Raw genomic sequence first — 70,070 nt, forward strand, 5'->3', positions numbered from 1 at the left:
CACAAAGATTTTGCACGCTTCAACGCCGTCGACAACCATCCCACCGCTCAGATCCAAGTCAAAAACAACAGAGGACTCTAGCTAGCTTGGATCATTGCTCCATTTTCATCAAAGCGGGGATAGCGAGGACGTAGAAGTAAGATTTTCACAAAGAGATGCGATTGAACATTGTTGGCTTTAATCAGGGTTCAGGTTTAGATTTCATTATTGAGGGAGATAGGTTATATTAGGGTTTCGCATAGAGGAGGAGGGACCGTATTTAAGAGATACAATAAGAGAGAGGCTGAAAGACCAAGAGCACGGCTGCACGGGACGAGTACAAAAATGGGGTAGAAATTAGGGTTTCACATAGAGGGTGGAAACACCACGTATGAGAGAAACGACGAGAGAGAAGGGAATTGTGAATGTAGAGTGTGAGACAAGTAGAATTAAGGTTGAGTTTAGCCCAAAAATGAATGTGCCATTTATTGTGGGATATATAATCCAAAATAGAAAGTAAACCATTAATAATGAGATGAATGAAATATTTTAAAAGCAAGCACAAAAATGACTCGGATCTAAAAATTTTAACCACTTTATCATTATGGCAACACACGCCCACAATCTTTAATCTATTAATGTGGAGTCAAACTATTTACAAAGCCAAAAATTTCAAAGCTTTCATAAAGTATTATAAAACTCTAGAAGCTCGTAACAATAATTCGTTGGGATGATATTATCATGAAATCTACATGTAACCTAATCTTAGGGGTGAACAAAGTCTTTGAAAGAAAAAGAAGTCTTTTGAGTCTTGTGAAAACAATAAAAGAAGAAAATTGTATTACGCTACTCAAGATTTGAATATAAATACCTTCAAAAAAAAAAGATTTGAATATAAATAGCTAGAAATTAAATTTATTATATATATTAAAATTGATTACTCTACTAAGTAACCCACACGGCTGGGGTTCTTAATTTATGTTTGAATATTATTTAATATCGAAAGGCTACTAAATTAACGAAAAAACAAATTAAGATTTTAGATTTAGAGCTCCACAGGTCACACTATTTTTAGACAGAGATAAGCAGCAAAAGATTATTTATGAGAAAAAGATGAAGACTATTAGGCTAGCTAGGCTCGACATGACCGACCCACCTAACAATAGGCCCAACTAACCCAATATCTCTCCCGTTGATGAGTGCCATACAAAAATATATTTAAACTATCACTAAGAGGGTGTTTGGCTGAGCTTATAAGCTCCTCAAAATAGCTTATAAGTTGTTTAAGAGCTTATAAGCTCCTTCAAAGTGTTTGACAAAATAAGTTCCTCAACAGCTTATTAAGCTCCAAAAATAAGCTCCCAAAAAATAAGTTTCTCTACCCAAACTTATTTTTTTATAATCTCATATACAACAATCTTTTTACAAATATTTTTCAACTATAATTTATTATTTCCATCATATATCATTTAAGTTTATTTTTCTTCGATTTTTTCTCTCTAAAAATATATTTTCTCTCTCTAGCTTATAAGTTCAATTATCCAAACACTTTGACAACTTATAAGCTCTTAAAAATTGTATCTTATAAGCTCTTGAAACATCTTATAAGCTCCAAGAGCTTATAAACTCTTTAAAATAAGCTTAGCCAAACACCCTCTAATTATTTCCTTCAAAAAAAAAATGAACTATCACTAATTATTTAAATCTATTTTGAATGATCGATTTTGACCACTTCTTTTTCTTGTTATAATTCTGTTATGAACTTTATACCAATTTTGACCAACCAGTAACCAAACTACAGAAAAATATGATATCGATCTATAAGAATAGATTGATTATTAAATTGCGATTTTTTTAAAAAAAAAATTGTTACTTCCACCATCTCACGAATTTTGACACATTTTCTTTTTTGGGTCATCCCACGAATCTTGACATATTTCCAAATAAGGTAATAATTATTACATTCTCTCTCCTACTTTATCACCTTTATTACATTATCTCTCCTACTATATCACTTTTATTACCTCATCTCTCATACTTTATCACTTTTATACTTTATTAACTACACACTTAAAACACTAATCTAGAATTCCTTAATTCCCGTGTCGAAATCAAACGTGTCAAGATTTGTGGGACGGTTGGAGTATTACCCAAACAAAAGAAAAACACACTCACACTCTAACCCTCTAAATGACTCGAACCCCCGACCTATTGGTCAGAGGAAAAGCGTCTTACCAATAGATTGCGCTTCATCGTTTATTAAATTGCGATTTTATAAAAAGAGAAAAGAAAAAACTTAAGAAAATAAAAAAATGATTAAGGTCGAAAATTTTTAATTAAAAAAATATTCAGCCTAATTTATTTGAACTAAAAATAGCTTAAGCTCGATAGAGTTGATCTAAAAATCGAATGGGTCGTACGAATTAACCTAAAATTTCCTGAATATTTAGTTGTTAAACTGTACTACTTTGATTTTAAATTTGATAATGAGATTTTAATGTGTTGCAGAGTGTGTATTTTGATTTTTTTCAACGACTTGTAAACAAATTCACTGACATAAAACTTAAAAATATAATAATTTATATGAAATGTATGTCCAATCATTAAACAATTGATAAAATATGACTTGATTTTTCTTGCCAGAACTAGCATTTGCATCCCGTTCAATGCACGAACAACATTTTATATTTTTATATTTATATAAAGTTAATACTAATTCAATTATTATACTTATAAATATAATAAAAAATTAATTTTAATTGAATGTATTTGACTTGAATATTGAAAAAATAAAAAAGAATTCACAATTATAAAATTTGATATTATGAAAAACAAAAAAATAAGTTTAAAAAATTAAAAATAAAATAATAATTAAAAATAATTAAAAAATATATTTATTCAAAAAGATGAAAAAGGATAGAGAAATTTATAAAACTTTAATATTTAAAAAAAATTAAATTTTACATTTTAAATCAAATATTTTCATAAAATATCATATTAAAGCTTTTATCGTGATCTTTAATTTGATATGCATATTAGTACTTTATAATTAATCGAATTTCACAATTTTGGAAAGAAATGTAACAACAAATAATAAGTTAAAGAAAATGAAAATAAGAAAAAAAATATATAGTTTAAACATAACCCTTCAATTTTATCATAACTACAAAATTGTCACTCAAATTTGAAATTGATTTCAAATTGAAAACTCTTTTTTTTTTTTAAATATAGTATAGATATGGTTATTAGGACAAATGCAATCATATAATCTTTTTTCATAAAATTGCCAGCTCAAAGGATTAGTTCGAAAATCGAAGATATAGGGTTGGGATCGAAAAAATTTATTCAAGAAAATTTAATTATATTAATTTAAGTTGAAAATAGTTAAAATTTTTATTAGATTGATTTGACTCAATTGATATCACTAGTTATTTTATTCTTGTTGGAACAACTGTCATTGAAATCGGGGATGTCAAAAAAGCCCGAAATCGACGGGTCAACCTGAATAGACCGATAAAAAAGGTGGATTAGGGCTGAAAATTTTTAGCCCGAAAAAAATTTAGCCCGAATGGCCCGAATCGAAAATAGCCCGAGCCCGATAGGGTTGGCCCGAAAACCGAGTGGGTTGGCCCGATTAACCGAACACTTTATTAATAATTAATTTTTAAACTTTAATACTTTACTTTTTAATTTGATAATAACATTATGATGCTTGTATAATATGCTTTGATTTTTTTTTCTAACGATTAATAATAAATATTTATGATATAAAAGTCAAAGAAAGATAGTAATTTATGTTATATCTATATACAATTTTTATCGAAAACAAAGTTAAAATTAGATATTATGTAAATTTACATTAAAATAACATTAATTTTTGTATCTAAAATAAGGCGAAATGTTTTGATTTAAAAAGCACGACATAATTTATTACAATAATATGATTATTCATATAAAAACTTATATATATACAAAAATTGTAAATTCTTGGGCCCGAACGGGCTAGCCCGAAACCGAGTGGGGTAGGGTTAGGGTTGAAAAATTTTAACCCGAAAAATAAAAAAATCGACTAGCCCGAACCGAAAATAACCCGAAACTGAATGGGTTGGCCCGGAACCGAGTGGGTTGGCTCGATTGACATCCCTAAAAATCCCCATCTCTTCATAAAGGCTTATATATATTTTTATTTAATACTTCCTCCATCCATGAAATAACTTTATGAGAGGGAGTGATACGGATTTTTAAAAAATGTTGTTGAGTGTATTGAGTTTGCAAAAAAAGAAAAAGTACTTGAATGTATTAGAAGTGATGAAAATCTGTTGTAATTAGTATTGATGGTGATAAAAATGTGAAAAATAAGGATAAATGAAGTACTATAAGTGATGGAGTATAGTCCAAAAATATGTTAGAGTATTTTTCTTTTCTTTTTTGTGAACGTCCCAAAAAGAAAAAATCTGAAGTTTTTTTATAGACTGAGGGAGTACAATACTAGCGTGTAATCGTTGAAATTCGACGAGTATCATATTACACTATGCCACATGATTTATAATTTTTTATATTTTTTTATTGTTGTAACATATGAAAAATACATATTATACTCCCTCCGTCCTACTTCAATTGGCCCACTTGCCTTTTTTGTTTGTCCCACTTCAATTGACACTTTTCTAAAAAAGTATGTGGTCCCTAATTTCTCTACTCACATAAACACTCTTAACCATTTATTCTTAATCTCCGTGCCCAACTCAAAAAGGTCAATTGAAGTGGAACGGAGGGAGTATAATTTATTTATTTAATTAATTTAATTTGACTAAATTAAATTGATAATATAATTTAAATGGTACTAATCTCAATCGTTTTTACCAATTAAATGTTAATTGTTGGTGGATAATAGAAATTACCATGTTATATCGATTTTCATTTAATGAAGTTATAAAAGGTCGACGTGGGATTGTAGATTTTAGAAAAATAATAATAATAAAATATGTAAATTTGACATAAGATATGATGTAGAATGTATATATTGCATGGTTGTTAATCATATCATCTCGAGCTTATAAGATCAGAATTAACTTTGAGTATCATCTCGTCAATTATTAAAAATATTTATTACTCCCTCCGTCCCCCAAACATTTTCCTAAAATAGGATGACACATATTTTAATAAAAATTAATTATATATTTGATAAGTGGAGAATGAGTCCCACAAAAAGTGAAATTGTAAGAGTAATAATTAGTGAAATTATTTTCAAATATAGAATAGGAAGATATTTGAAAACATATCAAAATAGAAAAAGAGGAAGATGTTTGAGAGAAGGTGATGTAGGATTTACTCCTTATCAACTATGAGTATAATCACAACACATCACATCACATCGCAATTAGACTTAAGTGTTAAATATTTATAAATAATATACTTCATCCGCCCACAAAAAATAGTCATTTTTTGCAATTTTGGGATGTTCACAAAAATTTGTGCCTTTCCATTTTTAGAAACAATATATCACTTGGTGGCCCCTATTCAGCACTCACAATACAATTACAATACAATTAGTTACTCCCTCCGTCTCATGAAGCTTGAGCAACTTCTTTTCGGCACGAGTTTTAAGGAAATGGTATTTTGTGTATTAAGTATGGTAGGTGAAAAAGTGAAAAGGTGAATAAATGAAAATTCTTTTGCTATATAAGAAAATTGCTCAAGCTTCACGGGACAACCCAAAAAGAAAAACTGCTCAAACTTCGTAGGATGGAGGGAGTATCATTATAAACACTATCTTTTAAATGAGACTATTTTTCTATTTACAATACAATAATCATTTTTATTAAAACTCGTACCGTCCATTACTAAGACTATAAGGAGTATAAAAATATTAATTATTTTACGATTTTGTAATTGATTGATCAGCAAATATTGATGTGTCATTTATAATTATAATTAAGACTTAACAAAATATGAAATGAAGAATAATTGCAAATGAAGAAGATTTGAGAAAAATTCAAAGTTTTAGATTGTAATGTGGGAGAAAAAAAATACTTTTCTATTATATATAAAATTCCAAATCTCTTATTTTATTTTAGTTTATGGTTAAGTACCAAATTCTTCCTATCGATGGCGTCACTATCGCGTACATGATCATATAGTCAGGATTAAAGTTGTTTACTACTTCAACGTGGCAAAATCGCACCAAATTTCCCCGAACGTTAACGCCGTTTGATTTTATTTTATTTTTAAATTTAATTTTATTTTTAAATAAAAAAAAACTAAAAAAATCACCCACAAACCACCGCCGTCCCTCTCCCTCTCCAACCCGCTTTCCTCCCTCCCCGACCTCGCCCACCAAATCTGCATCAGCCGACCCGCCGTCGTCTTCGCCACCTCAGAAACTCTCTCTAGGCGTCACCGTCAATTGTTTTCCCCCATTTTCAGGGAAACTTGGAACCCATCAATTGTTTCATCTCACATTCAAAGAGAAAGCTCTGCTTTTCTTCTCCGAAGCGGTTCAGATTTTATCTCAAAGAGAAAGCTCCGCTTTTCTTCTCGAAATAAAGAGATAAAATGCTTCAAAAATCCCAATCAAACCACCTAAAGATATACAATCAAACAACAACCAACCATCAATTTTAGATGTAAAAAGAGCGGGAGACACAGAGACTGTAGGCGGCGGCGGCCCCTCGCGGTTGTTGGCCGAAGCAGGGGATGAGGAAGATGGTGGCAGTCCTGCTACTGCTTTTGTCGTCGACAAACAACGATGGCTGTGACATGTGACGTTGCTTGTAAGGGAAAAGAGAACCTTGAGTTTCTGAAATTTGGGAATTTTTTGTGATTAGAGAGAGAACACAAAGGGAAGTTTCTAGAGTTTGAGATATGTAGATAAGGCGGAGGTGGTGGCTGGCGACAGAGCTGGCCTCCGGTTTTTTTCCGGTGGTCTGGTAGAGAGGAGAGAGAGAGAGAGAGAGAGCGCTAGGGCCCACCTGAATTTTTTTTTAAAATGATTTTTTCTAATGACATTATGGTCCGTTAAGTGGTGGGAGGTATTTGTTGCGATTTTTCCACGTTGAGGTAGTAAACAGCTCTAACCCTGACTATAAAATCCTGTACGTGATAGGGACACCATTGGTAGGGGGAGAATTTGGTACTAAACCCTATTTTTTATATGTAAAAAACTAATTTTTGTAGAACAATTTAATACTCCCTCTGTCCCAATATTCATGGTCTGTTTTCCCTTTTGAATTGTCCTATTATTCATTACTTGTTTTTCTTTTTGGATATAATTTTATACTACAATCAATATGACCTCACACACTTTTACACTACAATCTTATTTTTCTTAATACTCGTGCCGAAAAGAAACGGGCCATGAATAACGGGATAGACGGAGTATATGTTTTAGACCAAAAACAATCTATTTTTTTATGTTAAAATAAAATTTTATTTTAATACATCTCTATATGTCAATGACTTTTTCCTGCACATGAACCACCATTTCACTATATACCAAAGTTTAAAATAAATATAATGAACACGTTAAATAAAATATGAAGTACACAGCGTGTAAATGCAAGAATATCCCAATCGATTTCCCCAAATAAGTTTTTGAGTATCTTGATTACTGTCGTGCAGGGAAACGATGAGGATGGCATGTTGAGATAAGAATAAATATATTAGTGAGAGATAAGAGGAGAGAGAGAGTGAGAGTAATGAAGGAAGAAGGGCCTCATCCATTGTTGAAGGGAGGGAGGAGGAGCTGGAAGGAGGAAAGCTCAAGCTACAACCATGGCTTCTCACCATCTCAAATCCAATCACTGGCTGCCATTTGTCAGGCCCTCATTCCTCCTCTCTCTGATGATGCTAATATTCAAGATTCACCAAATCCCCTCTTCAACTCTGATGAGGTCAACTATATTCCATTCTTTAATGTTTTGGTTTTTTAGATTTTTCTTGTATTATCAAATTATAATCACCAACTTATTCAGCAAATTGCAATATTTGTTTAGTACTTGGGTACTTATTTATGATGGTGCAGAATATGTATCATTAATCATTAATTTGTATGCCTAATAGGCTGAAAAAATCGGAGGTAGGGGCTGTTTTTTATATATTTTGAGTTCTAGATTCCGGAAACCCATTTTTCATGCAATTCGATTAGGTGATAAGGGCTTATGCATAGCAATTCACACAAAGTATCATCAAATTTTATTTGATGTTTTCTATAAGAATGAAAAAACAGCAAATTTTTTGTATGAATGTACAAAAAAGAATCTATGTGGTATGGCCTAGATTCCAGAATCTTGGTTGCTCTATTTATGATCTACTATTATTTAAGCCATCAATGAGCTCAGTTGGAGCTACAAAAGTTGTTGTATTTAATTTATTATTCAAAGGGTAGGTGTGTGTTTGTTATCACATAAAAGAATCGTAGTTCTAAGTGAACTTTGAGGGAGATACAACATTTAAGAACTACTAGAATCTCTAGTGACATAGATTCTGCAGATTTTCAGCTTGTTCTATATCAAGCAAGCTTTTTTATTTTTTTATTTTTTTTTTTGGGTTTCAAATTTTCAGTTTTCAGTTAAGATTTTGTATTTCAAAATAGGTGGCGGAGCTAATGGTGAAGAGAGCCATGCCTAAAGGATTGTTGATAGTGAGTTTAGTGTTGAAGTTTCTATCAAGCAGAGTGGGAACACTCTTGCTGTGTGGGTGGATTTGTTTGGATTGGAAGTGGCCATTTGTGCACAGTTTTTCCGAGTTGTCGTTGAAGAAGAGAGAGGCCATCCTTCAAAAATGGTCGAGAGCGACTCTTCTGCTGCCATTAAGAATAGCTGTCATGTCGCTAAAGATCATCACTCTCTTCGTCTTCTTCTCTTTGGTAAAGACTTTTCTGCTTGCTCTCTGCGTCTCTGCTGTTTACGGGTCATTATATGTATGTTAAGATTACTATGCATCATCTTTCAAGAGCATTGAGATTCTTTCCTTGATGTGCTGCAGACTGATGAAAATTCGTACAACCCCGCTTGGAAAGCAATTGGATATGAGGTAGAGGCCATTGAGAGACGGAGAAGACATGAAGAGGAAAGACCACTTGCTAAGGGGATCATCGACACCATGAACATAGATGAGACATCACTGAAGGAATCCCTAATCCAAAAAGGCTTAGTTGTCGTGGAGGACCCAAACGAGCATGTTTATAAAATTAAATGTGATGTGGTGATCGTTGGATCGGGTAGTGGTGGAGGTGTTGCTGCAGCTGTCCTTGCAAAGTCGGGCAAGAAAGTTGTTGTCCTTGAGAAAGGTCACTACTTTGTGCCGGAGGATTATTCAGGCCTCGAAGGGCCTTCGTTGTCTGAGTTATACGAATCTGGTGGAATGCTGACTACAGAAGATGGAAAGATATTGGTCATGGCGGGAACAACGGTAGGTGGTGGTTCGTCTATAAATTGGTCTGCTTGCATAAGAACTCCTGATTATATACTGAAAGAATGGTCTAAAGAAAACAAGATTCCTCTTTTTAGCAGCCACGAATATCGATCTGCAATGGATCATGTGTGTGAGAGGATCGGTGTGACAGAATCTTGCACAGAAGAAGGGTTTCAAAATCAAGTGCTCAAGACGGGTTGTGAGAATCTCGGCCTGAAGGTCGAGCCTGTGCCAAGAAACTCTTCAGCAGATCATTACTGTGGTTCTTGCTGCTATGGCTGCAGAAGAGGAGATAAAAAGGGAACTGAATCCACGTGGCTTGTTGATGCTGTCAACAACGGGGCAGTGATCTTAACCGGATGTAAAGCAGAGAGGTTCGTGCTGGTGAGGGGCGGCGACGAAACATCCAGAAAGAGATGTGTTGGAGTGATAGCGACTGCTGAAAGCAAGAAAATCGGGAGGAAGCTTCGTATTGAGGCAAAGGCTACAGTTTCTGCTTGTGGTTCTCTCCTCACACCACCATTGCTGGTAGCTAGCGGGTTGGAGAACATGCACATTGGTCGGAATCTGCATCTCCACCCCGTCTCCTTCGTGTGGGGATACTTCCCCGAATCTCAAGTGGAACTCAAAGGTAAAAGCTTTGAGGGTGGTATCATCACCTCCATCCACAAGGTCCGAAATGAAGAAGAATCAAGCGCCCGAGTCATAGTGGAAGCTGCAGCGCTTGGACCTGCTTCATTCGCCTCATTGATCCCTTGGGTTTCAAGGCATAACATGAACGAGCGTATGGCAAGATACGCCCGGACTGCTGTTCTATTTGCATTGCCCAGAGATGAGGGCTCGGGTTGTGTGATCAAACAAGGACGTATAAGATACAGATTGAGTGAAATGGACAAAGAAAACCTCAAAACCGGGCTGAGACGAGCTCTGAGAATCCTGATTGCTGCAGGAGCTGCAGAAGTGGGCACATTCAGAAGCGATGGGCAGAAAATGAGATGCAAAGACGGGGGCGTGGAAGAGTTTCTCGACTCAGTGACAGCAGTTGGGGGGCCTATGTCGAGGTCAGAGCAGTGGACGATGTATTGCTCCGCGCATCAGATGAGCAGCTGCAGGATGGGAGGGAGCAAGGAGGACGGGGCGGTGGATGAAAACGGGGAATGCTGGGAGGTAAAGGGACTGTTCGTGTGTGATGGAAGTGTGCTGCCCACTGCGGTTGGTGTGAATCCAATGATCACCATTCAATCAACTGCTTACTGCATCGCCTCAAGATTAGCACATTCCCTCAATCTACACTCAAATTAATTAGTATGTGAGTTGCTTCTCATAGTCCCACATTTTGTATGTATAATATTCTTTGATGAGATGGGCTGAATAAGGCGAATTACGAGGTGAAATCTTTCCATATATATATATATGTATATGTATATATGCCTCTAGCCTCTGTTCTTGTACTTATATTAGAAGATTTAAGGCCATGTTTGATAAGTTGCTCAAGTTTTGTACAGATTAATAAACTCAAGCAAATGGAACAAGAGTTGGGCCTGCTTTGTTGCGTGGACATGTGTTTGATAGTCCACAGTATAGAGGACCAATAAATTCAACAATTATTTGATAAGCAACGCAAAGACCCAATTATTTATATGTAATGACTATTATATCCTTGTTAATTCTATGAAATTCACAAACCCCATCTAATTCTCTCTCTCCCTCACTATCTGTAACTCTTTCTCTCCCTCACTCTTCCTATCAGTGTATCACTGTGAACGGCTCCGGCGCAGCTGTGTCCGACTGACGCCGCCTCTCGTCCGTTCCCCCCCTTCTCGATGCATCGCTCAATTTCTCAATTATCAAACCTTGCTGTTGTGTGTGTGTTTCTCAATTATCAAACCTTGCTGTTGTGTGTGTGAGAGAGTTTTGGGAGCAATTGTTGTTGTTTTTGGTGAGTTCAGTCGGGGCTCGGAGGAGTATAAAGTAGGGGAAAGCTGTAGCTACTGTTGTCCGACAAAAAGAGTGGCGGTGACTCACTATTCGTGGTTGGAATAAAGAGGAAGATGGGGTTGTTGACGGTGAGAATGGCGAAGGTGGTGGCGGTCTTGTTGACTGCTGGCGGTTCAGTGAGGGGAAGAGAGAGGTGTGGGCGGTGGAGGTCGAAAGACCTCTGCTAATCGTACGGTGACAAAGCGACGGCGACGAGAATTCACGTCGAGCTGCTGCCCATCGGAGAAGAGAGCGGCCGTGAAATTTAGGGACGAGGGTTCCTGAAATTGGGGAATTCTGGAGGACTAACAAATTAAAGGTCATGATAGGGGAAGGAGTGGAGTCGGGGCTGGAGAATGGTGGCAGCAGCGGGCGGCGCTGCATGTTGACGGCGAAGAGAGAGAGAATGGGGAGGGACGAGAGGGAGAAGAGAAGGAGGGAGACGAGAAAATGAGGGGTTGGCTGTTGACGGCGATCCTCGGCGGCGAGAGAGCTTGCCGGATTTCATGAGGAAGATGAGAATGAGGAGAGATTCATGTTGCAGAGAGAGGTCGAGAGCGAGAGAGAAGATCTTCCAGAGAGAGGAGGAAGAACGAGGAGGAGAGAGAGAGATGAATTGGGGCAATTTTGGGAAAGAAAAATAAACTTGCCACTCCAGCTACACTAACCGGCGCCCACCCCCTCACCCATTTCCTTAGTTGAACAGTGAATTAGGCGCGGGCCATGCGTTAAGTCCGGGCCTCCAGCTATCCTTAAATTACATATCAAACACCAAAAAATTAAGTACCAATTTGCTATACAAACTACCCTTAACACGAAATCAAACACGCAAATGTTTACTGCTGTCAAGCTGAGATCACGACTATGCACCATTTGCTACTCAAGTTGTATAAGGTCCCTAATAAACATGTATATTTGACTTACATCTATACTAACAGAAAAAGAGCCTAAGGTATTTTAAGGCACAACTTGTTGATTGTCTATTTTACCTATATTACATATTTTATTTTAATGTTATTTTACATATTATATATTTATAAAAATATATTAATTCATTAGATATTACACTTAATCTATGTGATATATATCTATAGCTATTGATAAGGGCCTACAGATAAATATATCCATTCAATAAATTATTTAATAAAAGTAGGGTTAATATGCAAAAACACCCCTAACGTTATCACCCCAACTACACTTCTTAAGCCCCTAACCTAATGTTGATAGCAACTAACACCCCAAAGTTCATTAAGTACTACAATTAAACCCATAAACAAACAATTTCTTTTACAAAATTAATATTTTTTTAATCTATATAATATATAAAAGAGGAGTTTTCTCCCTCCATTTTTTCCCACCATTTTTTTTCTCTCTTCTCCCATCAATTTTTTCATTATTTTTCATCTCTTTTTTTCTTTTACAATTTTAATACTTTTCTAAATAATATCAAATTTAATTTATGAAGAAATATTTAATAAGCATCTTATGTTTAAGTTTGTGACAAAATATTTAATAAGGTATAAAAATAAATTTAAAACAAATAAGTTATTAAAATTTTAAAATATTCTGTTTTCTTTCTCTTTGTTAAAATTTTACAATTCTTTTATTTATGTCTGTGTATGAAAATATTTATTTATATAAAAAAACTTGATGGGAGAAGAGAGAGAAAAATGGTGGGGAAAAATGGAGGGAGAAAACTCTCCTTTTATATATTACTATATAAATTTTTAAAAAAATGAATTTCTTAATTTTGTGAAAGAAATTGTTTGTTTATGGATTTAATTGTAGTACTTAATGAATTTTGGGGTGTTAGTTGCTATCAATGTTAGGTTAGGGGTTTAAGTGTAGTTGGGGTGGTAACGTTAGGGGTGTTTTTGCATATTAACCCACAAAAGTAATAAATTAATAAATTTTCTAAAATAATAGATTATCAAATAAAAAAACATTAATTACACATACAACGTACGTTCTTTCTGCTAGCATTATAGAAAAGAGGAAAATGTACAATTCTAGACTATTTGCTATAGGAAAGGAAAAAACTATCACCATTATAAGAATAGTCAATTTAACTTTTAGAAGGATAAATGAAAAAAGTTCATGTGCCAGTCTAAAATCTTTCTCTCTCCTCTCCCTTTCCTTTTAATTTTATACCCACGAAAAAATATCTTAATTTGTCATTTGGTTTGTCCATATAAAAATATCATAATCAATTTTCAGTAATAATTTATGGATTCTTTTCTTTACTCATAATTTGTTGTCCACTTTCCCCATTCATTAACTTAATTAATATTTTTCACTTTTCTTAATTTGTGGCCTCCTTTTTTCATTCATTAAATAAATAATATAAGTTTTCATAAAACATGTGTCACCCCTCCTTTATGATATTTTTTCGTGGGCGGAAGAGTATTACTTTATGTCCCCATCAAAGGGACTATGTATCATTTTATTTAAAAATGACTATTTATGTAATATTTTTATGAGTGAATTTATATAAGAAATTAAGAATCATCTCTTATTTTGTTTTGGCTACATATGAATTTGTCCCTTGAATGAGCTGATGCGATTGGCATATCTATTGCATGTGCGCGCAAATCTTCAAAGGGTAATTTTATTCATAGCCCCATTTTTTTTCATTGTAGCCCCCATAACTAATTTAAAATAAAATATTTAATTATAGACATTTTTGTCCTCGTAGCCCCCAATTAACTAAACCCTAACCAAAAATAAACTAAAGCCCCCTTTCATATATAACCCCCGCCTCCCACATTTTGTTCCTGAAAAAAAAAAGTTTGATATTTTCTTCAAATATACCATGGTGATATTCATACATATGGGGATCTGATTGTTAGTTGAATAATGACATGATATTTGAATATGCGTTCAAAGAATATATGGGTGAAGAAAAACGATAAAACCCCTCGAAGACAATTTTCTAAAACAAAATGGAGATTGAAATTCTTATGAAATTTTCAGCCAAATGCATATCAATTGTCCAATTGTCCTAGTACATTTTCTACATATATTTCCTAGAAAAAATATTTTTTATTCGTGATTTTTAGATTAATCCATCATATATGAGGCTTCATAGATGATAATACATTATAGTTAAAGTCGTGAACTGTTATTTATTTATTTTTTTTCCAGATTCTTTCATCAAGAGTGATTCAATTGCACCAAGCTATTGCAAAGATGCTGAAAATTTTGCAACAAACTTTTATTTTAGATAATCAAAACGCCATTCTAAGCCAAGAGAAAAGAGACTAATAACACATAAAGCAGAGCAAGAAATCGAGCACTTGTTCTAATAAATTAAGGATGGTGAATGGTGGTGGCTTTGATTTTTAGCAAGACGTTTTGTTAGTATAAGGAGAGACAAGGACAAAAATGTCTATAACTAAATATTTTTATATTTAATTAATTAAGGGGGCTATAAAGAAAGAAAAAGGGGCTATGGATAAAATTACCCATCTTGGATGTATACTTTTCTAATTAGGCCAATAAAAAAGGGAATCGAATTGTCAGTTTTTAGCCCAATGGAGAAAAAGTCCAAATTTATAATCTCGTGTTCATTTACAATATGTGGAGTACATAATTTGAATTACTTAAATAAGAATCATATGGATTTTGATCCTTTTATGGACGCAACTACTCCTTAAAAAAAAAGGTGATTAATTACGCAAGTGGATGCACTTTGAAAGTTCATTCTTGTAATCTTATGCCATTTCTGGGGTTGCGTGACAATCGAGCAGCGGTTTACGTCCGAATCATTTGGATTTTTGTCACATAATTAATTTTAATGGTTTTTTTTTACTTGAATTAATTTTAATAGTTTTAATAACACTTGAAAGAGTCCATCAAAAAAAAAAAAATCCAAATACGTGTATTTGCATATAAACTAATGGTTCTATTAATAAATAAATTTTGATGAGTATGTTTTACCTTTTTATTTATTTTTACAGTATTATTTTTTATACTCTCTATCTACTGAAAACATTTCTTAATTTTAATTTCTTGTTCGTCTACAAAACATCTTCCTAATTTTTAAAACAGTATTATCACTTTTAAATTTTTTACATATTTATATATATTGCCACTAACTATCATCACTTTTTCTAAATTCTGAAGCTCTTCTCCACTCACAAAATACATTTTTTTTAAAGTTAGATAATCCATATATCTTCTCATTTTCTAGGAATTAATACCTCTAGTCGGGTTTATATTTTTAAATTGTATTTTATAATGTTACATATTTTATAGAATAATGTTATTGGGTTCATTTAAGGATAACCAATTTTTCCAAATTAAATTAAATAAACTATAAATAGCAAAAGTTTAATAAATAATGAAAATGTCACGTAGAAATAATGACTAATTTAATGCTACGAAATTCTTAAAAACATAATTTAATTGCATCATCCAACAAAATAAAAATGTCAACTAAACAATGTAATAGGAAGCCATACAAATTAAATTTCTATTTATTAATTAAAGATAATTATGTGAGCTCCATTTACACACTTTACTAATAACTTGAATTTTCTTTTACCGAGTTCTAAAATTTCATAAATCAAATAATTACATGTATATATAATATTTTCAAATGCAATAACAATTATATTGTGTAATATAAGAGAGGAGAAAAAATAGTTTACTTTGAAACTTCTAATTTGTAAAACTTTCTTATTTTAAATCTATTATTTACATGCTATATATCAAATTAAATCTCTTGTCATGATCTTTAATTTGATATGTATATTGAGCATTTTACTATTAACTAAAAACATATTGTTTAGAAAAAAATAAAGAAAAATTCTATCTTTAGTTTGCAAAGAGTATGATTTCAGAAAAATAAAATAAAAATCTCTTATTAATTCACATAAGACCATGAAATAAGGAGAGAGCATGAATCTATTGAATTATATAATGATTAAACTACCTTAATTAATAAGAGATTTTTATTTTATTTTTCTGAGGTGAGATTACATTTTAATGGGCCGTTACATTCGGAGTTGACGTCCTATAGTTCATAGTTATGTGTCACCCCAGGGTATATTTGGTATTGCAATTTAATCTCTTTCCACTTTAATGAGCCTATTCCGAAAATATTGCACTATTTTTTGGTATTGCAATTTAATCTCTCTCTCTCTCTCTCTCTCTTAATAACGTGTTTCCAAAACTCCCAGTGTAGTGGGTCTGGCGATTGACGCAGGTGGAGGACGGCTGTTGTCGCACGTCCTGGTGGAGAGTGGTGCAGTAGTTCTGAATTGCATCCGGACGGCGCAGTAGTAGATGGGGACGGATTGGCGTGAGCTCATAAAAATATTTGATTTATGCATAAAGGAATGCGAGATTTATTATAAATTAAAATTACCACTGCTCACGCCTCCTCACACCAGGTAATGCAAGATTTATTATAAATTAAAATTACCTTATTAGCCTCTATCATAATCTTGCATGAATTATTAACTATTAATCCGTGAAGTAAATCTGGCCGTCCAAAGCAATGAAATCAAAGGCCCATATCAGTTCTTAATTTATAGGTTAAGATTAATTTTTATTTTAACTCTCCCCTAACAGATAATTTAATACATAATCAAATATAATATTGATAATTTATATCAAACCACATTTATTTATCATAGATCTTATTCATGCCGGTTGATTGCAATTGAAAGATCACACAGTGTAAAACATTTGGATGGGATGGAATCATGGAATTATGTGACCAGTTAGTGTTCTTGACCTAAAACCGATAAAAGTGAAAATACACTAATGCATAAGAAAAGTAGCCCAAAACGCGTCCATCCATATATGGACCACAATAGAATTAAAATATTGTTTATAAACATTTGTGGAAATCCAGTTATGGTTAACCTAGCAGTCAAATTTGAGGTAATTGATTGCTTACTACTTAATACTTATAGCTCATTAATTAATTAATTCGTGAGCAATCAAACTCGCATCATGACAGCTAGATAACAATAACATAGTACTCCTACTTTGATGATCAAACTCGATCTATGTGGCTGCCTTATCCGGATGGTCAACAAATGATATTATAATTTATATATAGGATTAAATGCACGTAATATCACCAATTTTGATCGAAATTCAAATTTAGCATGAATTTAAATTTTTTTTAATTTATATGAGTAATTTTACTCCGTGTTCAATTTTAGCACCGATTTATTCATCGATGATGTTAAAAAAATCACGTGGCAACGACGTGTCTTCCAAATGACACTTAACAATTTGTAACTTAAAAAGGTTCAATTTAAATGTGTAACTTAAATTTTAGCACCGATTTTTATTTTTTCCAAATTTAAAAGTTCAATTTTTGCATCGATTTGTTCTTCGACGGTCGCCGACTTCCCTTCATCTCCGGCCGCAGCGCCACTGCTACGAGCCCGACAAAGATTACAAAAGATTTTAAAACCACAAAACCCACAAGATTTTAAAACCCTTCTCCAGGGTGGGGCGGCTTGAAGAGAGAGAGAGAGGGGAGGGCACGACACAAGGGTGGTGTTGTCCGACCAGAGGAGAGGAGAAGGTGGCGGCGATTCTCGTCATTCCCCGTGAGAAGAGAGGGCGGTAGCTGTGGGTTCTGCAGCGGTTGTTGTTGCTGCGTTGGAGGGGGGCGACAACGGTTGATGAGGGAGAAAGAGAGATAGTCATGTGGCTAGGGCTCGATTTTGAGAGGGAGAAAGAGAGATAGTCATGAAAGACCGATGGAGAAAATAGGGGAGGTAGGAGGCGCCGCAGCGTGGCTGCCTATGGCGGCCCTCGCCGGATATGAGGGAGGTAAGAGGCGACGAGGAGAAGGGAAGGGAGGTGTGAGGTTTCTGGAGTTAGAGAGAGAATCAAATGTGTGAGAGAAAAAGCTTGTAACAAAACGTAGCGTTTTGCTTGTCGGTTGGAAAAATACTAAAGCTTGTGCCGGCAAGCCACGTCAATGACACGTAGAATCGAATTTGGTGAAAACAAAAAATGGTGCTAAAATTGAACACGGAGTAAAGTTACCCATATAAATTGGAACTTTTTATGTTCGTGCTAAATTTGAATTTCGATCAAAGTTTGTGATATTACATGCACTTAATCCTTATATATAATATATATAATATGCGTTAATTTTGGTTGCAAATGTATCATGAAAAAACGAGAATAAGAAAAGAAGAGAAAATTTTATCATTTTCACTCTTCTTTTTTTATTTCATGTTCCCTAGGGTGGAAAACATAGTTTATCATATCAATTCACCGAAAGAAATATCATCACGTCATTATATTATGATATTATTATCATTAATTAATTGAAGCGAAAATGAGAAAAAACGGATATGATTACTCGAATTTTTATCCATCCCTGCCGAGGAAAGTTATCCACTCTACGACATGTTAACAGAGTAAAAATATGATGGAAATATATCTCTTCCACTCTTCCATCAAAGAGACCTCGAAATTCATTTATTACATCAACCAAATCACGAGGAGGAGGTAGATGCTAACAGCTAGGGTTTGAGGAAAACACACTAATTAGCATGCAGCTACATTTATAGATTCATGCATGTGTAAAATAATATTTTCAATATTTAACGAAGACGACAAATATTTGCAAGTATATAGCTAGCTTGCATAACTTAATTTATATATATTTATAGAGCAATAATAGAGAGAGAGAGAGAGAGAGAGAGAGATGGAGGGAAGAAAGAGGAGTTTGGTGAGTGGAGGGAAGTTGGTGGTGAAGCCAAAATACAAGCATGGTTTGTCTTCCTCTCAGATTCATTCACTGAGTGCTGTGTGTGAAGCTCTAATACCGTGTATTCCTACCAATGGAAACCTAAATTCCAATGATACTAATGGAAAGCTTCTTCATCACTCCTATTACTTGTCTTCGGCTTCTCATCCTCCATTTCCTGATGAGGTACCTACCTACCTATATATACTAGTAATTTCCTGAAAATAAACTCTCATATATCCATTTCTTGGTTTTTGACATGGACAGACAGCAGAGCTGATAGTGAAGAGAGGGATACCCAAAGCTGTAGTGGTGGTGAGCCTTGTGCTGAAGCTGCTGTCGACGCGGCTGGGCACCCTCTTGCTGTGCGGCGGCGCTTCTCTGGATTGGAAATGGCCCTTCCTTCATAAATTCTCAGAGCTCTCCGTCAGCAAGAGAGAAGCCATTCTCCAGAAATGGTCAAGAGGGACTCTGCTCCTCCCTCTCAGAACAGTCTTCTTCATGCTCAAACTCACCTGTTTCTACACCTTCTTCTCTCTGGTAACTCTCCCATCTTCATATCTACCATGATGCCTCATACTTGACATCAATGTCAACTCATTGCAGACAGATGAAAAGGGCCAGAATCCAGCATGGGAATCGATAGGATACCACGTGGAACAAGTTGAAAACTCAGCTGATTCAGGCGAGGAGAGGCCTCTCGACAAGGGCATCGTAGAGACCGAGAACCAAGCCGATGAGACGACACTGAAACAATCCCTCATCCACAAGGGGCTGCAGGTCACCGACAACACGAAAGACAACACCATCAACATCCAATGTGATGTAGTGATAGTGGGCTCCGGCTGTGGAGGAGGAGTTGCAGCGGCCGTGCTTGCAGAGGCCGGCCTCAAAGTCGTGGTGGTCGAGAAGGGCCATTACTTCACAGCACAAGACTATACTGGACTGGAGGGACCTTCCATGAACGAGCTGTATGCATCAGGAGGGATCTTCTCAACTCAAGATGGCAAGATCATCCTCCTTGCAGGGTCCACAGTTGGTGGTGGTTCAGCCGTCAACTGGTCGGCCTCCATCAGAACTCCGGATCACGTTCTGGAAGAGTGGTCGAAAGAGAAGAAGATTCCCATGTTTGGAGGGGAAGAGTATCAATCCGCCATGGACAGAGTGTGGAGAAGGATAGGTGTGACAGAGATGTGTGAGCAGGAAGGCATCCAAAACCAAGTTTTGAGAAAAGGGTGTGAGAAGGTGGGGTTGAAAGTGGAGGGAGTGGCCAGGAATTCCACAGAGGGTCACTACTGTGGCTCCTGCGGCTACGGCTGCAGGAGAGGGGATAAGAAGGGGACCGACTCCACATGGCTCGTCGATGCAGTTGACAAGGGTGCGGTGATCTTGACAGGGTGCAAGGCAGACAAGTTTGTGGTGGAGAGTGATGGGAGTGGCAAGAGATGCAAAGGGGTGATAGCAACGGTTGAAAGCAGCAACATATCAAAGAAGGTGCAGATTGAGGCAAAGGCATCAGTTGCAGCTTGTGGTGCTCTCTACACACCGCCTCTGCTGATTTCAAGTGGGCTGAAGAACAAGAATGTGGGGAGGAATCTTCACCTCCACCCTGTGTTATTTGCATGGGGATACTTCCCAGAATCAGAATCACAGCTGCAGGGAAAGAGCTTCGAAGGAGGCATCATAACCTCCATTAACAAGGTGATGATCCAAGGAGAGGCTAATTTTAGCACCATCATAGAAACAGCTGGATTAGGGCCGGCATCCTACGCGGTGTTCCTGCCGTGGGTGGGAGGGCAGGACATGAAGGAGAGGATGGCCAAGTACTCCAGAACAGCGATGCTGTTCGCGTTGATAAGAGATGAAGGCTCAGGGGAGGTGAGGGAGGAAGGGAAGATAACCTACAAGTTTCATGAGCTAGACCAGAAGCATCTTGAGGCCGGGTTGAGGCAGACGCTGAGGATCTTGATAGGTGCAGGAGCAGCCGAGGTGGGGACATTTCAGAGCGACGGGCAGAGGCTGGAGTGCCGGGGGATCAAGGAGGAGGACGTGGAGGAGTTCTTGAAGACAGTGGTGGCAGCCGGAGGGCCGGCCTCCGGGGGGAAGTATTGGAATTTGTATGCTTCGGCGCATCAAATGAGTAGCTGCAGGATGGGGGTTGATGAGAGAGAAGGTGCAGTGGATGGGAATGGGGAGAGCTGGGAGGCTAAAGGGCTGTATGTTTGTGATGGGAGTGTGCTGCCTACAGCTATTGGTGTCAATCCCATGATTACTATTGAATCAACTGCTTACTGCATCTCTACCAGAATTGCACATTCTCTCAACCAAATTTAGAGAATGTGGCCATGTTTTTCCCATGCCTTCACTTCACTTGTTTGCTGGACTAGTTTGTATCTTTTTGTATGGAAATAATGATGTCGATGTGCATTGATCTTCACATGGAAGAGGCAGTGTGTTTATAACAGTGAAAAAATAAGTATTGGATATACACTACGTTTTGAAGAAAAGAAAATCGAATTCACACAAGAATTGAACCCAACCATATTTTCTAGTTTAAAGAACCGGGCCCTACCTAAAGCTACTCGAGCAGCTATCTCAAACTCAAACTAAACACGTGAAAGCAGTGAGATTAAAAAATTATTTTGCTATCTTACCCACAATATATTTTGTTATTTATGTATACCTATAAAATTAAGTATAATCTACAATATATTATTAATCATTTGCATTCTAGCCGAGTGGAGCTCAAATTATTTAGAATAGGCCACAAAGTCTTTTACATAATCAATCAAGCTCGACGTGCACAAAAGCTCGATCAAATATAAGTCAAGCTGCAATTCATTGCTTCTGCTGAACTCGACTATACGACTAAAGTACAAATATTTAGGGTGTTGTTCTCTGCTGATAATTACAAATTATTTTCACCTCCACGGCATAAGTCATTGTTCTATTATTGAATAGAAATAAAACCATGTCTACAGCATAAGAACAAAATCGCCGTAAGATCCTGGTAGTACAAAACTCATCTGAGACTAGAAAAAAGAAAAGATACTGTCTCAGAAATCAAGAATGATTATGAAAGTTCTCCACACACCGATGAAGATAGGCTTGAATTTCACCGAAAGTCACTACTTCTAAGGAGATAATGAATCGGTATACAAAAATTATACTCAAAAAGGACAAGCGTGAAAAAAGAGACCTCGATAAGTTCTGGCCAAACTAGACAACATGTCCTCACTTTGCTGAGGCTTTCACTGCTTTCTCAGCTGCATCATCCAAATCTTCCGCGGTAATCAAAGTCATTCCACTTTCCTGTAAAGAATAAATTTTTAGTGACATACATCACATTATTTACCTACCAAGTTTCGAATGAGAGATGTTGTTTCAAGTTCACCTTCAAAATTCTCTTTCCTTGGTCTACATTTGTGCCTTCAAGACGGACAACAACAGGTACCTTCAATTGAACCTATTACAGTAGCCCAAATATATGTGAGAAATGTACATGCCCAATCAAAGACGAACAACCTTTTCCCTATAAGCAAATTTTCGCATTTTTGCCCCATTTTAGGCCAAATCAACCTGTTTCCATTAATATTTCAAACCCCTTAAACAAGGCCATAGTTAAAGGACTAAAGATGAAATTTGCCTTGTTTTCAGAAAGGTCTCCCTTGGCATGCCTATCTCTAAACCCATTAGTTTTGTTACTCATGAGACTGAAGAGGATTGAGTCCTTGGATTCAGAGTATTGGGTGTTTTAAGTATGTATTAATGGTAAAAGTGTGTCTGATTCAGAATTTTGGAACAGTGTCCATATTGTAGATATCAGATAATGGCCAGTTAAGTGTTATTGTTGTCTTATTATATTGGTAGGTTTACTCCAGATTATGAAATGATAATGGATTACATATAAAGTTTGAATATAACAAGGTTAGTGCCTCGAGAGAGAGATGGGAGCTGAAGTCAGAGAGAATAAAAAGATAGGGCTCAATGCTGAACACATTTCATCACTTGGTTAGGTGGGAGGAAGAATCCTGGATTCGAAGTCCAGGTACCAAAAATCCGCAAGACAAATTTATGGAACGGGAACTGACTTCTATGATTCCCGACCCCAGAACAAACACACAAATGATTATGAGAACTGATCAGTCGTCAGATTGGTGTGGGAGGAGGGGCAATTATTGAGATATATCTCTGAGCCAGCTCAAAGCCAACAAGAAGAGCATGGAGAGTTCAATCCTTGCCAAGGACGAACTCAGGCAGCATGCTTAAATCATGCAGGTAATGCGGGGATAGTGTTTCCAACATGATAGGGCTCAAGCAACCTGGAGATCTTATGGTGCAGCTTGTACCTTTAATAATCTTTATTTCTTTAGTTCTGTTTTCATTAGATCGAGTCTATTAGTTTAGTTATTTTTGTGGCCCATGTATGAATGGGATTTTGAGTTTGAATAGGAATCTAGGTTAGCATTCACAAAGAGGACTAGCTTTTTAAGGTTTAGTACTTTTTTGGAGCAGAAAGATTGGGACAGCGCTTTCGCTGTAGGGCCTCAGTTTGAGGAGAGTTTGTTTTTTGTTTTTGTGTTTTTTTTTTTTTTTGAGGAAAGAGTTTGTTTTTGTTAATTTGTGAGTTAAGTTCAGTTTATTTATTCATGAATTACCTTAACTCCATCACGACAGCAGGCAAGTGAACACTTCACTACAATCCACACTAGGTCGTGGAAGCAAATAGTCCAAATAAAATAGTCAAGATATTGAACAAGAAACATATGAAAAGGTTATATGCCACACCTAGATAAAAGAAGGAAGGTTGACAAGTGAAAGGATAAATGAATAATAAAAAGTGAAATTTAAATAATTTTCAGGTTGAACTGTTATAGGACTTAGCAAAAGGAACCAGAGTGGTGATCCAGATTTACAGTCCTAATATTTCAAAAAGCAGTCATTACACATAGGAAAAATCCAATCAGTGTATCTTTTACCTGTTTTGCAGCATTCACAATTCCACTGGCTATTACGTCACACTTCATAATCCCTCCAAAAATGTTCACAAGAATAGCCTTCACTTTGTCATCTGACGTCAAAATTTTAAAAGCTTCCACAACCTGTTGAATGAATGTAACTGATGTGGTGAAAATCATAACCCAATCCCTGGGTAGGACAAAAGGAGGAAAATATCCATAAAATATTGTGTCCTTCAAAATTTGAAACAACTCTAAAAGTTTGCAGACCCATATACTAATTTTCAGAACTCAACATGAATGCAATGATCTTAAGGAAAAACTTCGCAGCATCAAAATCTAAAGAATGTCATCACCTGGTTTTCTGAAGCATTTCCCCCAACATCAAGAAAATTAGCAGGTGTTCCTCCATGTAACTTAATAATATCCATTGTGGCCATGGCCAAACCAGCACCATTTACCATGCAACCAATTTCTCCATCTAAACCAATGTAATTCAAGTCAGCTTTAGCTGCAGCAACCTGAAAATTCATAAGCAATATTAAATAATTAATAAAGACCGCCAAATAAGTTTTATCAGCTTCTGTGAGAAAGACATCTATGAAGGAGTGGAAGGACCACTATATCGACAATGGAATAAGAGTACCTCACGAGGATCTTCTTGAGTTGGATCTCGAAGAGCAAATATCTCTTTCTGACGGAAAGCAGCATTATCATCAAAATTTAGTTTTGCATCAGCAGCTACTAACTGGTTATCGGCAGTCTCAGCGATAGGATTGATCTGTTAAAGAATTTTTTGATAAAATCAAGTCATGAGGGCTTTTATGCTGAGCTACTACAAGCATTTCTGGAACAACTAAAGAAAATAATGCGGAGAGCAAATCATATTGGTTACCTCTAATAAGGTGCAATCACATTTGCAGAAAAGTTCATACAACTTTTTCACTTGTTCAATTGAAGCATTTCGATCAGCCACCTTTGGGGATAAACCATCCACTACCTTGGCAGCATCCTCATCAGTGATTCCTGTGAAAACATTTATAGGCACCTACCGCACAGAAGATTCAAAATATCAATTTGAGGGAGGATCCGCATCGAAAAAGTGTGATTAAACTACCAGATGGATGCATGGAAGAGATACTAACCTTTACAATCAATTCTGGATGTTTTTCTGCAAGATCTTCGATACTTGTTCCTCCCTTTTTACAGGAAATAATAAGCTGCGAGATTTAGAGACGAACACGGGCCTCAGTATATAGATAGTTTACTAAATTTCACATCTTAATCAAGCAGGGACAAATACATTTGGTATACCACCAAAACACAACCTTATGGTTTAAATATTCTTTTCCATATGGAATAGTTCATGGCTGCTAAAGCAGGTACCTCAGATGCAATCACCAGCTTAATATATGACATAAGCAAAAAAAACCAGCTAATTATTTAGGGAAAGTAAGAACCCTGTGTTCCTTCCTCTGTAACACAGTAAATGCACCACTTACAACTGAAACACGAAAGCAAAAGGCTCGGTGGACATACAATATGCTGAGATAAACTGTTAAATTTATGAACTTACAGGACCAGCAGTTATACGATCAAGAGTTATGGCAAAGTACATCTCATTGACCAGGGATAACTTCTCAGCCAAATAAACCTGCCAAATTAGATGGGGAATTCAATGTTGCTTTTCATAAGGCCGTATATATTTTCTCCAAAGAGATTGAGCAGAAAATGTTTCCTGGGTAACGAAATGTAATGATATTACTATCTTCAACACAAAAAAGTATATGAAAAAAGCTAAAACAAAATGAATATGAACGTCGCGAAAGTCCAACTCATTGTCGGAAAAAGAAAAGATGTTTCATAACCATTTGTTTTCTTTGTTCTTAACAAACACTAATAATTATGGAAATGAATATCAATGATCCTTCACAAGAAAATATAAGCGACGTGCTACACAAAAATAAAAAACAGCAAAAGAGATTAAGAACTGCATCTCAACAAGAATAAATAATACTGAAAGAATATTTATGGATTTCATCCCACTTGTAAGACCACAAATATGTTTAGTTTCATTATAGAAGTACACAATTGATATCAAACCTTGCTGACAATTTTTCCTTCAGGTCCAGATTGCTTAGTGACAAGCATCTGCCCAAGCATTTTACCTGAAACAACAAAAATATAACTTGTTGCATTATTTGTTCTAAGTAAACCAAAATAATTTCCGAAACCCGTGTTTTATCAGAAATAAACATATACTTATCCATTTTCTTTAGAATGATGCTAACCGGCATGAAATTGGTGGCTATGTTGAAAATAAAGGTATATCATGGTGTCCCTAACTGTTAATAACATGCAATTATGCGATTTTTCCTAACACGTTTTCTTGCAGGAGAGAAAAGAAAGAGGTAGGATAAATGACATGGTGTGGAAGAAAAACCATAACAACTTTTTGATGCAGCAATCAGAACTACTTTTTAATTCATGGCGTAGGCTTTTAGAAAATTTGAGTTCATCCTATACAATTATAACTATAGAGATGGGGAGTGACTTAGAAGAAGAACAAATTTGCCAAATGGATGAAAACCCAACAAAATTTATGCATTGCATATATGATTTCCATATGAAAGGCAAAACGTTTTATATTATACCAGCTACATCCTCAGCCTTGTCAGCCTTTACTATATGAACTCCCCCTTGAAAACCATTTTTAAATGTTCCAAGTCCTCGGCCACCAGCAAGGATTTGAGACTTCACAACCACCTACAACACCAACATTTACCTCTACAGTTCAGTCACTTTTGCATACCCTAGGAATCAAAGACCTGATCAATATCCGTGTCATTACCTCACTTTGGTTGGGAAATACTTCCCGCAGTGCCTTCCTGACTTCATCAACTGATCCAACAGCCACACCTTTTGGGACATTGATACCATGCTTGCCCATCAGCTCAGCTCCCTAACATAATTACATCACGTTTTTTAGACACGTAAACTAGAAATGGAATGTTTCCACCTAAAAATGGTTAAAGGTTTGGTTCATTTCTGCGTTAGGGCATTCACGTATCACTAACACGAATTACGTTCCAAATACTAGCACCCCAAAATTTGAAAAAGAAACACGAATTACAATAGCGTAATTCTGATCAAAATTGATTAATACATAAACAAATACAACGAATAAGACCACTCGAAACAGATCGCTAAACATGTTAAATAAGTTACGTAGTAAATTGACAGGTCTGTGCACAGAAGACGTGAGAGTATTTGTGTTACAGAGGGGGGAGACCTGATACTCGTGTATGTTGAGGCGGCGTAGCTGTTGCTGCTGCCATTTTCCGGCGACGGAGAGAGAGCGGTTAGCTAGTTTCCCGAGCAATCCTCTCACCATCTCTTTCTGTGGTGTTTACCCCTTCTGTTCAGATCGATTCGCGAAAGATCGAACTGAAATACAAAATTCAAAGAAATAAGTAAATCGTGCGGCAGAACCCTACCGGAGAGCGAGATAGGCGGAGGTGCCGGCGGCGCAGAAACTGACCTTCGCCGGAGAGAAGTGAATTCACACAAATACGCTGATTTTTTCGTTATGTGGACTTTTGACCTTTTTATCCTTTAATACTACTTTTTTTATTATTCAATTATGGCAGAGGGTTTTTTTTTTAGAACAATTATGTCAGAGTATTCATGCATTTAGCCTTTCCTTTTGCCAAAATTCGTTTAGTTGAAAGATATTTTAATTTTCTTTAGATTCGTTTAGTTGCCAAAAATGCAAAGTCAGTTAATATACTCCCTCCGTCCCACTAAAGTTGGCTACATTTCCATTTTGGGCGTCCCACTAAAGTTGGTCATTTTCCTAAAATGGAAATATTTATCATATTCTATCTCCTACTTTATCACATTCTCTCTCCTACTTTATCACTTTATTACATTCTCTCTCATACTATATCACATCCTCTCTCCTACTTTATCACTTTATTACCTTCTCTCTCTCACTTTATCACCTTCTATTTCTTACTTATTAACTACACACTTAAAATACTAATCTACAACTCCTTAATTTCCGTGCCGAAACGAATGTAGCCAACTTTAGTGGGACGGAGGGAGTAATCATTAATCATAATTATGAATTTATATATTGGATTAGAAAAATAAACACGTCTTCAAATGTTGATTTTTGTAATTAGTTTTTCTAATTATGGTTTGGTTATACTCTTTAATAAAACCAGTACACCCACTCGTGCGATGTACGACGAATATCGAAATTGAACGAAATTTAAATAAATAAATATAAATATTAAACAAAATTAAAATACAAACAAATGCAAATATATTCTAAAAATAAAATAAAATAATCCACATCAATTACTGAATAAAAATCCAAAATTTAAAAAGGTAAATTTTCATCTTCATATAAAGTGTAATCATAATTATAGTATATTGAGCAATTGAAAATTTATTTATTATATGAAAACACAGTTTGTGGCAAAATTGTAATTACAGAATCAATCAATGGATATTTATAAAACTCAACAAATCATATATCCTATATATTTTCTCTCTCCTCTCTCCTCTCTTTCATCGTACGCATTCTTCAATTTTCTATTTTCTCTCTCTCTCTCTCCCTCCCTCTCTCTCCCTCCCTCTCTCTCTTTCTCTCATATTCTCTTTTTCATATTTTGATGATTTTTTTTAAAAAAAATTAAATTTTGTTTATAAAAAATATTCTATATATATCTTATATTAAAGATGATGCAAGATCTTTGATTTGGTATCAAATAATTATTCAACTCTTTTATTAGTATTCTAATAAATTATAATAATATAATTTATTTTCCTACTTATCAATTGAAGCTTTTCTAATAAGATGACATAGGTAATGAGCTATCTTGGAAAAAAATTAATTTTATGCATGATTAGTTTATGTTTTAAAACTATATATTGTGATGTGCAAACTCTTTTTTTTTATTGTTTCTTCGTTTCTTTTAATTTGAATGATGTGTTTATTCTATAATTTTAAGAAAGAAAATAAAGTTTTCCATCAAATAGATGGAAAATTAAAAATGATACTTTTCAAAATTATAAAATAAAATTAAGGATCTTTACTGAGTACGTAATTGATGTAGATTATTTTATTTTTTAAGAAAAAATAATTTACATTTGCATATATTCTAACTATATTTAATATTTATTTTTTATTTATTTGATACATCATTTAATTTATTTATTTTTGATAAATTAACATGATTAAATAAAGAAATTTAAAGACCGCGCCACAGGGCCTCGAACCCAAGACCTTCGGTTTTAGACATTAACCCCTAATCGCTTAATCGATACACACGCTACATCGTTTAATTTTAAATTTTTAATGCAAAATTATGTCTGTCGTGCATCGCACGGGCGAATGTACTAGTTATTCATTAAATGTTAATTAATTCAACTATTTTGTTTCTTTATTATATTAAAGAGTTCTAAAATGAATCAATATAATTTCCTACACCTTAGTTGAATATAAAAACAATCAAAAACTCTATTTTCATTATTTTTTAGATGGTTTAATTACCAGATTACAAAAAATCAATATTACTGAAAAAATCGAAAGCAGTTTTGATCATGTTTCTGTCATTACTAAAGAAGAAAATTCTTCTGATGAAGAATTTCAAGTTAATAAAATTATTAAAGTCTCTAATGTTAAATTTTTTTATACAAAAAATACACCTATCGATTTTCAGATTGAAGACAATAAAGATTTTGTTCAATTCAACGGTGAAGCCATCACTGAATGGAATATTGATGGAAAATCTGAATATCAGATTAAAACTATTGTTAAACAAATGCTTATTTATTCATCAGCAGCCAAAATCAAAGGTAATAGTGATAGGCAAATTGCTCCATTCTCATTCTATGAATTTCATAGATCACAGCAATCATTTCTCTTTTTTTTTTATCCCCCTTTTACAATGTTTTAGAAATTAACTTAGAAGAAAAAAAAAACAAAAAAAAAATCTCATCCTTAAATGAAAAAAAAAATGTTGGAAGATCTGGTGGATGATCGTGAGCTTATTTGTTAGCCACGGATAATAGAGAGAGAATAATAAAAATTAGGATGTGATTGAAAGAAAAGGATAAAAACTGTATTCTTCGTGTGAGCGAAAAAATAGGATAATAAAGTTGACAAAAGAAACAAAATTTTTAAATAAACTGTCAAACTTCCGTTAAATATTAGGAAGACTCTCTTAGAAAAATGACGGTAAATAGGATGTCGTTAAACTGTTTCTTTATATATTATATAGATTTATAAATTACCCCCCAAAAAAATTATAAATTATTTAGGAGTTATATGCTTCTTCAAAATATTTGGCAAAATAAACTAAGAGCATCCACATAGCCTGACTCGAGTCAGGCGATGTCTTGAGTCGACCGATGCGGGCCTTGTTGGCTTGAATCTTGACTCGATGTGATGAGTCAAGCTCATCAGTCGTATATTCAAGGCACGTGTTTACATGCGCCGTAATTAAAAAAATGTTAAAATTTGAAGTTTAACGGATGTTTTAGTTGATTTTTATTTTGAACATTTTTTTGTTTTTTCTTTTGCTTTTCAACGGCTAATTTCAAATAAAATAATTCTTCTCCCTTTACCTATCTATTCCTCCCTCATCCTCCCTCATATACTTCACAATATCATTCTTTTTCAATTTCTTCCTCAACCTTCTCTCGATCTTCCAATTTTTATTTAATGGATCTCAACTCCCCTCGATTATTTTTCTCTAAATTGGACCGGTGATCTTTCCGGTCCATACTACCAACCGAACCTCTCGGCGATGAATTTGGGAGAGGATCCTCATGGTGAAGGATATACCACCAATATCGAGGAAGGCGATGGCCTACAAAGAGAAAGAGCCGGCTAGTGTAGGCAACAAGAGGGGATGCTACACTTGTACACACAAGGAGACCGATCTCATTACATGTGTGTGGATCGAGGACACCAAGCCATCTATGATGTCGACCAAAAAGAATAAGCCTATTGAGGGTGAGTATTGGATCGAGTAAACACCATGGTGGTCAAGTCGTTCACCATTCGCCAACTCAAATTGCATTGGACCCATGTCACTGCCGAGGTCAAGCTTTGGGAGGCTACATGGGTAGAAGCCAATGCTAAGTGACCAAGTGGTCACTCCGACGACATGATCCAAGAAAAGGCGCAAATGCTATACACATTGCGCAGTAAGGGCGTTACATTTAAGTGGTGGAATGCACGGAGGATTCTCCGAGCAAACTGGAAGTTCAAGTCGTTGTACCTCGAAGGAGACGTTCATTCCTACAAAAGATAGAGACGTCGGAGAGGGCGATTTCACTACCTTGGCCTCAAGTGAATAAATTTCATATTCCCGGCCAATAGGTGACACGGAGGCGAAGGAGAAGAGCAAAGCGTTGGAAGGCTCGAGATTTTAAAAACTAGTGCGATAATTACCATGCTACCTTATAAGTTTTTACACTACTTCTTAAAATTTGTATGCAAAATTAGAATTTGATAAAAAGTTTAGTAATTATCACACCACTTTTTAAAGTTTGTATACAAAATAAAAATTTAATGAAAATTCAGTATTTCACAGGCAATCTATAATATATTAAAAGATAATTTTCAATTTGAAATTGATTTCAAAATTGAGTGGCAATTTTGTAGTTATAATAAAATTGAAAGCTTATTTTTAAACAATATTTTTTTATTTCCTTTTTCTATCTTCTTATTTCTTTGCTTTATTTCTTTCTAAACTTTTTAAATTTGACTAACTATAAAATATTTAATATGCATATCAAATTAAAGATCACGATAAGAGCTTTAATTTGATATATTTTATATAAATATTTAATTTAAAATATTGAATTTATATTTATTTAAAGATTAAAATTTTTAAAAAATCTCTCTCCTCTCTTATCTTTTTTTGAATAAGTTTATTTTTTATTTTTAGTTTTTTTAACTAATTATTTTTGCTTTTTCATAAGATCAATTATTATTATTATGAATTACTCTATCCGTCCCACGAATCTTGAGTCACTTTCCTTTTTCGGCCGTCCCATGAATCTTGAGTCATTCTTTATATGGCAAAATTTTTTCCCTTTATTCAATATTTCACTTTTTCACTTACCACACTTAACACACTAAATACTACTCCCCGTCCCATTATTCATGGCCCGTATTCCTTTTTGAGCTGTCCCATGTTACTTGGCTCGTTTCCTTTTTGAGCCATAATTAGATAACCATTAACAACTTAATTAACTTTACTATTTAAAGGTAAATTACTAACCCTAAATCTACCCAACCCCCCTCCCGCCGCTCTCTGCTCTCTTTCTCTCTCAAATGCCTCTCGCCACCTCCCGCCTCCTCCATCGCCTCCACCCTCCTTCGCGCCTCCACCACCCTTAGGCCTCCCACCTCATGCGCCGCCTCTGCCACCCTCGTGCGAGCTCCACCGCCTCCACCACCCTCATGTGCGCCTCTACCACCCTCAGGCCTCCCGCCTCATGCGCCGCCTCCGCCACCCTTGTGCACGCTCCACCACCCTCCTGCGCGCCTCTACCACCCTTAGGCCTCCCGCCTCGTGCGCGCTCCCCGCCTCCATCATTTTCCCTTCTCTTACTATTTTAATTTTTGATTTTTGATTTTTGCTGCTTTTGATTTTGAAGTTTTGAGTTTTGATTTTTGATGTTGCTATCAATCGGAGCAAGAGAGGGGAAAATGGTGGTGTTGGCTCTGTTGCGGCTCTGTTTCAGATTTTGGGTGAAAATGGTGGTGTTTCAGGATCCGATAGAGAGAAATGAGGTGGTTTTCACCGCTGCTTCGTCGGAGTTTGAGTCGAACCAATGACAATCGAACTGTGGAAGGAAAATATGAGAGGAAGAGTGAGAGCAAACGCCGCAGAGTGAGAGCAGACGCCGGAGAGATAAGATTAGGAATGACGCCTTTTTTGCATTTCTGTTCCAGCCCCATTTTTTGGCTGAATTTTCAATTATTTTTATTTAGTTTATTGTATAAAGTACTTTATTAAGCAAAAGTGTTAAGGAATAAAATAGTTGAAAGAAATACCTTAATCTTGTGGTCCCTACTACTTTTACAACTACTTTAGCTCTCCTAAATACCCGTGCCGAAAAGTTTTGAGCCATGAATCATGGGACGGAGGGAGTATTTTCTTAATTTCCGTGCCGAAAAGAATTGACTCAAGATTCGCGGGACGGAGGGAGTATTATTTTATTTTTATTATTTTTTAAATATTCGGCTCAAATATATTCAGTTAAAATTATTTCTTTTATTATATTTATAAATATAATAATTGAGTTAGTATCAATTTTATATAAATACAAAATTATAAAAAATATTTCCCGTGCATTGCACGGGGTGCAAATGCTATTTTACCTATTGATCCTATATTAAAAAGGCAACTCCCAATTTGAAATCAATTTCAAATCAATTTGAAAATTGAGTGGCAATTTTGTAGTTATAATAAAATTAAAAGTTTATTTGTAAACTATATTTTTTCTTTTTATTTTATTTTTCTTAACTTTTTATTTTTTGTTTTATTTCTTTCGAAAATTATGAAATCCGACTAATTACAAAATATTTAATATGTATATAGAATTAAAGATCACGATAAGAGCTTTAATTTGATATATTTTATGGGGTTATTTGCATGTAAATACACAAACTTTCAACATTTTCTAGTTTTTCTCATGAACTTTATTTTTTGAATCTAAATACACGAACTTAGCGTTTTTCTGATTTTTCCCATATTTTTTTATTTTCCCCAAATTGATGCTAACGTGGTCGCCAGAGCTGCTGACGTGGAATAACCGTCATAGTTATAAGTGGTGATTAAGAACCTACCTGTTCGCCATTACTCCAGCCGACTTTAACGCTTCCGGACCACGAACAACACTGTCGGGCTAGGTTTATTGAAGACTACTAATTCTACCCCCAATTAGAGACATAAGTTAAAGAGTGGAGAGAATTGACGGAGATTAGCAGAGAATGTCAGCAAGAATTGATAAAATATATAATGAGTTTATCTTTGTTTTTTTGAAGAATTTGTGTTGTTTACGCAGAGAATGAGATGCATTCTATGACTTTATTTTTATTATTATATCTATAAGTATGATAATTGAATTAGTATTAATTTTAGAGGAAACTTATAAAAAAAATACCAACTTTTAAAAGTGATATGTTTTTAGCCCCTCTTTAAAACTAACTCTTTTATATACCAAAATGAATTAAAAGACTAAAATACCCTTTACGGTCCCCATCACTTTAATTTCGCGCAACATTACACGTGCCCACGATCGTGCCCATCGTGTCCATGATCGAGTCTAGTAAATAAATAAAAATTCAAGGTCAATCAAGCTCGAATAAAGGAGGATATCGATTTTTCTTTTTCCTAATTAAATTATTAACTCTATAAAACTTTTTTGTGTCGTACAAATTTAATGTGCTGATATTTCAATTTTTTCATTGTTTCTGGGTTTTTTTTTAATCTAATATGAATGTAATTAATGGTGTATGAAAGGCTGAGAATCTCTAATATGTTTGGAAATATATATATAGTCCAACATTATGTTAATGATTCAATGTTATTTTGGTTTCTTTATTTTCTTTTCACGCAATTTTAATTGGTGAGAAGTTTATGCACAGCCGTTAATTATATGAAGATTGAGCCTCAAGCATGAAACCGTGAAATTGCAAAGGTTGAGAAAGTTTTAAAAAAAATTACACTAGAGGAGTGAAGGGATAGAGGGTTTGATTCTTTATCAAAACTCTAATTGGGATCCACGTCAAATTTTATTCAATTATATTTTAATTCACGTGGATCCTAATTAACAAAAACTTAATTGTTTTAATAGATCCCTTAAACAATGACTAGATGGTGTTGAATATAGAAGTAAAAGGATCATATGAAACGAAAAATTTGTACAAAAATCTATAGAAATAAAAAGTCTTTGTACAGAGGCCTTAAAAAGTGTTTTGCATGTGGTTTACAAATTAAAATGAAAATAAAATAAAATTGGGAGATGGAGAGTTAGAAAGACCATTGTAGCCTTGTCGAAAGCAAAGCAATAATAAAATGTCGGGAGGACCTTAACCTCACCCAAAGTAGAACATGAAAAGGAAACCATCAAACCAAATCTACTTAAATACCCATACCATACACTTTTACACATCACAAGAGCGATTTCAGCGACCTAGCCTTGATCGGTTTTCTCACCCTTTTCTTCCCATTAACATTATCCCTCGCCTCCTCCTCATCATCCTCATACTCTGTGAAATCGATCGCCGCCGCCTGCATTTCAACATTTTTGATTATGCTGCTATTCTTATTGCCTCTTCGCTTGCCCCACCGTGGCCCGAACCCCGAATAGTAGTAAAATTCATAGGGATTGGAGGTTGCCGGAGCCTTCTTGGCCTTCAATGGTTTCCTGGCGCCGACGTTGCTGTAAGTTTTAACCATGGATAAGTGGTGCTCGGCCAGCCGCCCACGACTAGGCTCCCTATCATCCAAACCCAACTACCGCTAATGTATGTATAGTAGAATAAATATGGGATCGTCTTTCAGAAATAAATGCCGACGAATAAAAGGGAAGGGAAATATTCGTGTAAAAACCCTAACCAAATTATAATGCAAAGAAATGGAGAAAACTATTCAAATTCAATTAGCAGTAAACGGATTACCTCTCAGAAACGGAAACGCAGTGCTCGGAGCTCCCATTTCCAGCACGAACATCGATACCATTCACCTGCAGAGAAATGAATCCGATTTCGAGAAACCCAATCACGGGGGAGAAAATAAGACAGAGAAAGAGAAAGACCTATGGAAATTCCGGATTCCTAATGCAAAATAACAGCAGCAAATCGAATAATTAACATTTTCTGCAGAACCCTAGCGGTGGGGGCGGGAGAAAACCCTAGAAGAGATACGGGAAGAAATGCAGGAGAGTTGGAGAAACATAAGAGGGTGGCGGCGGCAGATCTGCGGCCGCGAGGGAGCGATAAATGATATAAACGAACCTGAAATGGCGGAGGAAGAGGAGACGGCGGCGGCGAGAAGGTGATGACGTCCCACGGTGATTGATTGAGCAGACAGACATGAGTTTGGAGGAGGGCTCCGGCCTTGAGGGACGACGTCGCATAGAGCAGCGGAGAAATCTTGGCGTGCTTGCGTATTCTCATGGCGATGGCGGGGGCGGAGGGAGAAGTTTGAGAGAGGGGGCGAGGGGCCGTTGAGCACGATGAAGTAGATCCAAAATTGCTTTTGTTTTTTCTTATTCCCTCTCTCTATATATATTTCTGTTTCTGTGTATAGATAGGCGTATTTATTTAGTGATGAACTTGAATACTCTTATTTGGAGTTACTATTAATTTATTACTAGTTTGTTGCAGCCTTGCAGGGAAGTCATGGTCCCACGTCACTTGAATTCTCCACTGCTTGTATATTTTATTTTATTTGTACTCATTTTTTTTTATTAACAAATATATATATATATATATATTGAAATTTAAAATGCTGTAATTCTTAATTTATATATAAAAATATCTTTTTTTTTTTTTTATAAACAGAAGCATTCTATACTCAAAACTTAAATACTATTTGATGTTGAAGATTTTACTTGATTTTTTGAAAAAAGTATTACACATTTAACCCATTTGAAAAAAGTATCTTTTTTGACATATAAACTTAAGAAATGGAGCATTTTTGTCTATTAACACACATATATACAAAAGGACATTCAAATGATTATTTTTGTTTAAAGTGTAAATGTGAGAATTGTCTTTAGTTTTTTTTACTCCCTTGGTCTTAATTCAATAGGTCATATTTCCTTATCGGGACGTCAGATTTTAATAGGTCACTTCTTGAAATGGAAAATCAATACATAACAAATATCCTCAGATACTCATTATTTACACCAAATGTCATTGTACCACACACATAATTATCTCTTCTTTATTTTTCTCTCCAACTTTTTGGACAAATATATCCTCAAAAAAATTACTTTGCTCTCCTATTTTAATATAAACTACTCTTAACATTTGTGTCCAAACCTTATGGCCTATTCAATTGGGATGGATAGAGTATTATTTAAATCTATGGTTAATATATTATTTATTATTTGATGGATAAATGCAGCATCTCTTTAAATTATATTTTTTGTAATAAATTTTACAATGAATATAATAATTTTATAAGTTTAATGCAGTATTCTTAGTTAGTTTTTACGATAACCACTATATATATATATATATATATAGAGAGAGAGAGAGAGGTTTCATTGGAAATGCTCAATGTGTTGAGAATTGAGAATTCGTCCGAACAGTTGTGAACAAGTCATTTTATTTTGATGAACAAGTCAATACATTTTATGAATAAATGTTTCGGTTTGGGGTTCGAATTCTGGAGGTGAAGAGATTTTTAACAAATTAAATAAATAAGTCTATTTGTTAATTATATTGGTATCTTCAAAAAATTTATAATTTTGTTCATTATTCTTATTTCTTATGAAAAATCAAATTCTCAATAAAATCTAACTCTATGTGCGGTTGTGTGTATATACATGTGTAAATTATTACTCTATTATGTAAAATCGATTCCTTATGCTTCTGCTAATATGATTTCAATTTGATTTTTATAAATAGATTTGTTGCCATTTGAAATAGGATTGATAGCCAAAAACATATGTTCTTTTTTTTAAGAAAAAAAAAAATAGCACGACAAAAAACATGGAGTTTACTGACTGCGATCGTCGTCGGAGAAACAAATATTGACGGCATGATGCCGCCAATATAACCGTCTTCGGTGGCGACATTACTGACGACGTTTCTTGCCATCGGAAATTACTGATAGTTACGCTGTCGTTAAATACCGCCGGAGTACCCTGGTGGATTGTCGGGTGATTTACCAGTCATGTTACCGACGGCCTTCACCGTTGTTAATTACTGGCAGTAATGTGCCGTCGGTAAGTCTCGCCAGACCTCACGATCGCCAGAGGACGGGGCCGGTCATATTACCGGCGGCGGATGCCGCCGCTAATTACCGACAATGATATGGCCATGGGTAATTTTTTTTTCCGAAAAAATATTTATTTATTTTTAAAAAAAATCAATCTACTTTATACCCCACAAGTATTTTGGTATTTGTACTGTATTTCAATTGCATACGTTTAGAAGAACTTCCCAGTAGGTCATCCATCTTACTTGTGCTCTAAGTCAGGCACGATTAACTTTGAAGTTCATTTCGAGTAGTCATCAGTACAGAACACGCGTATTATTGATATAACAAGCCCTATTAATTCATTTAAACTCTATTTCAATATACAATATCATACATTCATAACCTTAGAATATTTCGAGATGAAATCTAAGAGATGTAGTAAATTACCGATCGATCTCGTTTCCGTCGGTATTTTTATTTCAAAAAAATATTTATTTATTTATTTATTTATTTATTATTATTATTATTATTATTATTATTATTATTATTATTATTATTATTATTATTATTATTATTATTATTATTATTATTATCAATCTAGCTTATACCCCATAAGTATTTTAATTTGGTATTTGTAATGTATTTTGAACTCAATTAATTGCACACGTTGAATTCAATCTAGCTTATCTTTTTTTTTTTTAAAGTACATATATTTCTCGACTTAATTATACAATCACAACATAACAAATCAATCAACACCAACACATCCAATAAAGTTCAATGATCATATGAAATAAATTGTTCAACATAATATAAATGTAAAGACGAAGTGCAAGTGCAATGTTGTTCCAAAATATTCAAAATCTAAACGAAGAGTATAAATATGCAGAAGTCATGACGATGGGGGAGAGACCTAATCAAGTAGGGGATCGAGGACGAGACTGTGGCTGACCCGACTACCTGATATACTGCTCGAACATAGCCATCCGTTCTTCAAGGGCTTCACGTGCTGCTCATTCTGCAGCCCTGTCCTCATCAGCCTTCTGCAATCGCTCCTCCAGCGTGGAGATCCGTGTCTCATACATCTGTTGTGACATCCCCAAGTGACAGTACCGTCGTGACCTCCCGTGATGTACGATCTCCAAGTAGATCTCGTTCAGGTCATCTTGTCCTGCTCCTTAGCAATGTGACGAATGTCCGCCTAATTCATACATAACAATACATTAATTGTTAGAAAATAAATACATTTCACTATATATTACTGATGTTTGAATAAACTTAAACACTTACATCAAGGGGGCGGAGTGGCTGTAAGACTGAGATGTGAGAGGTACTTACCTGGAGGTAGGGGGAGGGGGCGCGGTGGTGGTGGCGTGGCGGCGGCGGTGGTGCGGCAGTGGCGTGGCTAGACATAATAGAGGGAGAGCGGGTCAAAGTGAGAGCAACCGGGTCAAAGAGGACGGCGGTGGCGAGCGGCGATTGACAGTGTTGTGCAAAAGAGGGATAAGGTGGAGGTAATGTGCCCTAACTGCACATTCTGCCCGTTTTTTAGTTCCAAAATTATCGACGACACTTGCCGTCGGTATTATCCGACTCGTCCCAAGTATACCGATGGCACACGCCGTCGATAGTATTATTCAAATAATAAATTAATATTCACCGACAACGTCGGTAATCACCAGCGGTCTGCGTCGTCGGTAACATTACCGACGGGCCTCGCCGTCTTTCTTGCCGTCGGTAAGTAGTCGGTGATTATTCAGGGCAAACTTGCCCTTGGTATTTGGCGAGTTTTTTTGTAGTGCAGACAGGGGAGATTGCTGTCATTTTTATGGAATTAAAATTTGTGATGATATTTATACCAAATAATATAACTTCAATAAGTAGGTTTCAATCAAACATGAGACATTCGAGCAGCAACACTCACATATTACTATTATCGAATTGCAGGGTGTGTTTCTTTAAATTAACATTTCGCCCTCATGCAATGCACGAGAAATATTTTTATATATAATAGATACTAAGTTAATTAATATATAAAAAATTTATAAATGCAATAAAAATTTAATTTTATTATAATATATAAATAAAATATTATAATCACTTTATTTAAGTACATTTATGAACATTAAGTATAATTAGTTATTTTTTTCAACTATTTGTACATGTAATTAAAATATTTAAACATGTATATATATTAGAATAGATATACAAATCAAGCCATTAAATTCAAGATAAAACACAATTATATGTATATTTGAGCTGAATATAGAAAGAAATAAAAAATAAAGAATAATTCACAATAATAAATATTATGAAAAATGAAAAAATATTAAAAAAATAAGCTAAAAGAAAAAATAAAGATAAAAATAAAAAATAATTGAAAAATTAACTTATTAAAAAAAAGAGGAGAGTGGGGATATTTTCTTTAAGGTTTTATAATAAACAAATATAGTCTTTGTATTTTAAATTTAATTTTTACATAAAATATACTCCATCCGTCCACGAATTAAACTCTCATTTCATGCTAGGCATAGAGACTAAGAAAACTGATAAAGGTATTGTGAGTGAGATAAAAGGGTAGTGATAATGACGTTTGATTAGTAAAAAGGCATTGTCACTATATCTATTAAATAGACATAGTTTTCTTAAACTTTAAAATTTTATCGAGATCTTTAAGTTGATATACATATCAAATATTTGAGGATGAAGCGCAATCTGTTGGTAAGACGCTTCTCCTTCAATCAATATATTGGGGTTCGAGTCACCTAGAGGGTTAAAGTATGAGTGTATTTTTCCTTTCTTTGAGTAATAACATTTTAAAAAAAAATACATATCAAATATTTTATAAATAGCCAAATTTCACAATTATAGGAAAAAAAAAATAATAGAAAATAAGAAGATAAAGAAAAATAAAAAAATATTTGTTACATATAAACCTTCAATTTTATTCAATCAAAAAATTGTCATTCGATTTTAAAATTTATCCAGAATTGATTTCGAATTGAATGTTTTCCTTTAGTATATTATTGATTTTTACTTTCTTAATTGTTTTCTTTTCTTATTTTATAGATAGAGCACAATTTTTTTATTTTTATTTAATTATGTTTTGAAAAAAATATGTAATACTATATGTCTTGAACAAAAGATCATAAAATAACTTCTAACATGATATGTAACAAGTTTTTTATTTTTTATTTATAACGAAGAAATTATGATAATTCAGAGTCTAACATATTAAAATATTATAATTTTAAGTAATAATGTTTTCCTTGAAACTAGAAACCTCATTTGAACATTTTTAATTTTCCAGTTTTTCTCTATTTTAATTTTTAAAATTATGTATTTCTATTTTATGAAAAAATTATTAATAAGATATTATGTAATTATAGAATAATAGCATATTATATATTATAATTTATTTTAATAAATACTAAATCAATATATAATCTCTTTTACAAATTTACTTTTTTTAGAAATTTTAAATTTAGTTTTATAGTACTCCTTCCGTCCACGAAATGAGTACCCATATTTCCTTTTTCGTCCGTCCACGAAATGAGTACCAATTTCTCTTTTTGGCAAGTGTACCCCACACATCTCTTTAATTAATACACTCAAAAAGTGGGACCCTTAAACTATTCACACTACACTCCATATATTTCTTAAAACTCGTGCCGTCCACAAATGGGTACTCATTTCGTGGACGGAGGGAGTATATCTTTATTTATTTATTTTAGCTATAACTACAGAGGGCTCTTATAGTTAAATAAAAATGCGATGAAATTGAATATTGATAGTTCTTCTATTAGTGGAACAATTGAATTAGTTATTTTTAATTTATAAAAATAAAATATTTTATTATTAAGGAAAGATTATGGATTCAAATTTTGATTTGAATTGGAAAGTTATTATTCATCCCATAATTATCCTTTAATTATCGTGGAGGATAATTATGTAAATAGAATTTCAATTAAAAGTGATCATTTTCTTTAATTTTGAAAATATTGCAAATTGACAAAAATATCCATTTATGTATATACATAATATGTATCTTTAGCACTAGTCTATTCTAATTGCATATATCCACAAGGGTAAATATCACTTTTTGGCCCATCGTTTGAGCGTTTTCTCAAATATATCCCACCCTAAGCATATTTACAAAACAATACCTATCGTTTCAATTTTTTCTTATTTGTGGCCCGCAAAAATTTTCCGGCTACCGGTAAATGACGTGTTCCGGCCAAGTGCCATGTAGCTATTACACGTCAGCATTTAAAAAAAAGAAAAAAGAAAAGAAAATACACATCGTAAGTTAAAGAATAATAGAAAATCCCACCTCACCTCAATTAAAAACAGTTCATCTCCTCCGTCTTTCTAAATTGCTCTCTTCAGCGCGCCAAAACCTCCACCATCGTCTTCAACCTCCCCAGCGCAGCAGCATAATCCTCCATCGTCTTCAACCTCCCCAGCGCAGCAGCATAATCCTCCATCGCGACCCCCTCCACCTTCGATTTCTCCCTTCCCCCGCCTATCCCGCCTATACCAGTGGTGAAATCCCTGGCCGCAGCTCACCGCCGGGCAGAGAAAAGTGAGTAAATCGATCTGTGAAGCTGCCCTGCCCCGCCCCAGCGCCGCCCTACCCCAGCGCTGCCCCGCCCAAGCGCCGCCCTGCCCCAGCGCTGCCCCGCCCCGGCGCAGTCCTGCCCCGCCCCAGCGCTGCCAGACCTCTACATATATTGGGACTCTCTTCTTCACCTCTCTTCTTGAGATGCGAAGTTCGTGACTGCCCATTTCTTACCGAAGCTTAGAAACAATGCAAATAAGATGGGCTCTTCGCTGCCCTCCATTCTGCTGTGCCCATTCCATCTATGTAGCAACCAAATTGAACAAATCAAATGTCACTCACAAATTCAACCATACAGCAACAGAGATTCAAGATACGAGACCAGTGAAATTCGATTTTCATATCTTGATCAAAGAGAAGATAAATTTTGTGGAACAAGAATAGTGAGTTTGCTGATTATGTTTTGATCTTATATCCCACATGAAAGTTGAAATATTAGGGAATGACAAAATAACATCAATATTGCATCTCTATAAGCAAATACATATCAAGAATAATCAATATATCTTCAAATTCTGCAGCAAAACAAACTCAAACCACACTATTTCCATCAAACAAGACACCAAATGCTGGAACGCTGGGGCAGGGGTGCGCGGCGCTGGGGCGGGGCAGGGCTGCGCCGGGGCGGGGCAGCGCTGGGTCAGGGCGGGGCAGGGCTGCGCCGGGGCGGGGCAGCTCTGGGGCAGGGCGGCGCTGGGGCGGGGCGGGGCAGGGCTGCGCTTGGGCGGGGCAGCGCTGGGGTAGGGCGGCGCTGGGGCGGGATTTTCTAAGTGAGGTGACGAACCGTTTTTAATTGAGGTGAGGTGGGATTTTCTATTATTCTTTAACTTATGATGTGTATTTTCTTTTCTTTTTTCTTTTTTTTTAAATGCTGACGTGTAATAGCTACATGGCACTTGACCGGAACACGTAATTTACCGCTAGCCGGAAAATTTTTGCGGGCCACAAATAAGAAAAATTTGAAACGATGGGTATTGTTTTGTAAATATGCTTAGGGTGGGATATATTTGAGAAAACACTCAAACGATGAGCCAAAAAGTGATATTTACCCTATCCACAATTATCTCCTTTCTATCTAAATGTTTAAGATTGTAAATAAGTCGACCTATTCAGATCTCAAATCGACGGGGGCTTGTTAAAAAATTTAATAAACTAGCAAAATTCAGGCCTCAAGTCAAGATCGGTAAGCTACGACTACGAGCCAATCTTATGCCTAATGGCGTTCGATTCGTGAGGCTTTCGAATAATCTATACTGTATTCAAAAAATCAACTCTCAATTTGAAATTAATTTTAAAATTAAATGACAATTTATAATTAATAATAATAAAATTGAAGATTCATTTGTAAACTATATTTTTCTTTTTATTTCCTTTTTCTTTATCTTTTGGTTTTATTTATTTCTAACATTTTAAAATTCGACTAATCATAAATATTTAATATGTATATCAAATTAAAGACCACGATAATAGCTTTAAATTGATACTTATATACATATTTAATTTAAAATTTAAAAGTTATATTTATTAAAAGATTAATTTTTAAAAAAATTCTATCTCTTTTCTCATCTTTTTTTTGAATAAATTTATTTTTTTATTTTTTATTTTTGCTTTTATTTTTTTAATTATTATTTTTGCATTTTCATAATATGTGTTTTTAATGTTATGAATGTTTTTTAATTTTTTTTCAATATTCAGCTTAAATATATCAGTTAATTTTTTTTAATTATATTTATACATATGATAATTGAGTTGATATCGATTTTATATTAATATAGAAACATAAAAAACGTGCATTGCACGGGATGCAAATGATAGTTTACATTAGTATTTTTAAGTAAAAATTAATTTAATGATAGAGAGGTAAAATTGAGTGCTTATTCTAATAATCAGACAAATATTAATAAATGTGTATGTTGATCTAATGGTGCAGTGATTAGTATCAAATGCTAAAAATATTAGGTTCGGGTCCCCAATGTGTCACAAGATATATAAAATTATTTATTCAACTAAAAAAATATACAATACTCATGAATAATAAATATAACAATGGTGCTAAAGATGTCAATGCAGCCCGAAACCCGTGGGCCGGCCCGAATAACCCGACAAAATTACAGGGTCTATCTAATTGAAAAATCGTAACCCGAAAAAACCTCCAGCCCGATTAGCCCGCACCCGATTAACCCGGAACCCGATAGGGCTAGCCCGAAAACTCGATGGGCTGGCCCGGTGGGCTGACGGAATTGTGACTGATGCATTCAGTTACAACTTCTGTTATGTTTAGATCTATGGTATTTGCTTAAATATATATATGTAGCCTCATTAAAAAAAAGTGAAATTAATAACGGATTTTTTGTAGAAATTGATTATTAGTATCTCATTAGTTAGAAATTAATTATTAGTATCTCATTTTAAAGTGATACCAAAATTTTTTTTTTCTGTCAATGAGACGTGCGTGCTAATTATTCAGTAATAATCCAGATTGATTCTAGTGCATTGATACATGTTAAATTTTACTATCTCATTTTAATATAATTTTATTTATGTAATCTTGAATATCTTATATTTTTGCATTTCATGCTTTGCTATATAATTTATATCTTTAATATCTATGTATATTTTATACATTATACATTAGATCATTAGGAATAATAAAATACAAATGATAATTTTATTTTTACGCCTTTAACCTGATTAGCCCGATGGGCTAGCCCAAAACCCGAAAGTTTAGGGTTAGGGTTGAAGATTTACAACCCGAAAAAATCTCCAACCCGATTAGCCCGCACCCGACTAACCCGGAACCCGACAGGGCTAGCCCGAAAACCCGATGGGCTGGCCCGATTGACATCCCTAAATGGTGCATTTAAATCGATCATAAACTTTTAGGAGGTTCTTAAGAGCATCTGCAATAGGGTGTGAATGCTCGGCTCAAGCCACCCCGAGTCGCACGCCGCACCGCTGCCGCACCATGGGGCTCGAAGCTCGACCCTCCCCTTCGTGCCCGGCTTGAAGGTGAATGTATACGGTGCATGCTATGCACACGTCTTAATTAAAAAAAATGAAAATTTTGAAAATAGCCAAAATATATTTTCATTTTTTTATTCTTTTGATCGTTGGCAACAGTCACACACACATTTTTAATTTTTATTTATCTAACTTATTCATTTATATATACTCCAACTTTCTACACCAAAACAACTTAACTCATTCTCCATTCTCTCATCTTCTTCCAACTTTCTACATTTCTTCTTCAAAAATTGGACCGCGAGTTCAACGAATTTCGGAAAAAATCAAACTCAATCTTCGGGCATTCCCACTTATTCCTTGATAGGGTTCTCGCCCTTCTCTCAAGGCTCGGAAGCCTTTGCCATGGGTCTTGAAGCTATTAACTTGAACGAAACTCGTTTCGTTCAAGACAATAATACAAAGATTTCATCTCTCCCAAAAACAATAAGATCACGCACTGGCTACACCCCAATGAAGATCGAGCTCATGTGCACGCTGTGGACGGAGTCCACCCACAATGCCATATATCTATGGTGTCGATCAAAAGGCACTCACATATTGGGGGGAGATTACCTGAAAGTTCAACGAAGCTCGGCCTTTCGATACTCATGCTCGCGACAACAAGCAGTTACAATTGCACTTTCAACGCGTCTAAAATGACGTCAAGCTATGGGAGTCCATCTATGAGAAGTCTCGCGCCACTTGGGAGAGCGGAAAAAGTGATGAACAAATCAGTGAGCAAGCACAAGACAATTATCATGCCAACCATAGGGCTCCATTTGAAGTATTTCAAAGCTTGGAAAATTTGCGTGAATCTCAACGTTTCACATCGGTTGGCGATGATGTCAACTCGTCGAAGCGCTTGAAGGGCTCAGATGGGGCATACACGACGACATCCTGGGAGCCAAGCATAATGACGACTGACGAGGCCTATAGGTCAAAAAGCGGCAAAGCAAGATAAAGGGAATGACAAGAAAGTGGAGTCTTCAACATACGGGGACAAAATGAAATACTACGACGCAATGGACCGCAACGCAAAAGACATCGAGCTCTTCAGCCACACTCAAAGGAAAGCTCTCGACTTCCAAATTCTCAATGCAAATAAATCGAAGATAGATACATGAGAATTGGCAGTGCACAATTCGCTGCTCGAGGAAGTCATGAAGCGTTGAATATTTATGTAACTTTTTAATTATAGTATTTTATTTTAATTAATATAATGTTGAAATTTTTTATTTAATGAAATATTATATAGAATTTTAAAATTGATGAGGTTAATTGAAACGAAATGAAAATAAAATAATTAGAGTTCTTTGTTGGAGAGTGGGGACTCTTAAATTGGGATCACCCCTTGGAGCCCCAAATACTATGGATGCTCTAAGATAAAGAGTTGGAAATTCCGATATGAAATAGTAGAGTTAAATGGGTAGGTAGTGATGCATTTTCACTACTATCTTATAAAAGAAGTTGGAAACGAGTTCCACCACATCATACATCAAAGATTCATAACCTTTGGATAATTAATAAGCTCTCAACACCTTCTAACGATACGATTCCCAATTTCAATATCTCCATGACCCACACAAGCTTTCTACTTTTTGGACAATCTCTGCTAAAAGAATGAATGAATGGTGAGATGGCCAGATTTGGGAAATTTGCAGCCTTTTATAATACTAAATTTTAATTTAGTAGTAATATAAATACCATAACTAATTTATTCCATATGAAGAGGTATTTCTCTTTTCAAATTGATCCACAAGCTTCCTGGGAGGGAAGTTTTGTCTTATAAAAAAGATTTGGGCTCAGTTTTCATTATTTTTAGTTTAATATTTTGGGCCTCACTCTTTTCTTCACTGTGGATGTTTAAGGCCCACAAGTGGTGAGGGCTTCGGCAAATATTCATGCATATTTTATTTTCCAACAAAATCGATATCTTAGCTCTCTCTAAGGGGGGTGTATTCGTTGTGGAATTTGATGGATTTCTATGGATTTTAAAAGTCTGGGTGTATTCGTTCAAGACTTTTAAAAGTCTGCAGAAATCTGGGTGTATTCGTTCAAGACTTTTAAAAGTCCATATAAACCTGGGTGTATTCGTTCAAGACTTTTTAAAATCCATACAAATCAAGGTGTATTCGTTATTCCATTGACTTAAAATCCGGCCAAGAACCACGAGAATTGAAATCCATGAAATTTTAAGCAAGCGCTGAGTTCCAACGCCCGCGGCAAGAAGCCAGCGAGCGCTGGAACTCAGCAATCGCTGAGACTCCCACCCCCTCTCAACGATTGCTGCACAATTTAGTTCAGTAATGGATCCAGCAATCGCTGAATCAGCTGAAGCAATTTCTCTCACATTTTCAGCTTCATTTTCAACAATATAACTCCGAACAAATCTAACCAAATACACACTAACAACGATTCAACAATATGGTGCCGGCGGCCGGCGTATTGTTACAGGGCGACCGGATCCCGGCTAAGCCGATGGTGGTGCCGCAGCTCCGGTCGGCGCCAGTGCCGGAGGTTGTCGCCAAGGACGCTATCATCGCGTGGTTCCACGGCGAATTCGCGGCGGCGAACGCCATCATCGACGCACTCTGCAGCCACCTGCAGGAGCTGGAGAGCATCGGCAGAGGGGCAGATTACGGTTGCTGAAGACGGCGGCGAGACGGTGGTGGTGGATTCGCCAGAAAGTGATTACACTGATTCAGGTAAGTGAATAAATCATCGATCGTTTTTGTGATTAGTTTACTCCAAATTTTATCATTATATACACAATTTGGGTAAGTGATAAACTCGTTTGCAATTTTCGCGATTTCACTGATTAAAATAAGCAATAAATTCTGGATCATTTAGATGACCAGTTTGGATCATTCATCGAACAGTGCAAAGCTATCATGCTGAATCTTACTTCTGCAATTATGTATGCAACCCGAGGTGTATTGCCTTGTCCCTTTCTTTTGTATTATTGATTTTCTTACATCATAAATGCTCGCTGGAACCCAGCGGTTGCTGGGTTTCCAGCGCTCGCTGGGTTTCATGGAATTGAATTCCAAAATTATCCCGTAAAGTTTTCGAAAATCAGTGAAAATCGGGGTGAAATTCAACCACGAATTCTTTGAAAGTCGTCTGGAATCTATGTGAATTCCACGGAATTTAAATTCCATTGACTTTTTAAAGTCTGTGGAAATCCACAACGAATACACCCCTCTAAGACTCCTTTTATTCCATGTTTTATATAACCTGCAATATGAGGATCTTATATTCTAAGTCAAGAATTAATCCAGTTAGGACTAGCTAGTCCGAAATTGAGTGGGTTGATCTGAATGATATTCTTAACTATCTACCTTATAAAATATGTGAAAAGAGTGAAAAATTAATGAAAATATATATTTTTTCATCATTTTTTATCAAAGAGATTGTATCCTAATACTTATTATTAACTTGAGGAGGAGGAAGGACATGTTGCTTTATTATTAGAGATGTGAAGAATCAAGAAATTGTTCTCAGGACAAGGGTACTTTTTTCTAGGGTTAATTGCATCAAAATACACAAACTTTACTCCCTTTTTCATTCCACACATGAACTTTGAAATTTACAATTTTAATCATGAACTTTGCAAGTGTTTCAATTTTTCCTTAAAACTGAATTTCCCCCAATTTCATGCTAATGTGGATCCTATGTGGAAGCCGAAAGTGTGCCACTTATTTCACCGTCCGGCACATGAAACGATGTCCTTTTTTTTAGGGGTAAACGACGTCGTTTTGTTTCAATTGACGAAATTGGGTTTAAATTTCAAACTTTGCTTCACGAATTGAACAGCAAACCCTCACAATTTCTTTCATCCACTTCTTCCTCCTCGCATTCTCACTCTACTACACGAATTGAACATCGAACCCTCACAAAACGCTGCCTCTCCACCCTCCCACAATCCCCATTCAGAGACAGGTGACAGCGGCAAGCTACATCATCCATGGCTTCTCATTGGGAATGCTGACGCTGTAGAGAAAGCGGTCGAGGTAATTCTCGGCGGGGATGGCGGAGAAGCCGTTATGAATGTTGATTTTAAAAATTCAGTCGACGGGTTCCTTTCTGGGTAGAGAGAGAGAGAAGGCGGCTTGGTGGTTGGAGTTGGGGTTGGTTTCTTTCTCCTTGGATAAAAGGGACTGGAGCTTGTCGTCGTCCCAGAAGAGGTCTTGCTCCAGCAGAAGCAATGGGGAGAGGGAAAGATTTGTGGAGGTGATTTGACTGTGGTCGTCTTCGTCATCGTTGTCAACGTCTCTCCATTTCTCTTCTTCGCAGTAGAGGGCATCGAGCAAGGATTTCTCGGCGATTTGCTCGATAGCCATTAATGATGAGTTGATAAGAAGTGGTTGGGATGAGTTGTTGTTGTTGTTGTGTTCATTATACAAGAAAAGAAGCGAAAAGTAAAGTGAAACAGTCCATTATTTTTCTCTCTAAATTTGAATGGGGACTATGGGAGGGAGGGGAGACTCAGTTCTCAAAAACAGAGAGAGATGAGATAAACGACGTCGTTTTGTATTGCCACGTCATTTTGTATTGACATGTGTGACATACGCGTGGCATCTAAAAGGACACGTCAACTTTCCGGCTGTTGAAATTCAATTTTAAGGAAAAATTTGAAACATTTGCAAAGTTCATGATTAAAATTACAAATTTTAAAGTTTAAGTGCAGAATAGAAAAGTGACTAAAGTTCGCGTATTTTGGTGCAATTAACTTTTTTTCAATACGTAAGGATGAGTTTTAACTTCTTCAATTAAATATATGTTAAGGCTGCGAAGGTGATTTTGAATTAAACATATCTTGAGAATTCCCACATAGTAATTAATAGGGTTGGTTTTTTCCTTTCCTAGCATTGTGAAATCAAATCAACAAAGCGAAAATTCGTGGGCTGCGCGATTTATATAATACTAAGAATTTTCCAGACCAAGCATTAAATAAATAGAACGATATTTCGTTTCAAACAACCAAAAACCAAATTGAGATGTATCTGAGGCTGATATTTTTTTTGAAACGATTTGAGACTGATATTTATTATGATAGTCAAAATGCAACGTTATTTGAGCTAGGAATTTGTAGCTGAATGGATCATATGTTCCATAATTTATGGTTTCTAACCGAGTTTCACTCTTAATTTTATTATTTTATAGTTGTTTAATACCAAAAAATATATTATTATATAATAAACTTTAACTAATATTTATTACTAAAAATTAAAATTTAAAAAAAATTTATATACCCTAACTTTCAACTAATTAACCTAATAATCAATGGTCAATTTAAACAAATATAAAAAATTATAAACCCTAATTGAACGAATGAATCCTAATTAATTATCTTAAAAATATACTGAAATGTAATGAATTAAATTAAAGAAAAAATAATTAAAAATTAGTAACAAATTGAAAATGGAACACATGAGATACCAAGAGTGGAATAGATAATCTCATGTGATTGGTAGGTAGTTGAGATCTCAGGGTACATGCCTAGCGGCGGAAATAGTAGTTTGGAAAGTTAAAGTCGAATTTTTACCACAAAGAATACTAAAATAAAAAAGTTTTAAAAAAATATATAAAATTATATATAAGATAAAAATAAACAAAATAAAAATTGGCTAGTGTTAAGCTTCCCCAGCTCTACCCATGTTAATATGCCTATCAAGAAAATCTTAATTTTAAAGTTAAAATTCAATCTAGTAAATTAATAATTGTAAAAGTTAACTAAAGTTAAAAATACGAAAACCTATGTGAAACAGTCTCACCATCAGTCCATCACTATAAGGATCGAAGTAATTCTGTTGGATATAAAATGACTCAACAAGCAACATAAATACTCCAATATATTTTAGAACATTGCTACTTATTTTTTATAATGTTGCATTTATAAATAAAATTGTTACCTATATCTTTAACTTTCAAAATTTTGGTTGCTGAGACGAAAACCAGACAAACCAAAAATTTCGATTAATTGGTAGCCTAGCCAGAATATAGAAACGATAAAACGTCAAAAGGAGTTGGAATTTCTGTTTTTTATATATGGGAAAGATAACCAATTAATTAATATAAATAATTTTTTTGATGGTATGCATTTTTTGCGTGTTGGAAGTATCTAAAATTTTAAATGCAGAATACCAGTCATATTTGTTTGAATCTGAAGAAAATTAGTTAAAATAACAAACAACTTTAACAAGGATGGCTAAGCGAAGTACAAGTTGTTCATTATTCTATATATATTAACTATGAATTCGTTGTGGTTTATCATTGATTGTTTAAATTCAAAGATAAAACATTTTTAAGGACGTGAAAATGGACGGTCTAATAGCTTATTATTATCTATGTTGAGAACATGAAATTATTGTTACTTATTTAAACCATAGTCTAAAATTGTTTGCGAACTTGGAATTTTGTATTATAGTTAATTTCTTGTAGACAAATCAAACAAATTAATCCGTGGCCAGCTGAAAATTTTGTTTTTTGGAATACGTTTCAAATTAGATTAATATTAATTAATTAGGAGGTTTTGTAATTGTTTACAAGTTTGTCAAATACTTTTAACGTAGTAGACTTGGCCTGGTCTTTTCATCCAAAACTTTCGTTTTCCTCTTTAATACCATATTCCACATGGTTAGTTTTTTCTTGAGGGATTCCACATAGTTAGTTAGATGTATGTCATATTTTTATTTCATAATTATTTTAGATTTTGAGTTATGAAAGAGTCTGAGAGTGAGTCATAGCATCAAATTATAAAAATTGTGGAATATACCAAATAAGATACAACAAAAAAATGAATTGTGTGAACACCTACGCCTGCGACCCACGAATACTTATAAAACTGAATTTTCTATTCTATTATTTTCTTTTTTTTTGGTATTGCTTGCACTCAATTTATAATGTGTCATTCACCATGTAAATATAATGTATTTTTTATTTATTTATTTTTTAATTAAGAAAAATGAAACGATACAAATTGAACCGTAAATCTCACTCTCTAACCAGAAGAGTCTATCTCATCATTTGGATATTCACGACCCAAAATTTTCTGGTAAACTATGTTGACGTTTATAACAATCATATAAAAATTGTACTCCCTTCATCCGCGATATCGTTTCCACATTTGCCATTTCGATCCTTTCGCAATATCTTTTCCACTTCCATTTTTAAAAGTAGGGTTCACAAACTTTCACTCACGACGATAGTGAGACCCAAACTTCACTCACTACAATATCCACGATTATCTACTACTATTCGTCACTTTTCTTAAAACTCGCGCCGTCCACAATGTGAAAACGATATCGCGGACGGAGTGAGTATATTGTACAGGGATACACACTATACAATAAGGACATTTCTTATTGACAAAATTTAATTCTCAATTTTTTTTCCCTATTACGGCTGTTATTTTCGATACGCATGCATTGAGTAAATCTTAATTAGCTTATGCTATAATGAAAACTGCACAAAAAGATAAATCATAATTAAAAAACCAGGTACAACAAGCTCAAATTTATAAAAGCATATTGGTGAAATTTGAAATTAAGATATTTAGCATCAGGAATATTCAGTGCACAACTAATTAAGCACCAGTAATATACCTTATTCCCAATTTATTGAGAATATATTTAATAAAGCACATATAAGTAAATCCGATGTTGCTCTTTAATAATGAACTAACATTCCCACCCTGTGCAATGAACATTTCCTATTCCTACTAACTTTCCTCCTCCCTTTTGAGTAACTTAATGAAAAGGCACATAAACTTTTTTAGATCCACATATTTATTATACTCATAAAATTGACGCCAACTCAATTATCATACGTATAAATTTAATTAAAAATAATTTTAAGTGAATATATTAGACTTGAATACTGAAAAATAAAATATTATGAAAAGGAAAATTTAAAAAAGAGTTAAAAATGAAAATGAAAATGAAAATAAAAATAATTGAATTTCAAAAAAAGATAAGAGAAGAGAGAGAATTATCTTAAATTTTAATTTTTAAATAATTATAACTTTTACATTTTAAATTAAATATTTACATAAAATATAGTATCAAATTAAAGCTCTTATTGTGATATGCATATTAAATATTTTATAATTAGTCGAATTTCACAATTTTAAAAAGAAATAAAACAAAAAAAAAATAAGAAGATAAAGAAAAGAAAGATAAAATTAAAAATATAGTTTACAAATAAACCTTCCATATGTAACCACAAAATTACCACTCAGTTTTAAAATCAATTTGAAATTGATTTCAAATTGAAATCTTGGTTTCTTATGTATAGTATAGATAAGCATGGTTGCATGATATTGGCAATTTTTTTTATTGAGTCAATAACTCTTTATTATTATTATTATTATTGAATGGCTTCACCTTTTAGAAGTATATAGTGGTTTAAATGAATCTAAATATATTATATATGAAATATTTTTTGTTGTTGATCATGAAGATATATAGTGTATTCATCACTTTGATTGAATGAAGGTCCATAATTCAAATCTGTTTGAATCAATAAATTTTTATAGCGAATTTATAATATTTCATCGGAACTTATTTTATATGATAAATTTGATTCATATAATAACTCAACTCTATATATGTATTTATAAGATATAATTCCAAATTGTATATTCATTCATTTTATTTGTTAAACAATTTGAAGAATGTATGTAAAAACGATAATTTCTTTCACGTAATATATTACTAGCTACTAGAACATAAGATGGCACGCATGCGCTTTTAATTACAATAAATTAAATACAAAGCAAAAGGATACCATATTTTCTAATTATTAAGTTTGTACGTTTTTCAAGTTAAATCAAAAGTTATCAAGGTTTTGGGCACGGTATAAATTCATGGCTCGAAAAAACAAAATTATACAAGTAAATAAAAGAAGAAGTTTAGTTAGAAATAGAAATGGCGAATGCGTCAACTCTGCAGTCAATTATTCCATGTTTGGCATCTTCTCCCTAACTTCTTTTGCATACTTTTCCACTGCATCATTTCATGATGTATACAACCCATACACCTCTTATCTCTACGCATTATTTAATTGGTTGCCCAATTCTTCCATCATATCTACCTACGTGTTCATTAATTTATATACTATCTATTACTATATTTTTCGTTGAAAAGGGTATCTTTAAAATCCCACCATTTCACGCATCATTTGCTTGCACCTCGTGTTCGATTTGCCGTTGAAGAGTGTTAAAATACGTGATAAAACACACTATATATATAACATAAATCACACAAAAATTCCTCTAAACCCTTTTTGTCACAACTATGATGCGTAGCAAAGTTCACTCACATAGAAACATTCCCTTCTCATGGGAAAACGAGCCCGGCGTAAGTAAGGCCGCGCCACCAGTACAGGACAACCACGACCACGACCACAACCACGACCATAGGAAGCTGCCACTTCCGCCGTGCCCACCGGAGAACTCTAGGGTTTCCTATCATGACTTGCAAATCCCTCTTCCGCCGTGCGCGTTCCAGCCGCCGTGGAGGAGCTCTTCCAAGAAGATGGATGATCCTTTTCTTATTGCCTACAAAGAGGTCACAAAGAGCAGCAGAAAGGGTAAGTCTTCATCAGGGGCAAAAAAGGGAGATCAAAGGTTTGGAGGAGTCATGAAGAATATGTCCATTTTTTCATGTAAGTCTTCATGCGGTGTGGCCGATGATAATGTAGTTAGATTGTCACAACTTCCACTTTCAAGATCATTCAGAGATTGAGCTAATATAATACTAGTATTCATTAATTACATAAATATATATATGCATGTTTACGGTCATGAAATTTGATACTTTGAATAATTTAGTAGCTATTATTTGTGCATGATCGAATATTTATACATTATGGAAAATGATTTTAGTATTAATTTTCAGTTATTAGCCTTATAATATCACCACAAGTGGCCGGTTGAATAAAGAGATTTGGGATATTTTTAGTAGCTAGAGAAAGTTGTTTCTTTCTATCTCTGATTGATTTGTGGATATTTGTCCTTTTCGAGAAACATTCAAGAAAAGCGGCAACTATATTAGACTACGAAACGAAAGTTCATAAATTAACAGTGGCAATTAAGAGAAGTTTTTATGCAGAAAAGTTAATTGTTTCGACTATTTCTAATTAAACTCTGGCCGGCTATTTGATCTGCTTTTAAAAATAAAAATATAATTGGCTGCAGAATTTATGCATAGAATAAATAAATGACGCGGAAATATATGCAAAACAACTTGTTTTCAATTTCATTACAAATCTGCATCAGTAGTGCTTATAAATCTTAGCATATGAATTATGAACTCAAGTGAAAGATTAGTTTTATAAGCGAAGCTCAAACTTGAGCTATATATGAAACCACTTTGTATTTGTTTCCACATACTTTTATGGCACCAAAAACAAAAAAAAATATTCTTCACCAGTGTGAGACAATATGACACGGGACAAATACATACAAAACAAACACTCTTCACCAAAAAAAGTTACTTTATCTAAAACTCCATAATATATCAATTAATGTCTCCAAAAATGCAAAATTGTGAGAGATAAATGGCCACAGAAGCGTGCGTTAGCATTTTGGTTTCTGCAAAACACGAAATTTGCATGCCGTTTTGGCTCCTAAGAGCATCCACAATGGGCTTACTTGATAGCCTACCTGATAGCCTACTTGATAGTGGGTTGTGTTATTGAGTAGGTAGTGCTACATTGGAGTTACTTGATAGCCTACTTGATAACATTAGTTTTGATTGTAGGAGGAAGAAGGAGTGAATTGTGATGAATGAAGAGTGAGTTGTGATGAATGAGGGAGGGAGAAGTATTATTTATAGAGAGAAAAGAAGAGGGGAAAAAAAAAGAAAAAAAGAAAGAAAAATGTTCAAACGGCTAAAAGTGCCGTTAAAAAAAAAAGAAAAGAAAAATTCAAAAAATTTGAAAACAGCCGTTGGAATTTTTTTTTTTAATTTCAGGCGCGTGCTGTGCACGCGCCGCTCGAGTGCTACACGAGCACTCGAGCAATACTCGAGTCCCCCCCCCTCGCAACGCAGATACACGAAGGCAACGCCTTACTCGAGTAAGGTGTTGCCGATGCTCTAACCTATATATAATAATGGAAAGACTTTCGTGAAACGAATTCAGCTTCAAATCTAAACTCATATGCAATATGACATGTGACAGTCCCAAGTGAGATGGTCGATTTTGTTTTACTCCGGATCCATCGGATTCAGAATAAGATCCAGATTCCTCAACAAAAAAAAGTTATTAGATCCAGGAATTCCTAATAGAGAGGAATATATATATATATATATATAGGGAAAGGTTCAGGAAAGAACCATAAATAAAAAAAGAACGGAGAACCATTTTCAGTCATTCGATCATCAAGATCTACGGTGGATACATCATCTTGTTGGATGAATGCAGATCCTGGGTTCGAATCCTGAAGGGAGCAATTTTTTTTATTTTTTTGAGTGCATTAATTTTAACAGCGAATGCATTAATTTTTACAGTGAATGCATTAGATCCAGGAATTCCTAATAGATACAGTGAATGCATTAGATCCAGGAATTTTTAAAAAAAGTTATTAGATCCAGGAATTCCTAATAGAGAGGAATATATATATATATATATATATATATATATGTATTATGATATGATGTTTTGGATGTAATAAAATTGAGACTAGTGATGTTCCTATTGTAACTCTAGTTACTAGGTGTTAATGAATGGAAAATGAAATTACGAAACTAAAACTTGTTTCGTGCATGGAATGGTTACATATAAAGTTAAAAAGAAAGCCGTGCGTGTATACAAAATTACAAATGAGTGTTTTACCTTAAAAATTCAGTTAAATTAGCTCAAGTTATGAGCTAATTCAAATCAAAGTAAAGTAATTACTCCAAAAAATAAATCAAACTAAAGTACGTATAATATTAGAAACTTCAAGAAATATTCAAATAAAACAAACTAAGATAATTGCACTTGTCCTACAAAAGACCTCATGAATTAGATATATTGGCAGTGTCCCTAACCTTGATTTGCTGCATAACAAAGGGTCTCAAGAATATCTTGCTTGCCTAAAACAACTTATTTTTAGTGCTAAAGATGGAGGGAAAAACTCACCTATTCATTTTCCCTAAAGTTATTGAGTTGGAGTTTTCGACTTTCCGGACCAAAGGGGGGGCCGGACTCTGTACTTGGGGGTTGGTTTTTCCTCTTTCTCGACCTCTTCCCCATCCTCCAAAACGTCTTTAGAAAACGCATCAGGGTTTGCTTTTATGCAGTTCTGTAGAGCTACGAAAGGATGCACGCAGTCGGACCCTTTCTCTTCAGCTGTGCTCTTGAGAAAACAAACGAAAGCATCGGAAAATTGGCCACCACATGGCCCACTTCGCAGGTGAGCAATGCAAGGGCACTCTAATGCTTTTTGTGCTTTAGCTTCGAGAGATTGGCTGCTGTCCTCGTCACCGTATGCAGCAGCTTCAGCAATTAAAGAACCGAGTGAAGGCTGTGCTGAATTCTCTGTTGATGGGGAAGCTGTGGTTGGGCTTCTTTGATCCTCAGCAGCTGCAGCACTCTGTGATTGGCCCATTACCACCTGAAATATGGTTGTATTTAGACAAAACGGAATAATATCAAATATCAATGACCCATAACCATAAGTGAAGAAAATTGGCTATGAATGGTGCTCAAAAGTCCTCAAGATTGATATATACTATATAGTAAATGGTTGGACTTATAAAAGGAACAAATATCACTTAAAAAGAAAAGTGATGCAATGTTAACAAAATCATAAAGAAGAGACTGAGTATGACTTGATGATTACACCATTATCCAGCGAGAACGAGTTAGAGATGTGTCAAGAGGTACCATTGATATGTTCAATGAAATTTCTCAATCCAGTGGAAACATAGCTGAAGCATCCAACTTTCCAAATTTGAAACAAATAGAGTAATATGCAGAAAAACTATTCAAAAGTTTGAGACTGAGCTGGAGAAGAACTAAGAGTTCCTCAGGAAGCAAGACAGTTTCCCCCTCAAAGCCAAAATCCAAGTCACGTGTATCAGCACTAAGAAATCCAAGCCTCGACTCCCCTGCACAATGCAGAGTCGGCCCACTGCATTCCGTCAAAGCTAGCAGCTCTCGCAGGTTTTAGGGAGTGATCCGGGCAAGGGATTAATTCGAATAAATGTTAAATTTCAAAATACATCTTACCATGAATGTCAAGGCTAATAATAGGAAACGTTATACAAACTAGCCAGCGTTTGCATAGGCACCCCAAACTATCGAAAACAATAACTTAACATAAGATTATACAAGGTATGCAACCTAGCCCCATGAGTACGGTAATAGCCATTTCAAGAACGAAACTCCGTGTCAGCTATCTATTAGGCAATCAAGAGAAAAATAAGAAATCCTGAACTCAAGAAAACAAGGCTGATGAGCATTGTTGGGGTTCAAATCTTAAACCTAAAGTTAATGATCCTTACAGCCACAGGCATTAGGCAAGTCATAAAAGAATTAAGTCTAGAAATAGTATCAAGGCATTAAAATCCTCTACTCTATGCTCTAAAATCACAAATTGCAACTCAAAAATCATAATCAAACTAAAGGGCGGTTTTCATCCATGACCCGTTTTCTCAATCATCCAACAACTAGCTTTTTCGCATAGAAATTTCCAGCTGCATTCATGAATGGATTGCTGGACACACATAACTACCCAGCAATAAATTACTCATACAATAGCCACACAATCAAATCCACGGGGACGCAAGCAAGACCTGTAAAACTTATCAAGACAATCCATTAAGAAACATTTCATCGAACAGCTAGTGACCCGTTTCACAAAAAGCATCAAATATCTTACTATAATTCCCCTTAAACGATCACTAGTGTTCAAATGTCATTTCTTTGAAAAAATAACTACAAAACTATACTTCTAGTTAACATTATACATTAGATTCCTAGAAACCAAAAAATTAAAGAAGAAAAAAAAATGAAAATAAATTAAGAAATGATGGAGCATCAAATCAACTGAAGATAATCAATAAACCATATTTACGTCTCACCTATTGGCCGATTGGAATGAGAAATTTCGTATCTCGGCGTGTGTTGGTGTGTGTGACAGAGAGAGATTATTGATTCATTTCGCGGGCTTCAAAGAGAAGAAATGAAGATTGGCTGTCGATTAAACCATTGTTTCCATATTTTGTAATCAACACACAAAATGTAATTATATTCAAATAAATAAAAATCACGAATTCGTACCAAATCTCTCATTATTGTAAAAGCATTTATACCTTAGCTTTTGATGAGGTCGGTATCCTAAAAACATTTATACGAAGATCAATTATGAAGTAAAAGCTTAATAGTTCAATATCTTATCTATGATCAAAATTAATAATTAAAATATGAGTGAGCTATCTTGAGTATTATTAAATATTAAAATAAAAGTTGAATGTATTATTAAATATTAAAATAGAAGTTTAATGAGTAATGGAACTGAGCAAATAATAAAGTTAATTCTGAACGGAATCAGCCCGGAAAAAATAAATGTCAAATTTAACAAAGACAATTAGCATTTCGGAAGACACATGTCAAATCCAATATCACTGAGTCAAACATGCTAGTCTTGAAAAAAGAATTACTATCAATTTTGAAAGATAGAAAATACATGTAGCCTAGTCAAGTACTTTTTTTTTACTACTAGTGTTTTTCGCATTCATTTTTCATCACAATAATTTTATTGAGGCTCGGCCATGTTTTCTTTACTAGTGGGCCCTGAGTATTAGGCTTTAGTTTTGGACTTAGTTGATAGGCTATAAAAAAAGAATCTCAAGCTAATAGATAGACAAGTGATTGAAGCTATCAAATTTCTACTTTCTCTGTAAAGTTTTAAAAATTCTTCATATCCGTAACTCGAATTTTTTTTTCCGAACTCATCAGTCTTGAATTTCATTGGCTGAAATTGATTTCATATTAAATATAAAGAAAAAAAAATCATTTTAACACAAGATTTTTCTTTTTTTATTATCATTTATAGCTAACACAAGAAAGTTTTGTGAGAATTATTAAAAAAGACATCTTGTGATAACATATTGAGGTCATATTCATACTTTCCAAATATTGAATTCAAATATAATATAAAGTGTAAAAATTATAAATATAGTATTCCTTCCATCCCATTATAAATATCCCATTACTTTTGAGCACGAAGATTAAGAAATATGTAAAAGGTAGATAAAGTGAGTTAGTGAAAATTATTTAAATAGTATTAGGTATAGATAGATAATATATTGCCAAAAAAAGAATGAAACATTTGTAATGAGACATATGAAGTATTAAATATGATGAGTTAGAATTCATTTTTTTTAACACACACACACACACACACACATATATATATATATATATATATATATATATATGTACCCTATAGGGGGCGGTTATTCAATAAACCACCCTTATTTTAAGAATTACGAACCAGCAAAAATGCATGAATTTTATGTATAACACGCATGAATAAACTGTATAAAGGCATGAATTGAGAAAATTAATTTTTTGCTACATTTGGGATTCGAACTCAGGACCATGTTTTTATCCAACAAGGTGATGAATCAACCGTATATCTTGATGATCTAAGGGCTGAAAATGGTTCCTAATTTATATTTTAAGAATCGTTCTTATTTTAGCCTTCCCCGTACCCTATATATATATATATATATATATAAAAGCTTGATTATATAGGTACCTTAGCTATAGGTGGTATCCGGGTTCTAATCCTAGCCATTCATTTTATAACTTTCGCGTAAGATATCATTAGGGTATTTTGAGCGCACTAGAATTTTAGTAAGAGTATATTTATCTTTTTCAAGTTTAGGTTCTAGTGTTGTCGTTATTTTTACTATGCGTGATCGTTTTTCTACTTTTTCTTTCTTTACTCAATAATTACACTTTGTCGATTTATGGAGATTGAGCGTAAATGTACTATTGATTGTGTTGTTATAATCTGAATTGGCTTTCATTTGTTTTTAACATGATTTCATCGCCAATTGTTTAATTTCTTAATAGTTTGGTTGTTTATTGTTTTCATCAATAACTTCATGCGAGGTTCATTCTTTAATTCATAGAGATTGAACGGACAACCATTTTGTTGTCTTGTATTTGTAAATTCAAATGATTTTAACGCATTCAAGAACGCAATACTTTGAATGCATTGATTGCACAATTCTTCTATGCGTAGGGCTTGCCATTTCATTTGGCAAGAAGTCCTTATTACACAGCCAGCTACGCCTACGCCGCCAGCCACAATTTACCGGGGTAGCAGCAGATGCTAGTATAATCAAGATATTAATCATGAATCATGGGATAAGGTTAGCAATTTTTAATCATTTTTTCTCTCTCAAATTGTTTTCAATTGCTGCAACTCGATTTGCTTCTGTTTTTGTGATGTTGAAGTGTTTTGTACCATGGTGATAAGTGAACAATGAGATTCATACCGAGAGGATGGTGTGGAGAGGGCAAGTTTAGTGAAAATGAAAGTATTAGATGATCTTTGGTGGGATAAGGTTGATTACATACTTTCCTTCACGACTCTTATATATGACATGCTTCGAGCATGTGATATAAATAAGTTGTGTCTTCACTTGATCTATGACATGTGGGATACAATGATTAAAAATAATAAAAATAATAATAATAATACTTCCTCCGTCCGCCAAAAGTGGACCACTTTGGCTGGGTACGAGATTTAATAAAATTGGTGATAATTTTGATGTAGTGGAGAAATGGTCCTACCACTTTATGAGATGTGTGGTTGAGATTGAATTTGAGGTGGTTTTTTTGTGAATAAAGAGTGTTTGTAAGGATAAAAAATTAAAGTGGATGGTGTGACCATTTCTATAAAATGAAAGTGGTATACTCTTTGCGGACGCCCGATATAGTAAAAATGGTCCACTTTTGGCGGACGGAGGGAGTAATATACAAGCATGAAAGAATTCAAGCCCATTACCCATCTCCTTTCTATGATGTGGTTAATGTCATCTTAGTAAGTTGGTGGAACAAAAACAACACTCTTCTTCAATGTTTGGCTCATTAACTAAATTATGTAACAATTGAAATTTAAGTATCCTACAATTGTTTTAGTATTATTAATTTATTAATATATAAAGTTTTGTTTTATTAGATATTATAGTGATGTGGGGCTTTCAGAAGACACCTCTCGAGTCCCTCCACATAGATCTAATGAAGTTGCAAAGGAAATAATGAAATGTTTGAGGTAGTATTTTTCAGAATTGCTCAAAGGAGGATTGTGATAAGGAAGTTTGCAAACTTTTCTAGCATATCAGATGATTTTGTTAATTATGATTTAATTGAGCAACATTATGACTTGGACCCTAAGAGTTGGTGGTTGACACATGGTCCAAGTACAATGACACTTCAAAAGTTAGCTTTAAAACTCCTTGTTCAACCTTCATCTTCTTCATGTGCTTGAAGGAATTGGAGTACATACTCTTTCATTCACCGTTAACAATAAACAAGCCGACTCAACGTGCCGAACATTTGGTTTACATTCATAACAATCTTCATTTGCTATCTAGAAGAACACATGAATACTATAAAGGAGAGACAAAGTTGTGGGATATTCGAAAAGACAACTTTGGTACGCTCTAAGATGTTGGAGATCTAGAGATTTCAGAGTTATCGCTTGATGAACCAGAATTAGAGAGTGTTGTGTGTTCACTGAAGAGGGTAGTGATGGTACGCTAGATGAGGAGAAAGATGAAGATTTCATGACTTAGTAGCTTGTTAGTGTGTTTTGGATCGGAAGTAGACTTTATTTAGTAGTAATATTTGTATGTTTTATTTGGATGCGTGGACTTTTAAGTTTTATTAATAATTAAGTTGTTGTTTGCTGGTTATAAATGTTTATATGATATATATATATATATATATATACACACACTATTATTATTGATAAAAATATTTAAAAAATTGAAACATATTTTTGACGTATTCGTATTGTAATTTTTGAAAAAATTATTTTCGTCCTCGTATCGTATTCGTATTTTGTATCTTCGCCCTGTTTAGTAATTAATGCACTTGCTATAAAAATTAATGCATTCGCTGTTAAATTTACTACACTCGAAAAAAAACATGTTCCCTTTAGAATTCAAACACAGGTGGTGCATTCATCCACAAAGATTATGCATCTACCGTAGATCTTAATGATCGAATGACTAAAAATGGTTCTCTGCTCTTATTTTATTTAATGGTTAATACTTTAACTTTCTTGTACTTTTATATGCTTTTTGTAATATCATTATCCACCGAAATATTATTCCTACCCTCCCTATTACATAGAACAAACTTATAAATAATAACTACACTCTTAAAACATTTAATGAGACCTAGACGTACGTCCCTCAAACCCCATGCAATGCATATAATCATTATAAAAATTCACATCATCATCTAGTAAGTCTAATTTCCTTTCAACATAAAGCTTATATGTACTATCACACGTGGTAAATATTCATCAATCGAACATGAATTTAAGTTATCAACAACATTTGCATAAAAACATGCATGTATCTATCAGTATATATGCATATAAACAAAAATAGATATGCATATTATCCCGAAACGTATGGAGGAGTGTTCGACATAACAACATGCATATATCGATTAACATATATGTATATTGTTTCAGATCATTTGAACGTATTAACATTGTGAAAATAAAACAGAGTATATGAACAAACTAATGAAATCGCGATGAAATGACGGCAAAATAAATTAAAATCATTCCAATTTACATATACACAACCATGAATGGTTGTACATTCAACATCCATGAATTAACTTATTAAAATAGAATTTTATTAAAAAGAGAAGAGAAAACAGAACCTAAACCCTTGTAAGCACAGAAAAGCAGACTAAGGGCCGAGCCTCATTAAAACCTCAGCACGAGGAAAAAGAGTACTCGTCTAAAGGAAAAAGTGTTAGAAGCTGAATTGGGAGAATCTCAGAAACTCCGGCCGAACCATCGCTCCTAGATAATCCCGGCTTCCAATCACAAAAAAAGAACGATAAGAAAAGGAAACACAAAAGAAAAGAAACCAAACAGAACCAATCATTGCCGATGGTAGGCATAGAAGTAACCCCGGCCGGTAAGACGCCGTCGCCGAGTCCCTCCTTAAGCCACCGTTCATCAAGGGAAGATAGGCCAGGCAGCCGGTGAGACGCCGTCGCTGAAGTCCTATCCTCCCCAAGATAAAGAACTCTAACAGGTGCATCCCAAAAAACCATCTGTTTGCTGTTGCCGTCAAGGTTCCCCAAGACCCACAACAGCCACGAAAAAATTCTGAAGACCCGAGGTGTGAAAGTCCCAGCCGGTAATACGCCGTCGCTGAGCTCCCCCACCTCAAAATCAGACCAAAGCTTACCAAAAACCACCCGACCAATTCGTGAGTAAAACTCATCACAGCTGGAGTGCCACATGCTCATTCATATCTGTAAAAAAGAGCTTAAGACGAACTCATCTCAATCGGAGATCCACCGTCGTTGTGCAGGTCTCAACCGCATACCCGCCTCCGGCAACCATCAAGCCAAAACCCAAAGTAGCAAAACTCCGCCAAGTGTTTGAAGAAATTACTGACCCATCGCCATAAGTAAGGGAGCAAATCTCAGCCGGAATGTCGCCGTCGCTGAAATAGTCGCACTCACTCATGTAGCAATGTCCCATGTGGTCAAGAAAAGCACCGCAAAGAGAGTTCATCTCAGCTGGGAGGAAGAAAACAACCTCCACTTGGAACAAATCCAAACCAAACTCACCCCCGCCAACTGTTCGATCAAAAAACCGTACCAACCGCCACCAAAAAGAGGAGTTCTTTTCAGCCGGATTGTCGCCGTCGCTGAAAGAGTCCAACTCACACTTGCATTGATGTCCCAAGGCTGTATCAAAACGCTTAAAATTACCAAGCACAAGCCAGCAAAACCCGCCAACCCCAGCAAAAACCTCCCCCGCCAACTGTTCGAAGAAAAGAAACGCAAAATCAGTCATTATTTAACCATACGCAGATGACTATGGGTCGTCATATCCTGACGAACCGCAAGTTTAATAGCATCAATTTCCGTCAACCACCATCCTTCCTCCATGATAGGCGCAGCAAGGATATCCGCGACCTTATTTCCTTCTCTATAAATATGTGTAATATGAAGCTGGAAATTATTCAAGATCGAAAGAACCTTTCTCCAGGCTCCCAAAAATCTCCAAGGAACAGACATCGAGCGCGATTGCAGGAGCTGTACAATATATTTGGAGTCCGACTCAATCCAGAGATGGTGCCAGTTACGGTCATGAGCCAGACGGATGGCGGTAATAACCGCTAACAGTTCGGCCTCAAAAGCATATCCAATCCCTCCCTTAATGTGAAAACAGCCTCGAACCCAACTGAATTTATCCCGGAACACGCCACCCGCAGCAATCTTTCCCGGTGCTCCAAGCGCCGAGCCGTCAGTATTAACCTTAATCCAATCACCTGACGGCGGCCACCAATAGACGTTAATAAATTCCGGCGGCGGCGCCGCACGTCCTTTAATCCCAATGTTTCTCAAAATGCTAAGATCGGCCCATGAGTTATTCATGTGCCCGATTTTAGTGAAGTTCTGCTCAATTTCAAGAAAAGACACTCTAACGAATTGAACCGCTTGCTTGTAGTTCCAACTCGCGTCTTCAAAGATACAAAGGTTTCTTTGTCTCCAGAGGAACCAAATGAGGGTAATGATCCCAGCTTTCCAATAAGTTTCCAGCTGCGAGCTGAAGGTGCTATTCCAAGCTTCCACTAAGACAGAGCCAATATCCTGAGCATGCAAAATCTGAGTCATGTCAAACCAATGGAGCAACTCCTGCCAAATAGGCTGAACCCGAGCGCAAGACCAGAAGATATGAGAAATTGACTCCTCTTCAGCGAAACAAAAAGGACAAAAATTTGGTGTGATCATGCCCTGTTTAATGAGTCTATCAAAAGTTGGGAGCCTGTCATGTAGCACACGCCAAACAACCAACGAGCGCCGAGTGGGAATAAAGTTCTCCCAAATCCAAGAACCCCATCGCACCTTAGGATAACGATGACAGTGGTGAGCATAGGCCAGAGCAGCTGTGACCGTACCATGGAGAGACGGTTTCCACAACCTAATATCATCATTATCACCAATAGGAATTAACAGAATATCACAAACCACATCCGGGAAGTTCTCAACAAAACTACTTGTGAAATGCCAAATTCCGTCATAAAAGTAATCCGCCACTGAATGAGTCAGAAAATCCATAATATAATGTGGCACATCACATTTACGAGCAATCTGATAACCAACCCAATCGTCAGTCCAGAAGTTAGTATCTTTCCCGCTTCCAAGACAACAATAAGACTCATTAATAAGAGGTGAAATCTCCTGACGCAGACCCATCCAAACCGAGGAGGGTGCAGTAGTAAGCTTCATCTGCCCAAACTTTGTGAGATAACGTTTCCTCATGATGTCCATTCCAAAATCTCTTCCCCCAATGATCTGCCAGGCCCGTTTCATGAGAAAGCATTTGTTCATCAAGGAAAACGAACGGATGCCAAGCCCTCCCTCTTCCTTAATAGCACACACCCTATTCCAAGCAACCGAACATGAAGGCGTTTTCTTAGTATCACCAGTCCAGATAAAGTTACGACAACAACCATCCAACTCTTTGATGAGAGATTTAGGCCATCTGTAGACCATCATGGAATGTGTGAGAGAACTATGGATAACAGATTTGACAAGGCAAATCCTTCCCGCCATAGAAAGATGCCGTCCCCGCCAACTCGAAAATTTATTAATAATACGATCATGAATACTTCTCAAGTAGGAGGCACGGATCCTGCCCACAAAAAGCGGCACACCAAGATAAATGAAAGGAAGGGTGCCCGTCTTGAAGCCAATGACACGCCCGATTGCATGCCGAAGGGAAGTGGGGACCTTGTTCGAGTAATAAATATAAGATTTTTGAACGCTGCAAATTTGACCAGATAAGGATCCATAAAAATCCAAAATGTGCTTAATCGTCTCAGCATTACGAACCGAGGCCTTACAAAACACCAAAATGTCATCCGCATACAGCAAATGAGTAGGAAAAGGATTTTCCCTACTCATAGACATAGGAGAAAGATGTCTAGACATAACACAATTCTGGAAAAGAACACTGAGAAAATCCTCGGCAATTCCAAAGAGAATCGGAGAGAGCGGATCGCCCTGCCTAACACCCCTGGAGCAAGCAAAATACCCATGCAATCGTCCATTGTAAAGAATGGAGAGACGAGCAGAGTGTAGGATAATCTCAATCCAACGAATAAAAATAGCGTCATAACCTCTCACTTTAAGAACCAAGAGCAAGAAATCCCATCTTAGAGTGTCAAACGCTTTTCTGATATCAATTTTACAAGCCATATTGACACCATTGTTAGTTCTCTTCAAGCAATTGACGCCTTCCGAACCCAACATGATACAATCATGAATGGACCTCCCACTAATGAAACCAAATTGGTGAGGACCAACCACGACTGAAGCAATCTCCCCCAGCCGCGTAGCCAGAATTTTAGAGATAATTTTGAAGAAGAAATTTGAGAGCACGATCGGTCGTAGATCAGCTGTCGTATTCACCACATCTTTTTTGGGTAACAGGACCATGGTACTGGAATTACAACCCGACGGCAGATAGGATTTCACAAAAAACGTACGTACCGCCTGCCATATATCCCCTTTTATAATCGGCCAACAACTCTGAAAAAATTTTCCGGGAAAACCATCAGGCCCCGAAGAACTATTTGAATCCATTCCAAACACGGCAGCCGTGATTTCTTCTTCACTAGGCGTACGGACCAGCATTTGATTCTGATCATCGGAGATGACAGGATCAATAACCGCCTCTATCATAGTGATGTCAATCGGATCATGTGGCTCATCTTCGAACAGAGTTGAGAAATAATCCACAATATGTTGACTGATACGTTCCTGGTCATACTCCGGATCTCCCTGGATCGACAAATGAGAGATAATATGAGGCTTCTTCTTGTACCTTAACATAGCATGAAAAAACGCCGAATTACGATCCCCGTCGGTGAGCCAGTCGGCCCTACATTTTTGCTGGAGCAGCGCATTTTTCCTTGCCAAAGCCGTGCCCACTTTAGCTTGCATCGCCACCTCTTGATCAAATAACTCCGGGGTATAGCCAGAGATAGCAATGTGGTTCTGAATCTCCAGTAACTTCTTTTGAGTGTCAGAAACTATAATGTCAACATTACCAAAAACTGTCTTATTCCAAATTTTCAACTCTTCCCTTAGACGTTTAAGTTTAATCATCACTAAATAAATGGGACAACGAGTATCAACCCCATTCATCCACGAGCTGCGAACAAAATCCTGAAAGGAACTGTGCATCGTCCACATATACAAAAATTTAAAGAATCTCGGACCTCCCTGGTGATTATTAACACACCGTAACACCAAAGGGGAATGGTCCGAAGTCAAACGAGGGAGATTTTGAGTATAGATGGAACTCCAAAGATCAGCAAAATCTTCCGAGTAAAGCACCCTATCCAAGAGAGATTCCACATGGGAAGGCATGAATTTCCGACCAGACCAGGTAAACTTGAGGCCCACAGACGGCGATTCAATCAGTCTAGATCTCGCAATGAACTCACAGAAGTCTTGACAAGAAGCCGCATTCGGGAGGCAATCACTGCTACGCTCATGAGCTCCCTTAACGGCGTTAAAATCCCCAGCAACAATAGTAGGACCAGTAGTCAAACCAAGAATGTCCCTCCAAAGATGACGTCTTTGAATATAGTCGTTAGAACCATGGACAATCGCCACCGAGAACCTGTAATTATTCCAAAGACAATCCACAACCACCATCTGCTCGGAAGTAAAAATAAGAGTAGTAGAGACATCAGGATGAACGAAAAGCCAAATATTGGAACGCTTACGAATTCTAGTATTTTGGTGACACGGCAACAAATTCAGCGAGCTCCAAAAAGAAACAGGAATTTTATGAAACCTCCGTTTAGGTTCCACTAAACCTACAATCATAGGATTGAAAGAACGACAATGCTCCTTGAGCATAAGTTTAGATTCGTCCGAGAGACCCCGAACGTTCCAAACCAATAAATTCATAGGACAAAACTCATTGAGTGGAGCGGCCAAAGCCCTCCACTTCATCCGCCCAACTCTGTGTCGATACATTATTCATCGACTGCACACTAGAGCTTCCATCGTTCACAATCATGTAATCCCTGGGCTGAAACCCTGCCGCAACAGACGAGGATAATTTTTGATTAATGTAAACAGTAGTTTGAGGACTTATCTTCTGATCATTATTCCGGAGA

The 70,070-nt window shown here is 35.3% G+C and overlaps 6 protein-coding genes across 7 annotated transcripts; 2 read left to right on the top strand and 4 right to left on the bottom strand.

Moving 5' to 3' along the window:
* Positions 1–7,446: 7,446 nt before the first annotated feature.
* Positions 7,447–10,875, top strand: LOC131014259 (long-chain-alcohol oxidase FAO2-like). The gene is made up of 3 exons (XM_057942171.1): positions 7,447–7,868; positions 8,570–8,842; positions 8,962–10,875. Exons 1-3 carry the CDS (start codon positions 7,674–7,676, stop codon positions 10,690–10,692), a joined length of 2,199 nt encoding a protein of 732 aa, XP_057798154.1. The 5' UTR covers positions 7,447–7,673; the 3' UTR covers positions 10,693–10,875.
* A 7,859-nt stretch (positions 10,876–18,734) lies between these two features.
* LOC131014260 (long-chain-alcohol oxidase FAO2-like) lies at positions 18,735–21,611 on the top strand. The gene is made up of 3 exons (XM_057942172.1): positions 18,735–19,285; positions 19,367–19,639; positions 19,706–21,611. The coding sequence occupies exons 1-3, from the start codon at positions 19,058–19,060 to the stop codon at positions 21,431–21,433; spliced, it is 2,229 nt and encodes a 742-aa protein (XP_057798155.1). The 5' UTR covers positions 18,735–19,057; the 3' UTR covers positions 21,434–21,611.
* Positions 21,612–22,017: 406 nt separating this feature from the next.
* On the bottom strand, positions 22,018–27,760 carry LOC131014261 (succinate--CoA ligase [ADP-forming] subunit beta, mitochondrial). The gene is made up of 13 exons (XM_057942173.1): positions 27,599–27,760; positions 27,350–27,504; positions 26,909–27,019; positions 26,712–26,823; positions 26,161–26,225; positions 25,634–25,711; positions 25,203–25,277; positions 24,953–25,105; positions 24,704–24,838; positions 24,414–24,578; positions 24,079–24,201; positions 22,494–22,565; positions 22,018–22,411 (listed from the first exon to the last, which is right to left on the bottom strand). The coding sequence occupies exons 2-13, from the start codon at positions 27,449–27,451 to the stop codon at positions 22,334–22,336; spliced, it is 1,269 nt and encodes a 422-aa protein (XP_057798156.1). The 5' UTR covers positions 27,452–27,504; positions 27,599–27,760; the 3' UTR covers positions 22,018–22,333.
* Positions 27,761–35,118: 7,358 nt separating this feature from the next.
* LOC131014262 (uncharacterized) lies at positions 35,119–36,520 on the bottom strand. Its single transcript, XM_057942174.1, has 3 exons — positions 36,110–36,520; positions 35,774–35,838; positions 35,119–35,592 (listed from the first exon to the last, which is right to left on the bottom strand). Exons 1-3 carry the CDS (start codon positions 36,269–36,271, stop codon positions 35,265–35,267), a joined length of 555 nt encoding a protein of 184 aa, XP_057798157.1. The 5' UTR covers positions 36,272–36,520; the 3' UTR covers positions 35,119–35,264.
* Positions 36,521–57,564: 21,044 nt separating this feature from the next.
* Positions 57,565–60,066, bottom strand: LOC131014263 (mitochondrial intermembrane space import and assembly protein 40 homolog). 2 transcript variants are annotated; one of them, XM_057942176.1, is made up of 2 exons: positions 59,958–60,066; positions 57,565–58,255 (listed from the first exon to the last, which is right to left on the bottom strand). In XM_057942176.1, the coding sequence occupies exon 2, from the start codon at positions 58,247–58,249 to the stop codon at positions 57,800–57,802; it is 450 nt and encodes a 149-aa protein (XP_057798159.1). In that variant the 5' UTR covers positions 58,250–58,255; positions 59,958–60,066; the 3' UTR covers positions 57,565–57,799. The 2 variants fall into 2 exon arrangements, with proteins under 2 accessions (XP_057798159.1, XP_057798158.1); XM_057942175.1 differs by having other exon boundaries at positions 59,727–59,967.
* Positions 60,067–64,661: 4,595 nt separating this feature from the next.
* Positions 64,662–69,600, bottom strand: LOC131018965 (uncharacterized). The gene is made up of 4 exons (XM_057947649.1): positions 65,770–69,600; positions 65,247–65,689; positions 64,790–65,146; positions 64,662–64,725 (listed from the first exon to the last, which is right to left on the bottom strand). The coding sequence occupies exons 1-4, from the start codon at positions 69,598–69,600 to the stop codon at positions 64,662–64,664; spliced, it is 4,695 nt and encodes a 1,564-aa protein (XP_057803632.1).
* Positions 69,601–70,070: the final 470 nt, after the last annotated feature.

Source organism: Salvia miltiorrhiza, chromosome 3 (genome assembly GCF_028751815.1).
Source record: "Salvia miltiorrhiza cultivar Shanhuang (shh) chromosome 3, IMPLAD_Smil_shh, whole genome shotgun sequence".
NCBI lineage: Eukaryota > Viridiplantae > Streptophyta > Magnoliopsida > Lamiales > Lamiaceae > Salvia > Salvia miltiorrhiza.

Excerpts from the sequence above, each read along its gene's own strand:
- LOC131014261 (XM_057942173.1), bottom strand. The coding sequence starts at position 27,451 with ATGGTGAGAGGATTGCTCGGGAAACTAGCTAACCGCTCTCTCTCCGTC. Across the intron at positions 25,712-26,160 it reads AAGGAAAAATTGTCAGCAAG|GTTTATTTGGCTGAGAAGTT; the intron begins GTTTGATATCAA and ends CTAATTTGGCAG. Across the intron at positions 25,106-25,202 it reads ATCCAGAATTGATTGTAAAG|GTGCCTATAAATGTTTTCAC; the intron begins GTTAGTATCTCT and ends TCTGTGCGGTAG.
- LOC131018965 (XM_057947649.1), bottom strand. The coding sequence starts at position 69,600 with ATGGTGGTTGTGGATTGTCTTTGGAATAATTACAGGTTCTCGGTGGCG. Across the intron at positions 65,690-65,769 it reads TTGATGCTATTAAACTTGCG|TTGGCGGGGGAGGTTTTTGC; the intron begins GTTCGTCAGGAT and ends TTCTTCGAACAG. Across the intron at positions 64,726-64,789 it reads CCTACCATCGGCAATGATTG|CCGGGATTATCTAGGAGCGA; the intron begins GTTCTGTTTGGT and ends TGTGATTGGAAG.
- LOC131014260 (XM_057942172.1), top strand. The coding sequence starts at position 19,058 with ATGGAGGGAAGAAAGAGGAGTTTGGTGAGTGGAGGGAAGTTGGTGGTG. Across the intron at positions 19,286-19,366 it reads ATCCTCCATTTCCTGATGAG|ACAGCAGAGCTGATAGTGAA; the intron begins GTACCTACCTAC and ends TGACATGGACAG. Across the intron at positions 19,640-19,705 it reads TCTACACCTTCTTCTCTCTG|ACAGATGAAAAGGGCCAGAA; the intron begins GTAACTCTCCCA and ends AACTCATTGCAG.
- LOC131014263 (XM_057942176.1), bottom strand. The coding sequence starts at position 58,249 with ATGGGCCAATCACAGAGTGCTGCAGCTGCTGAGGATCAAAGAAGCCCA.
- LOC131014259 (XM_057942171.1), top strand. The coding sequence starts at position 7,674 with ATGAAGGAAGAAGGGCCTCATCCATTGTTGAAGGGAGGGAGGAGGAGC. Across the intron at positions 7,869-8,569 it reads CCCTCTTCAACTCTGATGAG|GTGGCGGAGCTAATGGTGAA; the intron begins GTCAACTATATT and ends ATTTCAAAATAG. Across the intron at positions 8,843-8,961 it reads TCTTCGTCTTCTTCTCTTTG|ACTGATGAAAATTCGTACAA; the intron begins GTAAAGACTTTT and ends GATGTGCTGCAG.
- LOC131014262 (XM_057942174.1), bottom strand. The coding sequence starts at position 36,271 with ATGAGAATACGCAAGCACGCCAAGATTTCTCCGCTGCTCTATGCGACG. Across the intron at positions 35,839-36,109 it reads CTCTTCCTCCGCCATTTCAG|GTGAATGGTATCGATGTTCG; the intron begins GTTCGTTTATAT and ends ATTTCTCTGCAG. Across the intron at positions 35,593-35,773 it reads TGCGTTTCCGTTTCTGAGAG|GGAGCCTAGTCGTGGGCGGC; the intron begins GTAATCCGTTTA and ends TTTGGATGATAG.